At 47.4% G+C, this 64,055-nt stretch overlaps 1 protein-coding gene across 4 annotated transcripts; it reads left to right on the top strand.

Moving 5' to 3' along the window:
- Positions 1 to 6,111: 6,111 nt before the first annotated feature.
- Positions 6,112 to 63,081, top strand: FBXW11 (F-box and WD repeat domain containing 11). Of its 4 annotated transcripts, XM_056502178.1 has the most exons (14): positions 6,152 to 6,234; positions 14,038 to 14,117; positions 38,808 to 38,870; positions 39,840 to 40,065; positions 43,187 to 43,373; positions 45,529 to 45,619; positions 52,776 to 52,913; positions 53,368 to 53,486; positions 53,956 to 54,205; positions 55,155 to 55,273; positions 55,905 to 56,015; positions 56,516 to 56,594; positions 57,964 to 58,152; positions 60,883 to 63,081. In XM_056502178.1, the coding sequence occupies exons 3-13, from the start codon at positions 38,820 to 38,822 to the stop codon at positions 58,123 to 58,125; spliced, it is 1,533 nt and encodes a 510-aa protein (XP_056358153.1). In that variant the 5' UTR covers positions 6,152 to 6,234; positions 14,038 to 14,117; positions 38,808 to 38,819; the 3' UTR covers positions 58,126 to 58,152; positions 60,883 to 63,081. The 4 variants fall into 4 exon arrangements, with proteins under 4 accessions (XP_056358152.1, XP_056358153.1, XP_056358151.1 ...); XM_056502177.1 differs by lacking the exon at positions 14,038 to 14,117 and having other exon boundaries at positions 6,112 to 6,234; XM_056502176.1 differs by lacking the exons at positions 6,152 to 6,234; positions 14,038 to 14,117 and adding an exon at positions 21,275 to 21,295.
- Positions 63,082 to 64,055: the final 974 nt, after the last annotated feature.

Raw genomic sequence — 64,055 nt, 5'->3', positions numbered from 1 at the left:
CCTGGTTGGTGCAGCCAGGGAAAGCTGCTGCCTGCAGAGAACTGCTCCTGCAGTCTCCCCACTAGATGCAGCCAGGCACGTGGGTGTGTATTGTTTAATAAAATCCCAAATATGTCTCAGCTGACCCTTTACTGGCAGCACCAAGCCTGGTTTCTGTGCATTCCAAGAGGATGCAGGAGCAGTGAGGTCTGGCTGCTGTGGGGGGATGCCCAGAGCTCTCCTCCACTGCCACAGCCACAGTGCTTGGGAGCTGCTCTTTCCTTCCTCTGCTCTTTCCTTCCTCGTGGAGCTTGGCTGGTTGCTGGCCCTTCCCCTGCACAGTCAGTGAGCACAGCTGTTCTGGGTGGCTGCTGGGCGCCCCTGGCACCTGGAGCTCTCCCAGCAGCATCCATGGAAGGATGAGGCCCCTGGAGAGAGATGTGGTGAAACTTTTCTTCCTTTCAGCTGCCAGGAGCAGGTCACTGGGTCCCTTTCACCCTTCAGAAAGCACTTCTGCTTTTGTTCCAGGTGCACTCAGGTTGCTCTGTATCCAAAAGTGTCTTTTCACACAGAATATTGCAGAGCACCAGGTGGGTTCTCCCTGCCCTCTAGAGGTGGGCATCACCTGGCAGGTTCCCATCCAGGAGCCTCCAGCACGTGGCATTGCTGCTGGGATTGGGAAGGGAGTTCAGTGGGGCCGAGTTTGGGCACTGCCAGCAGCTTTGGGGTTGGAAGCTGGGCAGGATGGTGGCTCTCTGCTGAGGAATAACTATTTCCCCAGAAGGGATCCAATCTTAATTATCTGGAACTGAGAGAAAAGAGTCACTTCCAGGATGTCAGATGGAGCTGTTCCTGTCTGTGCTGGAGAGGCTCAGAGTCCCCATCGCTGAGTGCACCCGGTTTGGATGGGGGCTGGAGGCTCCTTGTCGTGGATCATCAGCTCCTGGCTGCCTGAAGGGGTTTTCCCTTGTGCCAAAGGCTTCAGCTCCTCTGAAAGCACCAGCTGTGTGTGCCTCCCCCCTTGGGAATAGCTGAAATTTGGGGTGAGGCCACCCCGCTCCCTCGGCATTCCCCGCTGGGTTTGCAGCCGGCACCTCGTGCTCAGATATTCTGATAATGCTCTTCTGAAACCTCCTTTTTGTCTGGCTGTAATTAAAGCCAGAATTTGCCCTTTCTGGGTTGTTATTTCAGGAGCTGGAGCTCGGCCTGTGCTGTTGTCACTCGTGGGTTACAAATGCCATTGTCCCAGGCAGCCGGGCCGGGAGCTGGAGGCAGCTCTGGAATTTCACTGCACTATTTTTAGTCCCTGCTGAAAAATTGCACTTCCAACACTTTTGAATCACTGTCAGTGCTTAAATAAATCAAAGGGCAGGTCCTGGCTGCTGCAAGGAGCAGGATGAGGAGGTGACCTGGAGCTGCTGCAGGGCTGAGCTGGGAACAGGTGAGATGTTAGAGCCCTGCCCGGGCTGGGAAGGGGCTGTGGGGGTCAGATATTGCTGGGGTGCCAATGCTGTGCCACTGATGTGCCACTGCCCTGCCACTGATGTGTCACAGCCCTGCCACTGCCCTGCCACTGCTGTGCCACTGCCTGCCACTGCTGTGCCACTGCCCTGTCACTGCCCTGCCACAGCTGTGCCACAGCCCTGCCACTGCTCTCCCACTGCCCTGCCACTGCCCTGCCACAGCCCTGCCACTGCTGTGCCACAGCTCTGCCACTGCCCTGCCACTGCCCTGCCACTGCCCTGCCACTGCCCTGTCACTGCCCTGCCACTGCCCTGCCACTGCCCTGTCACAGCTGTGCCACTGCCCTGCCACTGCCCTGTCACAGCCCTGCCACTGCCCTGCCACTGCCCTGCCACTGATGTGTCACAGCCCTGCCACTGCCCTGTCACAGCCCTGCCACTGCTGTGCCACAGCCCTGCCACAGCCCTGCCACTGCCCTGCCACTGCTGTGCCACTGCCTGCCACTGCTGTGCCACTGCCCTGTCACAGCCCTGCCACTGCTGTGCCACTGCCCTGCCACTGCTCTGCCACAGCTCTGCCACTGCTGTGCCACTGCTGTGCCACTGCCCTGCCACTGCCCTGCCACTGATGTGTCACAGCTCTGCCACAGCCCTGCCACTGCTGTGCCACTGCCCTGCCACTGCCCTGCCACTGCTGTGCCACTGCCCTGTCACTGCTCCCCGTCTGTCCCCTCTGTGCAGGTGTCCCATGGTCACTGCTGTGTGAGGTGGCTCTGGACTCCTTGCTCATCTCACTGTGCCCCTTTTGGGTTCAGCTGTCCCCTCTATGCCCCCAGGTGTCCCCATTGGCTCTGCCATGGCTGCAGCCCCGTGGCTGTGCCCTGTGTGCAGCTCTGCCCTCCCCAGAGCCACCACAGAGCCCACCCTGGTGGCAGCTCTTGTACAGCTGGGATGGAGGCAGGAGTGCTCAAGGACCTCTGTAAATCCAGGTGAGTGAATGTCCCTTCTGTGGGGCTCTCCCCTTCCACCCCAGCCACCTCCAGAGCTGGGAGACAAAAGCTGTTGCTCACCTACAGTTTCTCCTTTTCAGTGCCAGGGCAGGAGTTTCCTGAGAAGCTGCTTCACCTGTTTGGCCACCAGGTTCCCACACTGGCACAAATCCCTCCTCTCTGGCTAAGGGATCCTCACAGCTGAGTTTCCTGCCTGGCTGTTCCCTGCCAGGAGAGGCCCAGGTGGCTGCTGTGCTGCTTTGCTGCTTTGCTGCTTTGCTTCCCTGTCCTTGGACTCCAGGACTTGCTTGAGGTGGGGAACCCTCAAATCAGCTTGGCTGAGGCTCTCAGGATCTCCAGGTCCCCCTGAGCTGCTCTGCTCCCACAGCCTGTGGAGTACAAGTGGCTCTGGCACCCTGGTGACACTGGGCTGGTCTGGGCAGTGCAGCTGCCAGGACAGCCCAGTGTGGGAGGCTGTTGGGAGAAACATCTCAGCTCATTATCCAGAAAAGATCTAGTGTGACAAAATCAAACAGTGTCCCTGCCAAAATCCTGCCCCAGGTGTGTTGTGGAGGTGCCAGGGCACAGACCTGAGCTGGGGAGGAGCAGGGAGCACATCCTTCCCTGAGACAGTGCATGGACAGAAAACAGACTGAAGTGATGGCTGAGTTCAGTGGTCAGCCCAGGGGATGGGGGTTTCCAGGGGTTTTCTAAGCACACTTTTGCTTGGATGCAGAAAGGCTCAGATGACCCTCAGGGAATCCCCACCCTGGTGCACAGCACAGAGACATCTCCAGGTCGGTGGGACTTTCCCTTTCTCTTCCCCCTCATCCTCATCCTCATCCTCATCCTCATCCTCATCCCCATCCCCATCCTCATCCTCATCCTCATCCTCATCCCCATCCCCATCCTCATCCTCATCCCCATCCTCATCCTCGCAGGAACACTGGCAGAGCAAGTTCTCTTGGACTGGAGCTGCCCCATGGGGCTCGTCAGCAGTAATTAGCAGCTGTGTCCCTGCACAGCTGCCGTGCAGATGTGTGACACAGATCTGTCACACACCCGGGGAGGAGCCCCTGGCACAGCCCTGTCTGAGCAGGGCACACCCAGAGCCTGCTCCTCAAAATCCTGCAGCCAGGTAGGCTTGGGAGCACTGTCCTTGAATCGTGGAATCACTGAGGCTGGAAAATCCCTCCAAGATCCAGTCCCAGCTGTGCCCCATCCCCACCCTGTCCCCAGCCCAGAGCTCTCAGTGCCACCTCCAGGATGGGCACTGCAACCCTCCCTGGGCAGTTCCAATCCCTGAGCTCCCTTTCCATGGGGAAATTCCTGCTGCTGTCCCCCCTGAGCTCCCCTGGCCCAGCCTGAGGCCGTTCCCTCTCCTCCTGTCCCTGTTCCTGTTCCCAGAGCCCGACCCCCCCGGCTGTCCCCTCCTGGCAGGGAGCTGTGCAGAGCCACAAGGGCCCTGAGCCTCCTTTTTTTCTCCAGGCTGAGCCCCTTCCCAGCTCCCTCAGCTGCTCCTCATGGCACTGACTCTTTCCCAATGAATTTGTATCTCAGAATAAATTTATCAAAACCTGTTTTTTCATCTTATTATGAGTTGTCAGTTGGTCAAAAGCAATTTTAATTTACAGGTACAGGGATTGATATCCCCACTCTCGCTTTCCTTGGTGTTCCACACTAAAAGCAAAATATTTGATGTTTTATAATGCTTTCCTTAATGAATTTCTATGTTTCTCTTTCTCTCACATAGTAGGAATTAATTTTACCACACCATTAAGGGCAGATTACAGGAACTCCAATTCCATCTCACTCCTGCCTGAGTGAGACCCATCCTGATATGCAACATCCATGGCTGTGGTGCAGGAACCCCTGGAACTGCCAGCATGGCAACACTGATTTACCCTTTGTCCAAATTAATGGAAGGTTTCCCCCTTGCTTTTTTCTGTTTTTCATTTCTCCTCATTTCCTGTGCCCTGGGAATCCTTCCCATGCTCAGAACTCCAGGCTGTGCTGTGGAAAGCTCCAGGAGCCTTGTGCTGTCAGCAAATCCCTGCCCTGGGTATATTTAGACTGAGACATGCTGATTTTTTACTTTGGTGTCCCAAGCAAATCTCTGCTGCCTTGCTTGATGTCCAGAGCCAAGGGCTGACCCCAGGCACAGCAGAACAGAGCTGGATTTTGTTCCACCCTTCTCAGTGACAGCTCTGTGAGGGGATGTCACACAATGGGAACAATTCCTCCTTCCTTGGGGACTGTGATGGGAGCTGGGGAGGATCGGGCTGAGCTGCAGGTTTGGCAGGAAAAGGATGGATTTTGCATGGCAGTGGGGTGTCAGGGTGAGGGCACCTGTGTGGGTTCGGGTTTGTGGCCCCACTTAGAGGGACTTTGGGGCAGTGGCATCTTTGGGTTTGGCTTTGTCCCCACGAATGGAAGTGGGGCAGCTTTTGGGACACATGGAATTGTCACCCCCAGGCTGTGAGCAGCAGCAGGGCTTTGGTGGGGAGGGACACTTGCAGCTCTTGCTTTCCCTTTTCAATGCTCATGGGAAGTATTGTTCTAACGGTTTTGAGTGGGGGAAGGACATTTCTGCTGACACCAAAGGACAGGTGAGCTGTCGCTGAGAAAGGACTTTGCACCATTTTCATTTTTCATCCTCCATCTCCTCACCATTTGGCAGAGATTTGAAGGGGTAACAGAAAAAAATGCTTAGCAGGAAGCTGTGGGTCCATTTTCATGGCAAGCCCCGTGCTGTGCTGTCACACCAGACTGCTGCTCAGCAGTTTTGCTCCCAGTGCCCACAGCTGGTCCCTGCTGCGGGGTCAGAGGGCAGCTGACTGTCCTTGGTCCCCAGAGCACCTGAGCTCTGGCTGGCTCCTGGCTGCTCCCTGGCTCCTGTGGCACTGGCACCGTTTGCCAGCAGGATCCAGACCCTAAAGGCTGAAAAAGCTGCTCTGTCCAAGGGCTGAGGTCAGCTACACAGAAATGCCCAGTGGTGCCAGCAAGACCAGGCCTATAGCACAGATTAGGACTCATTAAATAGAAGTGTTTATTAAGTAAACATTCAGAGCCATCTCATGTTTGGTTTGGGCTGGAAGGGATATTAAAGGCCATCCAGTGCCACCCCTGCCATGGGCAGGGACACCTCCCAGCCCCAACGGGCACTGCCAGGGATGCAGGGACAGCCCCAGCTGCTCTGGGCACCGTGCCAGGCCAGGAGGGAGCGCATGGGGGAGCTCACAGGCGCTTTACGAGCTTTCGACACGCCGGCGTCCAGCACCACACCCGGCCTCGGCCTCGGCCCTTCCCACACGGTTCTGCCCCGCTCGGCAGCCCCGGGCGCTGCCGCCGCCCCACATCCCGTTCCCCGTTCCCCCGTTCCCGTTCCCGTTCCCCCCGTTCCCGTTCCCGATTCACGTTCCCCGTTTCCCGTTCCCGATTCCCGTTCCTATTCCCGTTCCCGTTCCCGTTCCCGTGTGGGCCCCCTCCGTCCCGGCCCCTCCCCACGCTGGTCTCGCGCCGCTCCCATCATCCCCCGCGCGCCGCCCAATGTGCAGCGCGGGGCTCCCCGGGGAGGGTCGGGCGCGTGAGGCCCCGCCCCTTCCGCGCGCTCCGTGACGTCACGGCGGGCGCAGCGCGCGTGCGTCTGCGCGTGCGCGCGGCGGGGGCGGGCGGGCCGCGGCGGGGCCTGGCGGGCGCGGGGCGGCGGCGGCGGGGCCGGGGCCGGGCGGGCGGAGCGGAGCGCAGCGGCCGCCGCGATGGAGCCCGACTCGGTTATCGAGGACAAGACCATCGAGCTCATGGTGAGTCACACCCGGCCCCCGCGCACGCCGTCCCGCCCCTCCCTGCGCGCCCGGCCCGCGGGGTCCGAGCCGAGCCCGCGCTGCCCCTGCGGGCCATCCGCTCCTCCCGCCTCCGTCCGGGGCGCCGCCAGCGCCTCTTTTCATTGGAAATAAATGAATAACAGCAGTGAAGCCCGCGGGAGCTGAAGCGAAAGCGGAGTGCCCCGGGCGGGGGCCCGCTCAGCCCCTCCCGGCCCGGCCGGACCCCGCGGCCCGGGGCGGATCGGGCTCCGCGCCCGTCCCGCAGCCCCGCTCCCGCACACACGGAATTGTCTAACGAGACCTAACTGGTGTATTGGTTATGCCCCTAATTAACGCTTACACCGCTAAATTCGCTCCGTGGAGAGCCAGTCAGGTGGGAGCAGTAGAAAGGGCTGTTGGTTTGTTTTTTTTTAATATAAGCAAATTAGATCTCTATAAGCAAGTATTAGAGGCCCCTCGTTTTACTGCCTTTAGGCAAGAATAAAATTCAGTTAGGAGCTGAGATTACTAATCGGTAAATATCTTCTAATTTATTTGTTTTAAGCATCATTGCTTTTTCTTCTAAGCCTAATTTGTTCTCACAAATAAAATTTCATTCAGTTCTCCAGAACTGAGGGGCAAAATGCAGATAATTTCCCTTTAAGGCACTCTGAAGGTGAGCTGGGTTCAGTGGAGAAATAAATGGGTTTTTTAGCCAGTGGAGGTTTTGCTAAACTACCTGGTCAGGAAAATATGAACTTCCTTTAAATGTGCGATCTGGTCTCAAAAAGCAGAAATAGAATGAAAAACTAAAAGGGGAAACCTACAAAGCCTTTGTGTACCTTTCATTAATGTCACTGATCACTGAGGGCAGGGGATTGAAAGCCGCTCCCGGGGAGGCTCCTGCCCTGGTGCTGTGGCCTCGCACTTGCCCTGGGGCCATGGGAGCCATCAGTGCCCTGAGCAGGGCACAGGGCTGGGCCAGCTGCCCAGAGAGATGTCTCCAAAATTCCCGAGGTGGCAAGTGTGCTCTGGTGGCTTCTTCCCTGCATGGGGCAGTCCCCAACACTCCTCAGCTTTGGGTTCTGTGAGGTGCTCAAATAGCTCTTGGAGCTGGAAGGTTTGGCTCCCTGAACTTTCAAAAACCCCCATTTCTTTGTGTTTTTGCAAGTGCTCTCCCATTTTAGTGTCTCCTCTTTGCGGCTAAGTTGTATCAGGAGGAAGCAAATGGGACTGCTGCTGGTGAGTGTTGTATCCTCCACTTGCTGGAGCTAGGAAATGTGCTAATCCATGCAAATATCAGTGGGGTTAGTAGGAGTTTTAGTATGTAGTAGGAGGTTTTAGAAATACACTCTTCTCTCTTCCACAAGAAACAGATAAATATAAAAATCGAATAAGATGAACAATTAATTCTGTGCTTTCCAAGAGAAAATGGTGCTCTGTACAATGTAGTTGAATTTAATGTTAACCTTAGTGGAGGCTTGCACAGGATCACTTGTGTTTGAGTGGAGATGTTTCCCTAAAATCATTGAAAATCATTCCTGAATGCAGACGTGAAGGTTTTGCCTTCTAGTGTGGTGCAGAATGGAAGATTCTGCAGGAGATATCTTTGAATCCACAGGGCAGAAGCTGTTTGGGCTGAGCTCCCTGTTGGGGATTTCTGTGTGACCTGGGAATGTGGGAGTCAGTGCTGTGGGAAACATCCCAAACCCAGACTCATCCCTGCCTGCCAGACTTGGGGGGATGCTGCTGTCTGTAAGACTCCTAGAAGCAGATGTTTTATCTTAGGTCAGGGAGATGGAGTTTGGTGCACTTTTGCTCAGTCACTTCCCTCCAGTGCCAGGGATGAATCTGTAGTAGATACAGGAGCAAATGTGTGATGTGAAAGTTCTGAGGAGCAAATACACCACAATTGTGAGGGGCTGATAAATAAGAGGAAATGTGTCAACATGTTAATTACATGTACATTTCAGAACTGTGCCTTCCATTGATAGATCATTTGCATTTATTTAAAGGAAAATCATTCATGGAAATAGTACTGCTCTATTTTAAATGCTGGAATCTCAGAGAAACATCTGAAGGTTTCAGAGTGGTAGCTTTGGTTTGCTGTGTGAAGTTTCAGTGAGTGTTCCCAGGCTGCTGTGTCCCTCAGGACAGCTGAAGGCTCCCAGTGCCCTGTGCTGCTCCGTGGATCCTGCAGTGGTCATTCCCAGGGGGATGAGCATTGGGTGATGCCATTCCATGGCTTCCAGGTGCAGGTGGTGCCCACGGCAGGGCTGAGACACCCTGGGGCTCACTGGGACCCCCTGGGTTGCCCAGGCTGAGGCTCCTGGCTCAGGGAAGTGCTGGCTGTGAGCATGGGGACTGAGGAAGTCATCCAGAACAGATGGAGGGTCAGTTCAGTCTCTGAAAGGGCTCTCTCTGCCCCTGGTTTTGGTTTTCTTGGTGAAATTAGATAACTGTGACCTTTTTGTTCTTTTAAAGAACCAGCAGCAATGCTTTGTGATATAAGTTCTGTTACCTGCAGATCTGAGTTGTGTATAAAATCTGTGTTCAGCTGCATCAGCCCTGTGATTTGCTTTTACCCTCAACACCTGCTTAAAGCCTTGTGTTCTTCATTTGCCCAGGAAGCTTCCCATAATTGTTATTTAGTGTTACCAGCAGCTTTCAGGGTGAGGGGGGTTAGCTGCTTAGGTTGTACTGAGGTGGTTTTTACAGAACACATCAGTGTGGTAAGTAGTTTGGGGGGCTTTTTATACATTTATGGGGTGACCTATGTGCAGCATGAGATGTGAATGGCATAACAAAATAAACCTGCTGCTCCCGGGCTTCTGTAGCCAGCAGCCACCCATGGGAGATGGCTCCTGAGCAGGAATTCAGCTGTGTGGAAACTGTCCTCCTCACTGAGCTTGTGACCCCCATGTTTCACTGTGGGCTTGCTGCCTGAGCTGCTCTCCAAACACATGTCCCTGTGCTGGCAGGTTCAATTCAGCATTCACTGCTCTGTGATAGGAGCATGGAAAGGTTTGGGAAAGGCCATGCTTGGGGATAAAATGGGCAAACACTTGTTCACACTGCTATCATTTGTATATTGAAGTTATATGTATGGAAATAATCTTCCTAACACACGGCCTTCAGTGTCTAGAATGCCTCTCTCTGGCTCTCATAAAAGTGTCCAGTGTTTAAGTACCTCAGTAAATAAGAAGAATTATAATTAATATCTTGCCAAAAGTCTTTCTGTTTCTCTTGGCAGGACTTTGATGTGAGGTGGAGGTGTTCAATTCAGAGGTACCAGTGTGAGAAGGAAACGTTTCACACAAGCCTCCCTGAGCAGCAGCAGCTCCTGCTGTGAATCACTCCAGGGCTACCTGAAGTTCCTTGGGTTACTGCAACTGGAAATGGTTGTGCCCCCAAACTATTTAAAGCTTAAAATTCAAAATAAATCCCAGCATTCTGCTTGGAAGCTAAAATACAGCTGCTGTATATATATATCTCAGCTGGGGCTATAGTGCTCTGGTTTTTACCTTCCCTTAGTCATTGCAAGCCAAGCAGGCAGTTGGATTTGTGGGTTTTTTTTACCCCCCCCCACCCCCCCTTTGAAGGAATCCTTCAAAGAGTTGACTTTTGCAGCGACAGAGAAGTAGGCAATGATCATCTTTGCAGCTGAAACAAAGGAGGCACTGTTCTAGCTGAAATGTGACTGCTTCTTAATTGAAGCCTGGGAGTAGATGGAGTGTTAGTAAGGCATTTGTAAACCTGTGTGTAACCTAGATGTGCTTTCTTCAGCAGGATAACGATCTGTTTGCTTTGCTGGTGTCTTTTTTTAATCCTCAGTAGCTAAGTGAGCAGAGTTGAGAGCTGCATTTTGGACAGTAAAGCATGCCGGGTTTCATACATGGGGAAGAGGCAGTGGCTGGAGCAAGCAGCTGAAGAGGTGGTGGTGGAGGGATGTGAGGAAGGCACGGCCCTGGGGTGAGCCTTGGGGCAGGGGATGTGAGGTGTGTGCTGCTGCTAGGCTCTCAGAGTGACAGTCCCATTTCTGGGAGTGCCTTGCAGGAGAAGGATGCACATCTGAAGAGAAGAGATTGCTGTGACTTTGGCAGTGGTGCAGAAAATGGGAAGGGAGAGTTAAAGAACATGAATTAGAGCAAGGCACCTGCACTCAGAGCTGGTGGAGTGGTGGAAGAAGTGGACAAAGAGTGTGAAAAGCTTTGCCTTTTGGGAAGGGTTAGCTAAAGCAGTGGCCTGATGGGGGAAACGAGGTGGCAGAGGGAAGGAGGCTGTAAAGATGCAGCAGTGTGTAAAGGAAAGTTATCTGAGGTTTGTGGTGATGGTGCAGCAGCCATCAGTTTATTCAGGTGAAGGAAAGCTGCAGATGTGCCAGTTGTGGGGGAACTTCTGAAACTAAATTGCTTTTGATTTTTAATAAAAGGAAGTTCTTGGGGAGACTGAGCCCTGGTGTTTCACCAGAGGCTTTTAAAATCTCATTTGAGACTCAGAGATTTCTCACCTCATGCTGCAGTTACATTTTCCAACATGACAAAGCTGTCCAAGCTCTGCCTGGTGCTGGGCTAGTGAGGTGCAGCCTGGAAGTTCCTACAGCCTGGAGCATGTGCAGGGCTCCTCTGGGTGAGTGTGACCGGGCAGCTCTGGGCTCGTGGCTGTCCCAGAGCTCTGCCTTGGAGAAATCCCTGTGCAGGTCGTGTGGAACGAGATCCTGTCTCTGCAGGCAGCTGCTGTGGGTGCAGCTGCCCTCTCTGAGTGCTCTGGGCTGGCTGCTTTGAAGAGCCCGTGTGCCTTTGCTGTGTGTCCCTCAGGATCCAGAGCTGTGAGCACTGCGAGGATTTGGGTCACTGAGGAGTGTTGTGAGCAGCATGGCAGCAAAACAACCTGCCTTGTTACAAGCTGTACCTCAGAGAGACCTGGCAGTGCTCTTTGAAGGATGGATGTCCCTTTTCATTTCGTGTCATGTTCTCTGAAACAGCTGGCTGTTGTTAGATCAGCTTGCTGTGTCTCTGGGTGTGCTGGCTCGTTGCTGTGTGGTTTGGAGGTCGCTGGTGCTTTGGCATTTCCCCTCCTGTCCCTGGGCAGCTCAGGGTGCCTGTGCAGTGTGCTCTGCTCAGGGAGATTGCTGATGGCTTTCAGATGAAATGCATGTTGCAGCAAATGTGCCAATGCCAGAGGAATGATGTGTGGGAGAGAACAAGAGACCGTGCTTGTGAGAGGGCTGCTCCGTGACAAGGAATTTTTTTTTGTTGCAGGGCAGAAAATGAATTGAAGGGAAATGAGAATATTGACTGAGTTGTTTAAATTAATGCTGATGGGTAACAATCCTTTCCTTCCAGCTTTTTCCTTGGGAGACGTCCTCTTTATCTGAATGCCACTGTTTATGTTGTTACATAATCTGATTTCGTGGTTTGATTTTTATGGCATCATTATTCACAGAAAATCCACTTTTTCTGGAAAATCCCTTCCTTCCCCAGTTTATTGATGTATTTATGAGCTCAGTGGTATGACATCTGACAGCCTACTCTGTTTTCCTGTACCATTTCCACACATTTCCCAATGAGAGCAATGCATGACCCAGAGCAGATAATGCAAAAATAACACAATGCCATCGGTGTTTTAACAACCAAAAGCACTGACTCTTTCTGAAAACTTAATTTGCTTCTCATGCAGGCTAAATTAACAATGGGAACGTTTGAAGGCATGTTGTTTCTTTGGTGCTTTGTTAATCCACATCGCTGCAGGACTTGCATCCTTGTACTTCCACCCCAGGAAATGAACAGTTTTGTTTGGGATCAAAGAGTAGTTCAGCTTCCTGGGCCCGTTTGTAGGATGAATACAGATGGAAATTTGTAAGATGTAGGTAGGGACCTACTTGCTAGGAATAGGGAGTGATGTGTTTTCTGGGTAAAGTGGCAAAAAAAGCTTTTTGGGTCAACTTCAAGCTGTTGGCAACACTACAGAATTTTGGTTTGCTCATTGACTTAGAGGAGAATCACTATATATAAAAATATATATATCTATATTCAGTGTTGTGAGTTTGTTCTGAGTTCCATTCTGCTGAGGAGTTCTTGAGTGTGGAGTTGTGGTACAAAAGTTGTGCCGATGTGCACTGTTTGCCTTTTTGAGAGGTGTGAGGTTGTATTTCAGCATGGTTTGTGTGATGAGGCTGTTTTCAAGTCTTCCAACCTTTGCAGTGAAGCCAGTTTTTGGTTTTCAGGCAAAAATGCCTAAAGCTCTTTGAAAATCTATACTCAGAATTTGCACAACTTAGGAAGTTCCAGCTTGGACTTGATAGAAAATCTCATTGGCAATTCTCTTAGGGCAGGGGAGGACTAGCCAGGGAAACTTGTTGTTCAGCACACCACTGTTTCCAGCACACCAGTCCTTCTGGAGACAAAAATCAGACCTGTGCTGTTACACTTGCAAATAATGTTAAGGTTTGGCTTCATGGAGAAGTGCTCTCCTTCCAGCACCCTGCTGGCTCTGCAGTGACTTAGCAAATCGGTACATTTATATAATTTGATAGCTGGCTTCTTGCTGAGCTATATTGTACTCTGAAAATTCTGAGTCATATGCCTTGACATCCTAGCACTTTCCTTGGCAGCCTTAAAAATCATGCACTGGACGTGGTACTGGGCCTGGAGTGCAGCTTTGTCCTTGAAATGCTGCCCTGGGATTGACCGCCTGTGCCAGTGGTGGGAAGCAGGAAATGCCCCCACCACGAATGGAAATACTCCTTTGGGGAGCTGTGGGCAGTCAGGGACAGTCCTGCCCTCATGGAGACAGTTTCTTGGCACAGCTGGGAACAGTTTCTCCACCCTTCTGTGAGCTGCTGGAGCTTGAGACGTGGGGCACAGCCGTGGAGGCTGAGGTTCAGCTCTCTGGAGGGGCTCAGAGCAGAGAGGGTGAGAGGTGATGGTGATGTGTCCTCTGGGGATGTTTGGTTCTCACTGCTGCTAGGGGAAGCTCTGGCCCCAGGTTTTTGAAGCACTTGGTGGAAGTTGCACAGTTTGGTCTCTGTAGGCTGAGCTTTCTCTTGCAGTGGAGTGTGAGTTTTCTGCAGACCTCATCTTTGAGGTGTCACTGTTCCAGCTGCTTTAAAGTAGTCACACTCCCACTGTGCTGCTGGCAGGACTGGCTGAGGCCTTTAATCTCCCTGCTTAGCAAGAGGTGACTACTCCTTGTCCCAGCAGTAGTGTGCAGTGTCTTACTCTCTTCTAGTTCGAGGTTGTTTTCTGGAGGCTCGGCAGTACTGTAAATATACTGAATTCAGTGCTGATGTTCAGATCAGGAATGTCTTGACAACTCCATCATTGTGCTGCAGACATGTAAGGCAAATGAGGTCATTTTGAGCCTGGAAACAGGGAAATAGTAATTGCAATGAAGTGCTTTAGAGAATGTTTATAGCAGACCAGGAGAACTACATTGAGCTGTTGTGCAAAGCTGTGTTCCTGGAACAGGCCTGTGAAGTGTGAGCTGATGGTTGAAGCTTTAGGACTTGCTTTGTTATTTGCTTTGTAGCTTCTCCTCCTCTTCCTTAATCTTAGCAAAGTGAGCTGTACCCCAAAACACTTGTTTGGGTGAGCCAGGGTAAAGGAAGGAGCAGTTTCTTGTCTGTAAATGTTTCTCTGTCTTAGATCCACCAATCCGACGACCCCACTAACGTAGTCGGGCCCGGGCTGGGCAGGTGCCTGGGCTGCCTTGTCTCTAACAGCATTAGCAGTAATTGGGATTTCGTTCAAGAAAGAAGTAGATACACCAAGCTGAAGATGATTGGCTGCTCTCTTTTAACAGACAAGTCTGAGAAGGAAAGCCCATTCGAATCCCCTTTCATTCTGGATTGGTGGATCTGAAGCCCAGAAACAAAGTTTCAGGTAAGAAGTCACCCTGTACTATATCTTGCTGCTTCTGCTTAGATGAGTTTGTCCGCACATTGAGCCTCTCGCTTCAGCTGCTTCGTGTCCCCCAAGTGTTAGGGCACAGGAATCAGCTGCTGAGCTCACAGTTAGACAGGGCATGGCCAGGAGCAGCAGCAGTGCTGGAGGGAATTGCCAGGCTGCTGTGGAGCACAGGCCTGGGAGCGCTTGTGTGTGTGCAGAACAGGCACGGAGCCATTGGCTGCCACATCCTGCTGGAAGGGGAGAGGAGCCTTGCCAGTGACTGCCTTGGGCTCCTTGTGGAGTTCAGGGAGCTTCCAACTCTGAGTTCTGTCCCTGTCCTCTGATGGGTCCATCACAACTGGAGAGAACTTCTCTGCTTATTCCTAGGACAGTTTCCTGTAGCTTTTTCTGCAGCAATGCCGTTTGAGATTTTCTTGTGGGCAGCACTTGGATGGCTGTCCCAAACCCTTCCTGAGCTGTCAGTGTGAAGCTCTGGCCCCAGCTGTTTTGGGACAGTGGATTTATTTCAGTAAGGGAGAGCGATTTGAGAGGAGTCCCATTCCTCTGAGATTTGGGAAGCCTGCAGAAAGCTACAACAGCTTATCTTGGAGATGGGTTTGGAAGGTGTTTGTGTGCCTCTGCAAGGCGGGCTGGGTCCCTGGCTGGCAGGAAAGTGAAGTGGTGTAAGTTCAGTATCATACCTGGTGTGAGTGGGAGAGCTGCAGATCCCAGTGCCCAGCTTTACTCTGAGTTGGTGCTTTGATGGACTTGGCAGCTTATTTCTGAACCAATGTGCCTGGGTTGCTGTGGGCAGTTACTGCAGTGGATGGTGAGGCCTCAGTGTTTAACCTCTTGTAGGTGCTGTTGATCTCATGCATGGTTTTCATTCTGCATTTGTTTTGCTGGTGTGGTATTTTGTGCCAAAATTGTATTTGAGTTTAATTGATAAGTACATTTATAATTAATTACTTGTGCAAAGGGTGCTGTTATTTCCTGGTTTGATTTTTCCAGTAGTTGAATTTTATTTGGTTAGGGTGGAGAAATCTGTTTTAGTATGACTCTTTAAAATAAACCAGAGGGAGAATCTAAGGGAAATACTTAAATACTTACTAACCTTAGACTGACACATTTTTTGCATTCTCATCTAATATCAAATTGAATTTGCTCCACAGACTCACTTTGGAGTTAAAACTGTAAAATAACGTCTTTCTGTGGAATATTTGCAGTTCAGGGTGTGCCTTTTTCTAAAATGAGAGAATAGGGAGGCAGAAGTGAACTTGGCATCTTTAGTGATGAAAACTGAAAAGAGGAAATAATTTAAAATATACAGAGCAGGGGGAAAAAGAGGAAGCATAAATGAGTGCTCCTGCTGATCAAGATCCTCAATGTTATTTAATATTGCTTAACTTTTGGAAAAATCAGCCAGTCCTAGGAAGGCAGCAGTAGAGCTGAGCAGGTTGGAGGCTTTGCTCTTGCCTGTGTTTGGAATGTTACATTTCAGAAAGTGTAATTCTGTGCAGCCTGGGGGGTGCAGCCCTGCCTGGCAATCCTGGGCTTGTTCCTGGCAGCCCAGGCTCCACAGCATCAGAACTTGGGAGTGCTCTACCCTGCCTTGGCTGCTGTAGGATTTGTTGTTGGCTCTGTTGGGCCTCAGCCTTGAAAACCTCATACAGAAGGATTTGAGGCAGCTTTGAACGTGTTAGACAAGTTTCAGCCCTGTTTTCTCTGTGTTTGACTCCCTGCAAGTTTCTCCTGTGTGTTTGGCAGTGCTAGGTCTGTGTTCCCCACTCAAGATTTGCCCTGAGCTGCTGGAGATGTGTGTAAGTCCCTGTTCTGCTTCAGGGGAGAGCAGGAGAAAGTGTTTTGCTTTAGAAAAGGCCTTTTAGTGTAACACAGGGGATGTTAGTGCAGAAAGGAGCATCACACAGCTGTGGGAGCTGGGGTGTATGTACATGAAGGAAGCCAGGGCTAATCTAAATGCTGTGTATTTTGGAAAATTGAGATTATTTTCATTAATGTTCAGAGTGACTTATGTAAACATCTTAGGATTTTCTTCACAGTCCTTTGTATCTTCTTGAAAACTAGCTGCTGCATCTCATGAGTCTTATCCTGATGAATAAATTATAATGGAGTAAGATGGTTATTCTATTCAAAGACAGCATTTAATCTTCTCTCCACTGAACCCATATTCCTTTTGTAGCATTGACTGTGTGTAGCAAACACACCCTTTGATCTTCAGGAGCAGAGTGGGACAGCGTTATCCATCAGCCTCCTGGGAATTCAGTGTCCTATCTAGAGCGTCGCTGTGGTAATGAGGAGAATTTCTCTCATCAATTCTTTCCCCTTGTCTTGCTTTAAATTTCCTGATCCCTCACTTGGTGTTTTCCCCCAAATGCAAGAGCTTGTGTGCAGATCTCGAATGGCTGTTGGAGGATTGTTCCATTGAACAGTTTCTATTGTGAATGGCAATGATTTGGCTAAATTGATTTTCCTAATGGCACTGTGACTCAGCTATTGGTTACCTATTTTTTTAGAATGATCTGATAGCAGTAAAAGAATGATGAAAAGAATTGTAGAAGTTAAAATGAGTTTTCCACTCTCATTGAGAAACTCACTTTTGCATTTGTAGCTCATGGAAAGACAGAAATAAATGCAAGAGTAAATTAGATCTAAACCAACTCCGTTGACCCAGGAGTCCAGTTCTGCTGAAATTGAAGCAGATGGGCTGGAATGCACATGTGTAGCTCCCTGGAGCGTGGAAATGTGTTATGGGATGGTACTCCAGCAGCCTTCTGAGTGCCCAGGCACAGCGAGGTCACAGCTGGCCGTGGGGATGGCAGGGATGTGGTGGCACTGATTGCACACGTGGGCACAGGGCACCTCCCTGGGCACAGGGCACCTCCCTGGGCCCAGCCTGGCTGTGCAGGGCCAGCAGGGGGGCCCAGGGTGCTGCTGTTGGTCAGGCAGCCATGTCTGTGCCCCAGGGGTGCAGGGACTGTCCCCTGCAGCCGTGTCACTGTCCCTGCATGTCCCACAGAGCTCACACAGCCCCTTGATGTTCTGTCCCACCTGTGCACTCATTCCCAGCCCAGGGCTGCAGCACTGCTCTGCCACTGTTTGGGAAAAGCACCAGGTAAGATCTGGAGGAAATCCCAGCCTGCAGCTCGGGAGGGAGTTGGAGTTGGCTGCTGTTCCTGCTCCGAGTAAAATAATACTGAAGGCCTTGAAACGTTGTTGCTGCTCATATTTTTTATGTCTGTGTGTGGTTAATGCTGATTTTTGAGGAGATCTGAGCTTGCCATGAAGCTGGAGATGGGAGCATAAGGCTTTGCCCTCAAATCCAAGTTGGCTTTTCAGTGCCCCCAGCCATGGAGAGGGCTTTAAGTAGCACCACTTAACCCCAAAAATTATCAATATTAAGCGTTGGTGGAAATAAAGAAATACCAATTGTGTTGGTCCAGGCCTAAATCAAAGTTAACTAATCAGGAAAACACCAATATTGAGTAGCACGTAAGTTTCTTGTAGGTAAAAATCTGAAAAAAATTCACAGTCGAGATTGTGGTTATTTGGTTGTACCTTTTTTTGCATATTTTTGCCTTAAGACCAGAGTTTCCCAAGCTCTAAATGCACCAATAAATTTTGATCCCCTAAATTATCTTGTATAAATAAAATGAATGTAGTGAAAAATTCCGAGGTCATAATTTTAATATTTTCTAAAACTTAAAACTTAAGTCTGGGTTATGTAAATGCTGTCATTCTTGATTATGGCACTGCAATATTGCCATGGCCAGGTTGCAAAGGTGTTCTCATTCCATCAGGAGTAGAGGCCATAGGCATCTCTCAGCAATTGAATGGGCTTTAGAGGATAAATGAGTGAGGTTTTTTAAAGGGATACAAAAGTGTGAGGATTTCCATGTGACAGTATCAGACGCACTGAAAGAAGCAATTTCTGGGAATTTTGCACTGCTTTAACCAGGCCGTGCTGTAACCTGGGAGAAGTCCAGGGTGAAGGAAAACTTTGGATAGTTTAGAGCCTGAGAGGGTGTTTTTATACCTCCATCCTAAAAGTTCCCAGCTACAAAATAGGTTTATTGGATGCACACTGCTGTGTGCTTTGCTGTTAATGTAAGAAGTTCTTAACATTTGGATCTTAAAGACATTGAAGCATCTTCGCTTTTTACTGAGGATTTACAGGTTTCACTGGGAATGCAGCATTTTGTAAAGTCTGCTTAAATGTGAGATTTAAGATTGAAACATAAAGCTTGAAATGTGATTCCTGGGGCTAGACCACCAGAGCAGTTCTTTGTGTATGGAATTAACATCAATCATCTAATAATAAAATCAGAGTAGGAATCTTTGCAAGCACAAAGCACTGAGGAGATCAGGATGAGGTTTGTGTGCTGTTCCTCCTTGCCCTGGAGCTCAGAGCCCCTCTCAGCTCAGACAGGACCTGCAGGTGCTGCACAGCCTCACAGTGAGAGGCACTTAAAGCTCTGCACTGCTAATTACCTTATTCCTTAAAATCTGAGTTCCAGCTGGCCTTACCTTAACCTGTTCTGTGTTCTCATTTCATTCTGTGCCCCTTGGCCACTGGCACCTTCCCCTGCCCAGACTTTATTAAACTGTGCTGCACCTCCCTGGGCTCCTGGCAAAAGAGGGACCAGTGCAAAGTGGAGCCTTTGGAACATTTTAAGCTTTTATTCATGACAGGGTCAGGCAGTAACATGTCAGGGAAGCACACAAATATTTACACGTTCCTCTTTGGGTGTGAAGTGGGACACAATATTGAATTTGTAGCGTTGTGCAATAGCAATGCTGCAGCTGAGTGTCCAGGGAGTTTTTGTGAAGCCTTTCAAGCAGGGTTTTGTAATTCTGTGAGAAGGTTTTTGTGTGCCTTAACCTTGGCATGGAAATGGCCTCGTGTCTAATGCATTTTGAATTAATTTTTTAAAAATGTTCTCAAGTTACCCATTTTTCTCTTCAGCACTTCAAATTCAGTTTGTTTAGCTAGAGTAGTTCCTAACCCCCCTCACATAATAACCTCAAAACCAGTGGTTTTTAACTTCTAATTTGTGGACATTTGTGGACATCTACATACAGGTGTAGATTCATTATGAAAGTTATACTCAGCTTTTTAGATCTGATCTGAACATCTTGGGAGAGGTCTTTGCTGTGTTTCTTATCCATTTTTTATTAAGTCATGTGGGCAAAGTGACTTTTTTTTTACCTGTATGTTTGAAAATGTTTTTGGGTTTTAATCAATACCTGCAGCAATTTTGCTGGTTCAGTGTTGCAGGACCACCATGAAGATATTGTCTTATACAGGAAAAAAGAATGAAACAGTTTGGAAAGAGAGTTTCTTGAATTTGAATTCTTGAATTCGCTTGTTTTGAAAAACAAACCTATAAAAACTGTGTGTCTGCAATCAGTGGGTTTTAACAGTCCCATCTTTTTTGAAAATATGAAAACCTATTTTTTTCTTTTGTATGTCTCGTTGAAGTTAAGGTAGTTTCCCTGTTGGCACTGTTTGACTGTCTTAGAAGTGTCCTGGGAATTAAATTCCCATTGTTAGTGTGAGGACATGTCAAAGTTAACTACTGCAAAGTAATTACAGATATACTATAGTAATTACTTTATAGCTAAGTCCCCTTTCTCTATACATTAAATAAACTTTTAAAAACTTCTAGTAATTGAAAACTGTGGGTTTGTTTTGTTGTTAACAAAAGAATAATACAATAAAACATAAATATGACTATTTTTACCCCTGTCCAGAAGAGAGATGCTCCCACTCTTGCCATGCCAGGTGCAGAGCACAGGTCATCCCTGTGGAATCAGGGAATTTCAATGTTTTGGTGCTGCTGGGGGCATTCTTGTGCTGGTTTTGCTGTAATTTCTCTCCTTAGCAGGGAGGTGAAAAGATGAGTCTTTCTTTTGTTTTATTCTTAAGATATGAAACCAAAAAAAAGAGTTTTTAACCTTTCAGGTGCTCTGAGCTCTCTCCCCCTCCTCAATCCTAGCACAAACTGCTTTCCATGAGGCTTCACCTCCAGTTATTCCACTTCCAGCTTTGACCTGTGTGAGGTTTTTCTTCTAAAGTTTTTGCTGTTTGTTGTAACTAAATTGGAAGCCTGTGTGGAAAATAGTAAAAGCTCAGCCTGTGCCAAATATTGGAGCTGTGTTTGTGCACTGCTTGATGCTGAGGAATCGAATCCTGTTCTCTAACTTTATCTGGTGTATGTACTGCTCTGTCCTTAAAAGGAACTGGGAACTTATTTTGGGGGTTACAGAAGTTTTGGGGAGTTTGCATTAAATTTATTCAGTTTCAAAAAGGAAACAAAAGGGATCTCCAAACTTTTCCCAACTTCTCATGTCAGCAGTGGAGAATTTGGTAGTTAAGCTTGGGCGGCAGGATGAGTAGTAAATGTAGCCAGGGGATAATTTGGCTTTAGGATATCTTCAGCTATAGTTCCAGCATTTTTTCACCAGTTCATTAGGATTCCTTGACTAAGCAGAACTTGGTCATGCAATTTGAACTTTGCCAAGCGTGGCTCCTCTCTAAAACTTGCTCCCACTGTCAGGTTGTGTGTCCCAGTGCAGAATAAAGAACCACAGTTTGTTTGAGAAAGCCGAGACACCGAGGAGTGCCAAACCTTAATTCCCAAAGCTCCTCCTAAAGCCTTGCCACCCCAATGGCACCTCCTGGCCTCTTGTCTCCAGGGGGACTGTGCAGGGATTTTGGGTTGCTGGGTGAGGCCTCTGCCCCAGAAGCTCTGCTGTGGGCAGCAGTGTGGGTGAACTAAAACTGCTGCTGCTGGGAGTCAGCTAAAACCTTCAGCTGGGCACTGAAGTCTTGGGGTTACAGAGGGGGAAAAGGAGCTCAGGCCAGGGGGATGGCTTGTCCTTGATTGCTGCCAGATCTCCAGTGGTTATTTCCTCTTGGCCCTAACTGTGATCAATGTAGAAATAATAGATAAGTACCCACGTTAACATACTAATGAGTTGCCTGCCTTGAGTGATTTGTTGTGGCATCTAACTGCTTCTTCTCTTCCTTCCTTTTTGTCACCCTGCAGTGTTCTGTGCCAAGGTCTTTGTGGCTAGGCTGCTCCAACCTGGTAGAGAGCATGTGCGCACTGAGATGCCTGCAGAGCATGCCCAGTGTCAGATGTCTCCAGGTGCCTTTCTTCTTTCTTGTTGTAAATGTTATGCTGTTGAACTTGTGTTAAACTCTCAGGACTCTGTTTAATCAAATTGTTAAGTCTGCTAAATGTTTTTTGTGCATCCTTTTCTGAAATCTTCTACTTGACTGCACTGTAGGAGTGACTCTAAGGGCTGTGTGTGCAGCAGGGCTGGGGAGATGAGCTGTTGTGTTTTTTTGCCTGTTTACTCCAGTTGTGATATCAGTAGCATAGTTCTGCATGTTGCCTGCTACGTTTTGCTTTCTCGTTTAACTTAAAAGTAACATAATGAGCTTTGCCATTTCTCTTAAATTGCAATGAACTGACCAGCCTGTGATATTTGTGTGATTTCTTTTAGAAAGGATAAGCTTTTCATTTACTCCTAAGCGTGGTCCTGGGTTAGCCTTGCCTTAGTCTGTGCACGTGTTTGAATGCAGAATAGTGAGCATGGAGTCCTGGGGTCTTTGGGTTGCCTTGTTAACTAAGTTTTTTAACTTTTAAGAAATGAAAAACAAGGGATTGGGGGTGGGGGGGGGTTGGTCTGCATAGAAAACCACTAAATCCTAAGTTCTCTGTTGTTTTTCTTCTAGTAAGCTGTTGGAGCTGAGCCTGCATAATTTATAGATGGGGAATTGCTGCTTCATTGGTTTGGGAGAGATTGAAAATGATGAAAAGGGAGTTTTTGGGACCAATTAACAATGTTGAACTCCCAGGGTATTTACCTTGGGAGGAAAATGCTGAACACGTGTAGTAACTGTGTGGCACTTTCCAAAGTATTTCTGAATGTAACATGTTTTTAGCAGAACACAAGGATTGTTTAACATTAGTCTGTTTGGTAACATGAGACCATTATTCAGTGGTTCAGTCTTTCATGTGTATAAAATGAGTACTTGAAAAAACTGCTTTTGGTGAATGAAAATGAACAGTTGAGTTTTGTGTGTCACTCCATTTGAGGTCAGCCACTGGAGAACATCAGTGTCTTACCTTAGAGAATAACCAGTTATTTCAAAACCTCTTCTCTCACCTTCAAAATGTGGCCACTTGAAATTCAGTAAATCTGAATTTCAGAACCAGAGATTCCTTCAAAATACAAAGCTGTTTTTCCATTTGAATCATTTGTGTTTCCAATTTTGAAATAGTATACAAAGAAAGGACAAAAATTCATGTCCAAGACAAGCTCATGGATGGATAATTCAGTTTTAGAGCAATGAACAGTCTCATGGCCAAATAATGCTTATAGAAGAGTGCCTGCAGTCATGCTAGGGCACAGTCCCAGAGGGTTGGTGTCTGTCTGGGCAATATTTGCAAGCTACTTCTAGTTCTGACAGGGTGGGATTGTTGGGGTGTCTGTGGGCCAGGGGTTGGACTTTGATGGTCCTTGCAGATCCCTTTCAGCTCAAGATATCCCATGGTTCAATGAAATATTGTGCCAAAATAAAGGCTTCTTGCTTTTTATTAAGCTTTGATTGTTTTTGTAGAGCTGCAACCAGAGGAGGCCAATTTGAGACCTTTGGAAGTGTCTGTGAAGGATTACTGACAAAAAAAAAAAAAAGTTCTCCTTTTGGGTGTGTGACTCAGTGATGCCTGAAGGGGAACTTGGAAGCAAAAGTGGCGCCAGCTGCTTTCCCCATTTATTATTTTTGGCACTGTGACTTGCCCTTGGTTGTTTCCTGAGCTCTAAGCCCATCCAGAAATCAGGTGGGGCACAGGTAGCAGGAGCTCCTGGTTCTGTGGCACACATTCAGTTAGGGTGGAATGATTAATAGGAGGTGCTGGAAGGGAAATGCAGAAGCTCTTGATTCACAGAAGTTACCTGGGACTGTATCTGTTGTGTGTGGTGTGTGTAACCAGCAGGGCAGAAAGGGGCAAGAGCAGCTTCCCTCTGGAGCCTTGGAGGATCTCTTCAGGAAGAGATTACTCAGTCCTGGGGCTTTTTCAAACCTTCAGGCTTCAGCAGCCACCTGCCATCCACCTAAAGGAGCAAAGCAGGGGTTGGGTTTGCTGTGCCTTCCTGTGGTGCTGTTCACCGTCATCAGACCTAACAAGGCTGTTTCAAGTCAAACTGTAGCATTTCAGCAAATCTCCTCTGCCCATGGACTGGGGGAGGTGTTCCAGTTCTCAGTCTGGGTGTGTGTTCTGGGCTTTTCCTCATCCAGTAAAATAGTAAAACCTTCAGAGTGCCTGCAGTTTACTGAAGAAATATTTGCTTTCTGCATTCTGTGAGCTGTTAGTGAATGCAGAAGAGAAACAGGTAATTTATTTGAAAGTATTTATTCCTATTTGTGGTACTTGAGGTTTGCTCTCATCTACTCTGGCTTTTGGTTTAATTGATATTATTAGGAAATAAAGTCCCTGACATTTAACACTTGTTTCTGTTGCATGGGGAAGTAGATATTAAATGCCAGTTCATAATACTCAAAACTGCTACAAGGCCTTAGTTTTAACTGCGTAGTTACCTTTAATGATGTTTGTGTGCAGGAGCACACTGGTGTCCAGTAGCTCCAGTTTTCATGTGCTTTGATATGGATTTCTCTGCAAGATTAAAACCACAACCCTTGTTTAGGTCTTTAGAGAAACTGGTTCTGTAGCAGGTGTGTGATGCAGCCCTGCCCCTTCCATGGCTTCATCCTGGGAGCACAGCAGGGCTCTGAGTGTGTTTGGTGGTGCTGATTTGGGAAATGGCTCCAGCAGGGCTGCCAGGCAGGGCTCTGGGCTCTGTGAGTAAACATCTCCAGTGTGAAGGCAGCACTGCTCATTAGGCAGCACAAGATAAGAGCCCAGGCCTGGCTTTGAATTGTTGTGTAACGTAAGAGGTGATGAAATAAGTCTTGGGAAATGAATTATTAGAGAGATATAATGAAATTAACCCAGTAACCAAATACTGCCCCACCAAGCTTCTTCCACTTTTCTTCCACTTCTATTTTTAAAAAATGATTTTGTCTCTCTTCTAAAACTCTGCCTAGGTTTTGTTGTGCTTACTTACACCCTCCCAAGGTCTTTGAGGTTCTTAGAAAAGGTTCTTTTCTACACCTTTCCATCTATTCTTGAAGTTTTCAGCTTAATTGCATGTAGTGCCCTGCTCCTCTTTCCCCCTGTGCTCACACATGGGCTGTGTGGCTTGGAAGCTTTAACAGATTGATTCCTCCACAGGCAAATCTGAACATTCCTGCAGTGCCTTTGCAGGCTTGAGTCTCCTCTGACCCCTCCAGGCCCATTCTCCCAGTGCTGCTGAGGCTGAGGGAAGCACCCTTGGCTTCCCTGTCCCTCCCCTTGGCCTCTGCCCAGGGATGTCCAGCTCCACTTCCACTCCTGGATCTGCATTTTCCTTTGCATGGAGTCCTGCCCCTGGAGGTGGCACTCAGTGCTCTGGGCTGGGTATCTAACATAGATTTCTCTTCTTTCAGCTTCCAGACAGAAGCTTCCAGAAGGAAGTTTATCTTTCTATTTATTGATGTTACAATTTAGCATTAACTTGCTTAAGTGTCCGTTTGTTTTTCTTTACTAATTTTGAGCTTCTGTTGATGTTTCTATTCTGATACCGGGGGAAGCACAACAACAGAAAGTGTAGTTGGAAAAACTTGTAGCTGAAAGCAAAAAATTGGACATGGAAACTTCTTGATCCTCTTTTCCCATTGTGAATTCAGGCACAGACATGATGCAGTTTTCTTAAAACGACAGGGAGTGCCAGAGATGGGCTCTGCTCAGACCTCCTCTCCAGAGCATGAAATCACAAATGGGAAATGATGAGTGGCCTGTCGCTCTGGAGCCTGCATCCCTTTGGAAATGTTATTCTCTGCAGCTGTTGAAATGAGTTGTCATAACCACACAACTGCTTTGCTGCTTCTGTTAGGTCTGAAGTCATTTACAAATACCTCTTTGACATGTTTTCTGGTATTTTGCCTCAAAACAGTGGAACTGTTACCATTTCTTTTTGGAAACAATCCAACAGATCCATTAAAAAGAAAGACATATTTGATTCCTTTTCTTTAAAGGAACAGGACGTTCTCTCCAAAATCTGAAATATTTGTGCTTGTTCCTGTGTTTAAACTGACTTTTCAGAGACACAGAGTTTTCAAGCCAAGGCCAGCAATGTAAAAGCAATTAAACCTACCCATGGTGGGCAGGAGGGTGGCCTGGATTCCCCAGTCCCTAATTCTGAGGTAAAAATTACCAATTTTCCCTCTGGTAATCTCAGTGGTGCTTTCCAATGTTGTTCCTTCTGGCTGGAGTCTCCCGTCAGTGAAAAATGACACCAGTTTGGGCTTTGTTTTCAGCAGTTTCTTGGAATAACGTTTTTTTGTTTTGTTTTTTTTTTTTAGTTCTTAATGTGGGTGTTACAGATTTTGAGGGCTGATCTGACAGTTCAGTTTGGTGGCAGTTGCACATACTGCAGGTATTTTGCAAAAATAACATTTCATTTTATTCCCCCTGGTGCTTCAGTGCTTGGCCATGCTGGTCATCTCCACCATATCCTGTTTGCTTTGGAGTGCCTTAACTGGGATGAGCACTCTGGATGCAGTCTGGGTGTCCCTTACAGTCACAGCAACTTCTTGTGGTGCTTTTGGTGGTGTGGCCAGCCATGGCTTGGAGCTGGCTCCAGACACCTCCCCCAGGAGGATGGGGAAATGGGAAATGGGATGACTTTTTCCAGGCATGATTTATTATCCAAGGGGAAGGGTTCTAGTGTAAGCACTTTTGGTGTTCATGTTTCTGAGTGCTTTGGGCTTTATGACCTCAGTTCTTAACTGAGTCTGTTCATTCTTAGGGGCAGGAAGGGACCTTCTCTGTAGTGGGTCAGTTCCTGGTGCTTGTTTGGAACTGGAAGTGAGTGGTAACTCACTGGAGTAAATCCCAGGACTGAGCTCTCAGCCACAGCTCTGCTCTTTGCTTTCCTCAGGTGAGGAGCAGAAATGTGTGAGAACCAGCAAAATGGAATAAATATCTGTGAGTTGTGGTTCCTGATTTGCCTGGGACATGACATACATCTGTCACTTGGAGCTGGCTGTGGCTGAGGATTCCAGCTGTTTTCCCTGGGGTCAGAAGGGGGTGTGGATTCCAGCTGTATTCCCTGTGGTCCACAAAAGAGGGGTGAGGATTCCAGCTGTATTCCATGTGACATTTCCAGATGTATTCCCTGTGTTCAGCAGAAGGGGGGAGCAGCCTGTGAAACCACATGGCAAATTGGGGTCACCTGTGGTGGCCTCCCCTGGCTGACACCATTTGGGTGTGCCAAGCACTGACCTTTCTGCTTGTGGGGAAAGAGTTTTGCTGCTACAAACAACATGATCCACACGAGTGCTTTTTTGGGACTTTGTTGTTTTCAGTGGTTTCTGGAGGGCACTAAAGGTCACACATTTCATCCCCAGGCTGCCAAGTGTGCTTGTACAGAAGAGTGACCCTTTCCAGGGGTCCTCTGTGCTCCTCTGGGTGGGCAGTTCTCATTGTGGTCTTCTCTTCAGAAGTTGCCAGTATTAAAAAGTCAGTAATTAACTTAATCACTGATCTTTATGAGCCAGAAGTGGAAGTGGTGACTTGAGTCCCTCTGAGATGTGTCACTCAGCTGCTGCAGCAGGAGGGACTTCTGAACACAGCAAAAGTCATGGGAGCTTAGAGATCCAGTCCTTCCTTCTTTGCCTGACTTGCTGGCCTGCCTTTTGTCAGTGTTTGTCCTGTTCCATCCACAAATCCCAGCCTGTCCACTCCTCTCTGGCAGGATTTGTCCCTGTGGAGCAAGCTCTCCATGGAGAATTCATGGATCACCCAAGGTACTGGAGATTGCCTGGCACATCCAGTGCCTGTTGCTCAGAGCTGCAGGGGTGAGTGCAATGTCAGCCATGAGCTGTGTCCCTCAGAAAGAGCAGCACAGTCCCACTAAGCCTGAGAGATTTCACACGTGGTGGGCAGGAGCTGTTGTTGCTGCTGGCTCTGCAGAAGGGATGCTGTTAGCCACAGCCTCGTGGTGATGCTTTCTCAGCCTCCTGGGGAAGAGAGGATTTTTTTCTCTCTCTGATCCTGTTACAGTGGAAAGAAATGTGTTAGGAAACGTGCCTTGCTCCCTGGCTGCCTTCTGGCAGTGCTGTGCTCGTGCTGGGAGGGGTGGAGGAGGGAAATCTGCCCCAGGACAGGAGGAGATGCAAGGTAGTCTGTTCTGGGTGTGTATGACAGTCCCCTTCCTTGCAGGTGTTGTCTCTTTCCCACCGAGGAATTTTTTAGGAAACAGAAATTTATAATCAGATGTTTCCCACCAAGGTTGGAACTACATTTGTGCAGTGTCTTTGCACTGCAGACTGCTCATCAGACCCGCTGGCAGGAGGGTGGGTGCCTTGCTCAGGGGAATTCAGCAGCTCTGTGGGTACCAGAGTGATGGTTTTGCTGATACTGGTAGTGCCACTCTGAGTCACCATCAAAAGGACACTCACCCTTCCCTTGTGACAGACTCCTGGTGCTTAGCAGGCTGCCCATTCCCAGCTTTCCCTAAACCTCTGATTTGCATCTCATGCGTTGTTTTGTGGGCCTTCAAGACTGACATTTAAGTCACATTAAGACTTAAGACTTCACATAGGTGGTTGGTTTCTTGTGGTCCTTTGAAATGCTGGGAGAATCCAAAGCATGGAGGGAGGCATCAGAGTTAAGGGCAGCACAGCTGGCTACAGACAGCAGGGATTGAGCAAATTGTGCCAGTCCCCATCTGGCAGGGCTGGAGGAAGTGCTACAGTGCAGAAAGAAGGAACTGTAAAACTGAGCTTTTATTCCTCTGGGTAATATTGCTGTGGCAAAATAGTGCTGTTTGTGAAGCCTCTGTGGAAATGCTTGGCTTTGTGCTGCAGGATGGTCTCCCACTGCTCCCAAGTGGATTGGGGATTCCTGAGAAGTTTGAGGTGACTGATTTCTGTGTTGTGCTGCAGTTTCTCTGATGTTCTATCTCAGCCATGCTGACTCCAGAGTTCCCCTTCCCAAAGCCCCTTCAGGCTGGGGTCAGGCCTCAGGAGGCAGAGCTGGGACTGTGGGGCTGTTCTGTAAGTGAGGACCAGCAGTTCCCTCCTCAGAGCCATCCTGCCTGGGGTGGGGATGCTGCTGGCACTGCCCCAGGCACGGTGCTGGTTGGGGTGCACAGGGGGGCAGCTGGTCCTGCCTTTGGTCTGCCCTGTGCCACAGCTCTGCCACCTTCCTCTCACACAGGAAGCTGTGCTGTGACATCGGGCACTGATGTGGTGTGATTGAAAATGATCTTCCAAAGGCAGGAAGCTGAGATGGGGGCTGTTCCTGCTGTTCAAATCCTGTTCTGTAGAGTCTTACAGTGAGGTGCTTTTGTATCCATCAACTGCATCTTGAAGTTGTACAGAGGGAAGTGGTGCCGACCTTCCAGGTCAGGAACATTTACCATCCATTATATAAATCATGTGAAATCTAAGTTATGCAATTGCACATGCCTTTGAATAGCCAGATAAAATCAGCACTCGAGTACTGAGTGTCTGCCTAACCCCAGGCAAGGCTGGGTGGATATTAAAAAAAAAATTATGTGAGTATTATCTGGTATTACTGAAGGCTTTTCCCTTTAGCTGCAACCTTCTGGAGATAAGATTTTCTCCAGGTTCTAGGTTGCCTGGATATCAGCAGCTCCAAACCCACACTGAACTTGTGCATAAACAAAAGCTTGTGTTTCAGACAATTAGTGAGTGATTAGAATTTCCTGAGGAGTTGTGAAGATTGATACACTTTCATGAGCTGCCAGGTCTGGGATACACTGCCTTGCATCTCTGGAGGAAACAAGTGAACTTCAAACAGGACAGGATTCTTCTTTGGAATCCTCACTGGTTCTGGGCTGCAGATTTACTGAATTTTCAGTGTGGTGGCTGCTTTTTCTGCATTTATTTGTGTGCAAATACCTTCTGTTTTGCAAGATGATTAATTGAGGGTTGCTGCAGGTTTGGTATTTCAGACTGCTCAGTAGCTTTGAGTAACCTTTGTGTAGGTTTTACTCTACAAGTTTGTATAGAAATCTGTTCAAAACCTGCTTAAAGTGCTGCATTGTCTGAGGCCCTTGAGTGTCCCCTCCCTCTCCCAGCTCTTCAAACTCCTCATGCTGAGGGTTGTGCTTTGGGCTGGCAATTTGAGCTAACTCCCTTTGATTTGATATGGAAACAGCAGGAGAGATCTGAACCTAAATTCCCTCTGGGAAACCAGGAATAACCTTTGAAGTATTTTAATTTTGCACCAGGCAGCCAAGTTGCAAACGTGTAGTTAATCTTAACAGAGGCTAATTTATTTTTGATGAATTTGAACTGATCTAATTACTAGCTTAGCCTGAAACTTGCTTCCCAGATGTTACTTATCCTACCTTTAATCTGGAATCCTGTTAACATTTATTAATGGTGTGGGACAGAGTGCTGTCTTCTGCCTGGTTTACCCATGAATGTGGCACAGAGGAAAAACCTCCAACTTTTGGAGCTTTTGAAATTTGATTTTGCCTTGCCTTGGCCTGGGGGTGCCCAAACAGCCCTGGGGTTTTGGGAAGGATGCTCCATGGGATGGGGCAGATTCTGGGCTGTGGAGCAGGGATGCTGATGGAGCAGTTGGCTGCTGCAGGGATGCATCAGCTGCCTCTGGAGTGCCTTGGCTGCTCCTGGAGCCCTGGAATTCAGCTGCTGTTCTGTGCTAATCTGAGCAGTCAGCACTGAAATGCAACTTTAAATAGTTTGTTTTCCTTTTACAAGTCCTATAAACGATGAGATGAGTGGATCTGAAGAGGTCTCTTTGCATCTGCTCTAAAAGGAAGAAAAGCAATGAGAATCTCGAGCCACTGTTTTTCCCTTCAAGTTTTCTTTTTTGGATGGTTTTTTAATACAGGAAATAAAAGCTAAAGGGGCCCGTTACTAGACATTGAGATAATTTCTAGGGTAGTAAATATGGCTTAATGTTTTCATTATAACAACAAAAAAATAAAGCTTCCCAAAATCTTGACATACCTAATCCTCCTAACTGCCTAACAAAATCCAGTTGTTTAGGGTAGCTTTTGATCCAGTTAGAGGTGCAGATGTTCTGAACAAGTGTGTAACGTGGTGTAGTCAAAGCTTTAAAAACTTAAGCTCTGCTTTGCCTTCAGAACTTCCAGTGAGTTCACTGTGTAAGTAACATGGTTTGAAGTTTGTCCTGAGTCTTAGAAGTACAGTGGAAAAACTGTTCTGCTTTGGGATGAATTAAGATTAAAGTGCAGATTCTGCCTAAATGAGTTTGTGTGGAAAACAGATGAACCCTTAGTGCAAAGCTACTACTAATAATTTTAGCTGAGAACTTGTGGTAACTTCTCTTAATTTAACAAAATCGGTTGAAAAAGCAAACCAATACCTTGCTCTGACATCTGTGTACCTTCCTACAGGCAGTTTGTCATGTTTCTGGTTTAAACATTTTACTGTTAAAAAACGTTCTTCACGGGCAGAAAGGATTTCTCTTTGGAGGTATTTGGCCTCTGCAGTAGTGGAAGTTAATTGAGAGATGTTCTAGGCAGGTGACTCCTAGTGTTAGCAGTGGTGTCAGTGATAAGCTTTGATACACAATTTGAGTATTGGAGTGTGGGTTGGGATTCCTGCACACATCAGTGTCTGCCAGGGAAGACTGGGGGCCTGGACAGTGAAAGGCACCAGCTGAGGCACCTGGAGAGCTGAAGGTGGAATTAAAGCTCCTGTTGGGCTGGGCAGGGGTGGGAAAATGAATCCACTTTTCATCTGGGTGAGCCTCAGGTGAGGCTGTGCAACGAGCCTTGCTGGCTCCTCTTATTGCTGGCTGCTCTTGCACAAGCTGGGAGAATATTATTATTTTTATTATTAGGATATTGATTGAAAATTTCCCTCTGGCAGTCTGTGGGCACCTTAAGAGAGCCCCCAGGCCTGGGCTGGCTGCAGTGCCAGCTGCTTTGCCATTTCTGCTGCTCTGGCTGAGGTGCACAGGCAGTGGCTGCTCTGTGTCTTTGGGCTCCGGGTTTCCATCAGCACCAGGGTTTGCACCCCGTGCCGGTTTTGCTTTGGTGCTGGAGTGGTGCAGGGATGAGTCATCAAATTGCTACAATTACACAATTCCCTGCTCATTGTCCTTGTAAATACAATGTTTTTATAGGGTGCGTACTGGCAGCTTTGGGTTACGGGCTCTTTACTCGTACACTCTGAACATGAAATGAGAGTTTAGGGTGTCTCTGAAAGTTCTCTTGTTAATGTGATCCTGTAGTACCTGCTGAGGTAAGGCTGCCCTTAAGAACGACCAGTTACTGCATATTGAAAACCCAGCAAAAGCAAACCAAAGCCCCAGTAATGTCTCTCAGGATTGCAGTAATTACGTTGTTTTTGTGGTGACATCAGCTTGCTGTGTGGAAATGGAAGTGTGGAAACAGCTCTGAACTTGGACAGAAGTGCAATTGTTTTGCTTCTTATGACAACCTAAATTGAACTAAGTGTCAGTCAATGAATTTTTTTGATGTAAATCTTTCTGAAAAGGTGTAATTCATTATTTCAGAAGTGTAAAAGCCCCAGAGTGGTGTTGCTGTTAGAGTTCTCTATCAGCTGTGGTCCTTCACAGGCTGGGGTAAGGATTGCATCCCTGCCCAGGCTGCCTGGTAAAGGATGTGCCATCACCAGAGGCTCACTGGTGCAGTGGAGTCCTGGCTGAGTGTTTCATGGAACTGGATCAGAAAAGTAATCCTGAGCTGTTGAGCATTTTCATGTGTAATTTCAGTTTAAAAACAAGCTGTGTGGTGTGAGACTGGGCACTGCCCACACTGACCTGGCTTCTGAGGGCACCAGGGTGATCAGAGGGATGCAGCACTTGTCCCATGAGGAAATTGGGATTGTTGAGGAGAAGGGAAGGCTCCAGGGAGGTCTAATTCTGGCCTTCAGGAGCTGAAGGGAGAGCTGGCAAGAAACAAGGAGAGAGATTATTTATATGATTTTATTAGTTCCAGTGAATGCTCAGAGATACACAGTTTTATGCATATATATATATATACACACAAGATCAGCAAGTTAATTTGTAATGAGTTTAAGATGAGGACTGATACTCTCAAAGTTAAAACAATGGTACTAACTGCCAATCATCACAGCATTGGTGATTAAGCAGAGTGATCTGCTTAGTGACTGCTTGTAGTGTTTGGAACTTGCAGAAATAACTCTGAAACATTTAGGTGAGGAAACCTAAACCATTTAGGTGGCTTGACTTTCCTTCTCTGAGCAGAGGCAAGAGCAAGCAATTCTAGTTTTGGGGAATTTGTGGCCAAAACCTCCTGCAAAACAAACCCTTGAAAGGTGTCAAACTAGGGTATGGAAGAGCATTAGGTATCTTTTAAAAACTTACCATCTCTAACTTGTGGTTAACTTTAGAATTTGTAGCAGCTTGAAACACAAAGTGGGGAACTGTGGTGCTGAATTCAGCATGTCTTCCTTTAAACTTTTTGGTGGTTAGTCAGAAGCCAAATAAAAATTGATGCCCTATTTTCAGTTATGAGGGTTTTTTTCTAATTTTGCCTTCAGCTGTTGGCTCTTGGTAGACTCTTTAAGTATTTTAAGTATATTTTTGTTTGAACTTCCAGCAATAGCTGCACTAAAATAAAACCTGGCAACTGGGAGAGCAGCAAGCTAGGTAGGGATTGAAGCATGTTCAGTCTAATTCGTGCAGATCCCCAGTGCTTACATAAATAGTTGAGTTTGAGCTGAAACAAGCAGTTACTTATACAAACATCAAATATAGCCATGGCCATGGTCAGCAGAGTAAACCTTTGGTGGACAAAAAGCTGGCCCTGGGGGCCAAGGAGTAACCTGGGGACATCAGGATTTTTGCATTTCTTCACAGGCAGATCTTGAGGAGAGAGAGAAAGAAGGGATTTGGTCCTTGCAGTGAGAGGGGTTGGTTCCCATCTTGTGCAGTCTGGGTTAGGGGTTCTCCAAATTAATGTCATATTTGTGCTCCAGGACATTTTTACTGAGAGCCTGTCTGTAGTTAAAAGAGGAAAATCCCCTTTTATCCCTGATCAAGTATCAAGATGTTAATAAGCATTGTTTAACATGTCCTGGGTTAGTAAATGCTGCCCATTTCTCCCCAAGGAGAGGCTCACATTCATTTGGGAATGCTCTGAAGTGTTTGGCAGATTCTGGCTCTATTAAAAGCTGGAAGCATGAGGGGCACATGCTCATCACTTTTAGCTGGTGCAGATGGTGCCCAGCTTCCTGCCTTGCTGCTGGCTGCAGCTGTCCCAGAGGGTGGCACATTCCTCACTTCCCTGGGAATGTATGCTGGGACCTCCAGCAGTCCCTGTGTGCCAGAGCTGGGCTCAGGAGGGGTTGGAGCTCCACCTGCACAGTTTGACTCAAGGTATCCAAGTATGTATTATTATGTGTTGTGTTGGTTCTTCAGCTGCTTCAAAGTCAGCTGTGGTTTGTTAAAGGGCATCAGAGCCTCTTTAGCTGAATTGTTTTAATTGTTTTGCTTATTTTGTAAGTTTAAGTGAAATTTCCTGATGTTTTCTTCCAGAGAGTGGAATCTTGTGAAAAGTTAGACTGTGGAAGACTTAGCTGGATGTTGAACTGAGGTGGGAATTACTGGTGTAGTTTCAAGGGACATAGAGGTTCTTGCTTCCTTTCCCTTTCATTAACGCTCAAATATACAACTCTTTTTTTTCAAGGCAACCCAGCTGTTGTCTTGTTTTGTTCATCCATCTTCTGTATCCTGTGAATCCTTTCTTTGCCAGGGGAAGCTTTATTATCAGAGAAACCTAGCAGTGCTGTGAGCCCTGCTCAGTGCTGAAACCCGTGTGTGCTGCCCCAGTTCCTGGGATTTGCTGCTATCACTTCCATAATTGCTCTCCTGATACTGGAGCTCCAAGTGGGCTAAGAACAAAGCTCTTCCCCTGCCCAGGCAATTAAATGACTCAAGCACTCCCAGCTCCTGGAGCTCAGTACAAACCCAGGCTGGGAGCAGCCTGTGAGGTTTGATGCATTCCTGCTGGGAAAGGTGCAGCTTTTCCTACACCTGCTGGGGGAGGGGATGTATCTGGTGGTGTTTGCACCACTTCATTAGTGGCTTGGTTGAAATTTCTTCTGTCTTCACTCAGAGCTAGGATCAAAAAACATGAAGGAGTCGAAATTTCTCATGTTTGGGTTTGGTTGTTTATTAGATCTTCTTTAAAGTACAGAAATATTCCTAGCTACCAGCTAAAAGTGAGCAAAATGGAGGTGAATCAAAGTAGTCGCAAGGTTTCTTAAAGCTGAACAATCCAATAGAGAATTAACACCTATATTATTTATATTTTTGACCCAATAACCAAACTCCTGTGGCCCTCAGTGCAGCACTGACTGTCCAACCAGAAACTACTGCCTGAAACCACGAAGAAGGAGAAAGGGCACTGAAGAGACACCACCCAAAATCCTCCATCTTGTCCCATACCTATTACTATATTATAAAAACCTCAAATTTAAAACCCTTCACCATGTGAACTCACACATTTCTGTTTAACTACACACTCATGACTTTAACTTCATCACTCAAATTTTGAAGCTTCTCTAAGGCCTCAGGTCAAAAGCAGTGTTCTCCTGGGGGTCAGTGCCTGACAGCACAGAAAGCTCAAAACCCCAAAGGTTTCTGGGATCCAGCAAGGGGAGCCTTGCAGGCTCACCTGCAGGAAAACACGAGGTGCTCACGTCCATGGACCTGCTGTGCTCATCATCAGTTGCTACCTGGTATCCAAGGATCTGAATTAAAACTGATTTATGGAGTTTTAGAATACCTGCAATATCTTTGGGGATCATTCATAGTTGTTTCTATTTCAGAAGCTTTTCATAATCTCCAAAGGGAATTAGCTCAATGTAATTAGGCTTATCAGAACCTCCCTCTCTCCAGGTAACTTGTGAGCTGGTTTTTGCCTTGGTTTTCTGCACCCCATAGAAATCCCAGAAACCTGAGGTGTTGTGGAGCAGAAGGACCAAAGAAAGCCTGAAGTTTCTGTGGGACTAAACAAGGAATGTGAGATGCAAATCTCCAGGAAATGAGCTTTTAAACTTGCCCAGCTTGTGGAGCAATATGTGAATTTTACTGCCATTTCTGGTTACAGTCAGTGGAAATAGAGGCTGGGGCTTTGCTCAGTGTAACTCCATTCAGTTAGGTTTTAACAACTGTGAGGCAGCAGCAAAACATCCCAGCCTGGACCCATTGTTATCTCTTGGCTGTTGCTGCTGTTCCCAGTAGGGATGGAGAGCACTTACTCCAGGCTGACTAATTAAGGAGTGACAGCTGGTTGGAAATAATCATTCTACTTTTGCAAGAGCTGTGAGCAGCTTCACAAGAATCTCTGGAAAAAAGGAACGTATAAACAAGATGAATTGACAATATTTAGGAGCTGTGCTTGCCTGTGAGATGCTGCAAGTCTCTTGTGGGGGTGGGAATCACGCCTGGGGAGGGTCTGAAGGGCAGCTGGGATCTCTGGGATGAGGTGTCTGTGCTTCCATCAGGCCTCAGAGCTGTTCTGCAGGGAATTGGGCTGGGTTCCGTGGTGATGCCACTTCAGAGGCACTTGGGAAAGCTGCTGGATGTGGGGTGGGTGGGGGAGCAAGAGGTGCTGCTGAGGGAAGGGAAGAGCTGCCCTTGGAGATGCTATCAAGGGCTGCAGCCCAGAACCAGGACTGGTGACTCCAGCTGTCAGGAATTCTGCAGTCCTCCTTCTGCCACGTGCTGGGAATGGACAGGACAGATCAGAGCTGTCTAATGGCTTCTTCCAGACGGCAGGGCAGGATCCACCCATCTTCTCCTGGTCCCCAGTTAGTAGGCTTAGGTGCTGGAGAGAGAATGGAGTCTGAATTGGGATGTGTGTGATGGGGGAATGACCCCACAGTGTTTTAAGAGAGAAGCAGAGCAATTTTATAAGGAGGAGAAGACATAATAGAGAAAACAAAATATAAATTTGGGAGTAGAAAGGGAAAGGATGAAGGATTTTAAAGCCCTAAAATACAGTAAGAAAGTGTGGAATGAGTCAGGATGGGAAAAAGAGATAACACAAGAAGCTGTAGTAGTAGATACCATGAAATTAATGCAGCTGCCAACTTCCTGGTGGAATAGCTGGATACAGTGTTCATTTCCAGCCTAAAAATCAGAGTGTCTTACCTGTCCCCACAGCCAAGGCTCAGATGTGACAGGACATGGCAGTGTCTCTGGGCAGCAGTGCAGCTTGGAGTGCCCATCCTGAGGGTGTCCCAGGAATTCCTGGAGGGGGCTGGGGACAAGGAGGGCATCTGGCACAGCTGGGACTCCATGGTCCTTAAGGCTTTTCCAGTCTTAATGACTCTGTGATCCTGTGACATTCCAAGGCTGTAGCCTCTACCCAAAGCCTGCTCCCACTTCTTCCCTGGGCACAGTGGAGGCACAGTGGGATTGAGTAGAGGCACAGCACAGAGGGAAACTCCCTCTTCAATCTGCTGGTGTGGAAGTCTGCTGGTTCTGGTGACGTTTGTGTCCCTGTACTCTGTGTCACAGTCCTGCTGTGCTGGAGTTTTATTGGCTGTTCCCAGAATGACATTATGTATAGAGGCAGTTCTTAGTCTCCATCCCTGGGAAACCTGGCAAAGATCTCTGAGGTATTTTCTGATAAGGGAAGAGATGCAATGGCAGAGTCCCACCATAGCCTGCTGAAGGAAAGTCAGGGGATAAATGGATAAAATGTTGGATTTCTGATGAATTTGCTGACCCAAGCCACCTGTTTGATGTTCTGTGTTCCTTGCTCATAGCTCCCAGATCCATGGGTTTATTTAGCCTTCAGCTGCCAAAGGAGATGAGATGTTCCTTACTCATTTAAGGACACACTAATTGGATGCACCATTAACAACATATAATCACTCTAATGAGTATTTTTACATATTCATATTGAAATAAAATAAAACCCAAGAAACCCTGCACAGTTCCCTGCTAGCATGTGTGCTTTCCAGAATGGTGTGGGCTGGTCCCAGTCAGGGAGGGCTGTGGTGTGTTCCCTGCTGGGGGACAGCACCCCTGGCACTGGTTTGCACCCCAGTGAGAGGGGCTGGGTAACTGGGATGGCCCTGCAGAGTCTGGGGCTTTAGAAACCATGGAAGGTGTGGCTGTCAGTTCTGTGTATGCCCAGAAACACTAAAATCCATGTTTCTGTGGAGTGACCCCAAACATCTCCTGCTTTTATCCCTTTCTGGATTCCCCTGCAGCCGCCTCCTGGGCTTGTACATGTCACTGTGTGTCATAACCAGGGAGTTGAGTCTTTCTCTCACCTGTGGCCACAGTTCTTACCCTGTCATCCAAAGTCCATGTGCCACATGTTTTTCCACGCCTTCAGGGAGCACTCAGGGTGAGTTTGAGCCAAGGCAGTTGGGCAGGGGAGGAAGGGTTGCATAGACAGGATATTGTTCATTTTCCAGCTTCCCTGGGTTTGTGCAGCACGTCCTTATGGAGGAAGGAGGAGGAGATGACTGCTATTGAGATGGAGTTGTGTTTTGAGTGGGGTGGGTGTTGTTTCTAAGGAGTTACCCATAATCCAGGGTGGCAGGAGTAAGGAAACTCTGTGACTTTCTCCACTGTGTGTTTTACCTGAGCACTTCATTCCTGTTTCTGTTGAGACAGAAGGGAATAAGGCTGAAATCATTACAGAGGTGTTTGAGGACACTCAGTTTGTCCTGCTGACCCTCTGCCAGCCTCCTGGGCATGGTGATGGGCAGGGCAGGGCTGGGGGAAGCTGGACCTGCCTGGAATAAGGGACTTGGGAGCAGGGAGGGATGGCAGGTGTGCCATGGACAGCCAAAGGGAGCAGCTCATCATCAACAGGGGCAGAGAGGAGGGAGGGGTTTTGGGGGACACAGGTGAGCTCAGAGAAACATTTGCAGCTGAAGCTTTATAGAAATCCTTCCATCTTTTGTTGGTGAAGGAAGGGGTGGGAAGCAGAAGCAAGGAGCAATTCTGAGGTGGGGAGAGCACTGCACCAAAGGCCGGGGTGACTGCCAGGGATTGTAGACACAGCCTGGACAGTGAATGCCAGAGATGTTCTGCAGAGAACCATCTCTGTTCCTAGAGCTGAGAAAAAAGCATATTCTGTTGCATGTAAGTAGTGTATAGTGATTTTTTTTTTTTTTTTTTTTTTTGCCTAGCTGTATGCAATTTAACTTTGGCAGAAAGTGCTGGTTGAATACATTGACAGGTTTAATTGCTTTGGCTTGAGTAGGATGAAAGTGAATTTATTTCCCAGTGAGAAAAGCGTTGAAAGGCTGCATGAAAACCTGTCAAAGGAAATTGAAGCGGGGTTGGGGAGTTATCTTTACAGTAAATGGAATTGATAAACATGTCAGTTAAAAGGGGAATTTATTTATAATACTCAGGTTTTGTGGCCAGAAGTCTTTGAGAATTCCGTTCACTGGGAAAATGAATTTTGTCTGTTCAATTGATTTGCTTTTTTGTAATGCTTGTAGAGCAAGAAATTGTCACAGAGTAAAAAGCTGAAGTGATATTTGTTCTTTTTTCCCAGAACACATCAGTAATGGAGGATCAGAATGAAGATGAGTCTCCAAAGAAAAATACCCTGTGGCAGGTAGGAGCCAACGTGGATGTAGGAGAGGTGCCAAGATTTTGTATGTTCCTGCTTTTGAGAAATGTCCAAATCTCGGGTCTGCATAATCATCCTTGGCTCTATCCTCCTAAAATTAGCAAAGCCTTCGAGTGAAGGATGATGCCAGTGGATAATCCTTGAGAAATTACCAGTTGTGCTCAGATTTTGTGGTTTGTGCTGACCTGGGAAGGACAGTGCTGCGTCAAAGCATCCTTGGGAGTGAAGTTAATTTCTGGTTCTGAGCATGTGACTTGTTTAAAAAGAGAAGTTCAGCGTGGCAAGGACTCACAGCCGTTTGCTTTGAAGAAGTTTGGGAATATTTTGGAACTCCCCAGCAGCTCCTTGGCTCCTGAGGGGCTCAGAGGAGCCTGCATCACTCTGAGGCTGTGCTCACTAATTAGCAGTGATTCCTGATGTGGAGCTGATGCTTCCAGGATTTTAATGAGGTGTTCATGGGGATGTCCCAAACGTTGACAGGAGCTGGTTTGCAGAAACAAACCAAAGCCTTTGATTCTCAGTTTTTATTTATGGACAGCCAGTGCAACACTGACATGAGGATCTGGAATCCATATTTTAACTACCAGAATCTGAGTGAAACATTTGTGCAGACAAACTACAATGTGCCCAGAAACCACTGCTTTGAGCTGGGAAAGGTAGTTCTGAAAACAATTACAGCCCTTGCAGTTTTAAGTGGTAAGAGGTGTAAGGAGAGAATTGAGAAGTAATTTAGGAGCCAAGTCTATGAAAGACTTTGAAAAGTCTTTGAAATTCATCTGATGTAACTCATTTCTTGAAAAATGGGTTCTTTTAAAACTTAGTTTTGATTATTTCTTTTCATCTTCTTGCATGTTCTTCCTTGAGAGAGTTTTTATTAAGCTGTTCCTGTAGTTGATATATAAATACCAATATTTAAATATATCCTAACATAAATAATTCCTTCTCCAACCCCAGATAAGTAATGGAACTTCATCTGTGATTGTCTCAAGAAAAAGACCATCGGAAGGAAACTACGAAAAGGAAAAAGACTTGTGTATAAAATACTTTGACCAGTGGTCTGAATCAGATCAGGTGGAATTTGTGGAACACCTCATTTCCCGGATGTGTCACTACCAGCATGGACATATTAACTCTTACCTGAAGCCCATGTTACAGCGGGACTTCATCACTGCGCTGCCAGGTAAAGGGCAGGGCCTGCTCTGGGTGTGCAGCTCCTGGGAGCATCTCCCCACCCCAGTGTCCCTAGAGATCCTCTGCTGCTCCCTGCTGCACACAAGGGCAGCAGGAGGCTGAATCCCTTCTGTGATTAATTGAATTGGCCACTGGATGCCAGTGTTGTTCCACGTTAAAGGAGCTGGAGTGGTGAATCCCAGAGAATTTGTGCTGGAATTGGAACTGAGTTGTCACTAAGGTTGTGTATCTGCAAGCTTTGTCTGAACTCCTTTTTCACACAGAAAATACTACTGCAGAGGTGTTCTGGTTTAGGAACTCTTACATTTTAATGTTGTTCTGAGTTTCTGCTTAGATGAGTGCAGCTAGTTTGTTCTTGTTGCTGACCTGAGAGCAACAACACTTGTGGGTTTTTATTGTGTTGTCCAGCCCTGATTCTTCCTTTCAGTTACTTACAACCTTTTCTGACACCCACAAGTGTCAGCCTGTGTTGAAATGTTCAGATACAAAATCTGTTTTTTGCACTTGCTCTATTAATTTTTTCCCAAAGGTGCAGAGCAGCAAGAAGTGGGCATATAGAATCTCTAGGTTATAATCTGCTGGTAAAGTTGTATTTATTGTTCCATTAATTTCTGGAAGAAATTGAATCTCTGGATTCTTGCTGCTGGGGACAGTGATTGATTTGATTCTTGGAAAGGGAAATGTGTGGACATCATTTGCAGGGTGGAAAATCAGCCTGGGTGGGTTCTGAGTGTGTTCTGTGTGCCCCTGGCACAGCCTTACCCTGCAGGGTGTGGGGGTGTCCCAGGAGTGCCAGGACAAGGATGGACACTGAGGGCAGAAGAGGAGGCCATGCAGAGAATAAAAGCTAAATCCTAAAACTGCAAATCATCTGCTCCTCCTGGGACTGACTCTCCAGACCCTTCATGTGCAAGTCTGATCTTCAGTTAATATTTTATTTGGTTTACTTTTTTACCTCAGGGCTGATAGAGAGTTACACAGATCTTTCATTTAATGTATTTCTGCCTAAGAAAATTTTGAGAGCTTTATAAGATGACACTTGTTTACATCACATTTGTATATATCAAAATACATCTTTACAACTTCTGTTGCTTTTTCCCAATGTAAATACTGGGAATTGCTCCCATATTCAGCCTTCCCTGAAGATGCTGTGGCATGCAAAGAACATCTGCCTGAATTTAGCCAGGACTTAATCCCAGCTGAGTGAAATCAATCCTGTGTTGGGCTGCAGTCACATTAAAGGATAAGTGGAGCTCCACTCTGGCACAGGGAGGGATTTTTGGGGTCATCCTGTGCAAGACCTGGGTTGGAGTTGATGATCCTTGTGGGTCCCTTCCAACTCAGGGTATTCCATGATGCCTTGTTAAAAGATGGCTTCACTTGTCTTGAAGAAGTCAAATTCTTCTGTTTTAAACAGGAGTAGTTTTTGCTCACTGCTGTCCTGACCAATTTTACACCTGTGACAGTGTAGGAAAAAGGGAAGAGTTGATGGAATCTGACTTGCCTTGTTTTCAGTCACAGAGTGGTAACTGTGGTGTGTTTCTGATCTGAGTGACTGTTTTGTATCTAATGTTGATCCCATTTAGAGAGTTGACATCCCACATTTGGGTTTCATTTTCATACAAGGTGATTTTTATACACACAGCCCTTGAAATCCCTGTGAATTTTAATTGTTTGAATTTATTATTGAAATGGAACCAAACCTTCAGCTGTTCCCTCTAATCAACAACAGCTCTTTTCCACCATTTTCTGTAAAACTGCAAAGTCTCTGAGGCATAAGGGGTGGGTGTCATGTTTTCCTCTGAAAGGTCTACCAATAGATGTCAAATTCATTTTACTTCAGAAATTGTAAAGCTTTTAGTACATATTTCAGAGTTTTTCTAAACCAAATCACTGTCTTTCAGTGTAAAATAGGGATATGCAGCTATTTCAGGCCTTAATGTGTCTTAAATTTAGTCCTGCATGTTGTCTGACATCAAATTTATTCTTGAGATTTTTACTGCTAGAGAAGTGTACAGATTTAAATTGCTGCATTCAAAAGAGATGTCAACTGAAATATTTACCCTAATTAACATAGTAGGAACAGCTCCAAAGCACAGACACAAAGGACAAGCCCACTAGACTTGTTGTAGCTCTCTAAATTATGTGGAATAAGTCAATAAATGAGTAAGACTTAGACGTATTAGTTTCTGCTTTCTGCTGCTGTTCATTTTTATGAAGGCCATGTGAAATTCAGTGTGCACTGGAGGACAGTATGAACACACTTCCTTCATGCTTTAAAAAAATAACAGTAGTTCCTTTGATTTGTCAGGACTATTTGAAGCCTAAAGTGGGCTGTCATGAGATAAAGTGGAAAATGAAAAAGGTTGTCATCTCCTGGTTTGAAAGACTTTTTTCCTGCTTGGCCAAGGGGTGTATGTTACTCAAGAAAATGGAGTTATTCAACATCTCAGGTTCAGAGCAGTTTTGTGGAAAGCAAAATTGCAGGTCCTTAGAAATAGGGAACAGACTTAGCAGTGACTTTTCCATGGGGAAGAATTTCTCTGCCATATCCCATCTAACCCTGCCCTCTGGCAGTGAAGCCATTCCCCTGATCCTGCTCTCCAGTTCCTGGTGCAGAGGAACTTTCTTGCAGCCCTTTCAGACACTGGCAGGGACTCTGAGATCCCCACAGAACCTTCCAGACCCTTCTCCAGGTGAACAGTCCCAGTGCTCTCAGCCTGGGGAACTGCTCTAGTCCCTGCAGCAGCTCCATGGCCACCTCTGGACTTGCTCCAGCAGTTTCATGTCCTTTATTGGGGACAGCAGGACTGTGATCCCTGCTCCACATGGGGGTTCAGGGGAGCAGAGGGCAGGGGAAGATCCCCTCCCTGGCCTGCCCACGATGCTGTTGCTGCTCTGTTGTGCTGACTGTCCCTCCAGGGCAGAAGGATGGTCCAACAGGCAGGAAACACACAAAACCTTGGAGATATTTTTGTGTCTCTGTGTGCACTCAGCTGTAATTGGTGCCTCTGCCAGTGGCAGTGTTCTCATGTTCTGGGTTCTCAGTGTCATGCAAAGCTGGTTTGCTTGTTCTGTGCACTCACTGACTGCTCTCCATTTCTTTGTAGAGCAAGGCTTAGATCACATAGCAGAAAACATCCTTTCCTATCTCGATGCCAGATCGCTGTGTGCAGCAGAGCTGGTGTGTAAGGAGTGGCAGAGGGTGATCTCAGAGGGGATGCTGTGGAAGAAGCTCATTGAGAGGATGGTACGCACAGACCCGCTCTGGAAGGGGCTCTCAGAGAGGAGGGGCTGGTAAGTACTGAGCTGGGGTCCTGCTGCAGAGTCCTGCACACACAGCTGGGATCCTGCTGCAGAGTCCTGCACACACAGCTGGGATCCTGCTGCAGAGTCCTGCACACACAGCTGGGATCCTGCTGCAGAGTCCTGAAACATCCTGCACACATAGCTGGGATCCTGCTGCACATCCTGCAGCATCCTGCACACATCCCTCACAGCCAGCTGTGATCCCTGCTGCACATCCTGCAACATCCTGCACACATCCCTCACATGCAGCTGGGATCCCTGCTGCACATCCTGCACACATCCCTCACATGCAGCTGGGATCCCTGCTGCAGTGTCCTGCACACATCCCTCACAGCCAGCTGGGATCCCTGCTGCACCTCCTGCACACATCCCTCACATGCAGCTTGATCCCTGCTGCACATCCTGCAACATCCTGCACACATAGCTGGGATCCTGCTGCACATCCTGCAACATCCTGCACACATCCCTCACAGCCAGCTGGGATCCCTGCTGCACATCCTGCAACATCCCTCAGAGCCAGCTGGGATCCCTGCTGCACATCCTGCAACATCCTGCACCCATCCCTCACATGCAGCTGGGATCCCTGCTTCACATCCTGCACACATCCCTCACATGCAGCTGGGATCCCTGCTTCACATCCTGCACCCATCCCTCACATGCAGCTGGGATCCCTGCTTCACATCCTGCACACATCCCTCACATGCAGCTGGGATCCCTGCTTCACATCCTGCACACATCCCTCACATGCAGCTGGGATCCCTGCTGCACATCCTGCAACATCCCTCAGAGCCAGCTGGGATCCCTGCTGCACATCCTGCAACATCCTGCACCCATCCCTCACATGCAGCTGGGATCCCTGCTTCACATCCTGCACACATCCCTCACATGCAGCTGGGATCCCTGCTTCACATCCTGCACCCATCCCTCACATGCAGCTGGGATCCCTGCTTCACATCCTGCACACATCCCTCACATGCAGCTGGGATCCCTGCTGCACCTCCTGCACACATCCCTCACATGCAGCTTGATCCCTGCTGCACATCCTGCAACATCCTGCACACATCCCTCACAGCCAGCTGGGATCCCTGCTGCACATCCTGCAACATCCCTCAGAGCCAGCTGTGATCCCTGCTGCAGTGTCCTGCACACATCCCTCAGAGCCAGCTGGGATCCCTGCTGCAGTGTCCTGCACCCATCCCTCACATGCAGCTGGGATCCCTGCTGCACCTCCTGCACACATCCCTCACAGCCAGCTGGGATCCCTGCTGCACATCCTGCAACATCCCTCAGAGCCAGCTGTGATCCCTGCTGCAGTGTCCTGCACACATCCCTCAGAGCCAGCTGGGATCCCTGCTGCAGTGTCCTGCACCCATCCCTCACATGCAGCTGTGATCCCTGCTGCACCTCCTGCACACATCCCTCACAGCCAGCCCTGCCTTAAGGTCACTTTGGAGTGGGTAGTCCTGAGCTCCTGGTCTCTGCTGGGACTGGAGTGCCCTTTCTGCTCTGGCTTTGTCCCTGTCCTTTTGTGCTCCCAAGTCTGTCACCATTTCTTCTTGCTTGAGTCTGTGTGAATTTGGAATTTCTGTATTGCAGGGAGAACTATAAATTCCATCAGCTCACAAAAAGCAGTTAGCAGCACATTTGCAGGGCTTTTTCTTGACTGAAGTATTTACAATTTGACTTTTTTTTGTTCTGGTTTTGTTTTTTGGTTTTTGTTTTTTTGGTTTTTTTTTTGCTTAAAGTGTGAACTAGCAGCTTGGGCTGCAGAAGCCTCTCAAGAGAATCCCTTGCTGTTTGTGGCATTGGAGTTTTCCTGTCCTTCCCAAGTTTCTGGAGAGCTGTTCTGCCTCCAAAACCTGTTTCCCTGTGCTCTCTAGTGGTGTGCCTGAGCAAAGGCATGTACAGAGCAAGCCTGGTGGAGCAGGAATCACAACTGGAAAACACTTGTTATCTTCTTAACCTTGGACATTTTAAATATTTGTCAAATAGCAAAGTCACAAGGGTTGTAGTAGTGATACTAAAAATTTTCCAAGTATTTCTGAGAATATGTGCTGAGGGTTTGTTCTGGGCAGGCTTTGCATTCCTGTGAAGTGTGGATTCTTTGTGGTACATTGAAAACTGCATTTCTCCTTCTTTCTAGGGATCAGTACCTGTTTAAAAACAGACCAACAGATGGGCCCCCCAATTCGTTTTACAGGTCCTTATACCCAAAGATAATCCAGGATATAGAGGTAGGTGTTCTGACCCACCCTGGCTGCAGGACAGATAATGGGGCTGGTTTTGGGGTTCTAAGGTGGTGAATGTTGGAGCAATGAATCTGTGTCACTGCTGCTCTTGGGATGATATAAAAAACATCCTCAGCCACTGCCTTCCACAGCAGGTGCATTGGTTTAGATGTTAACAACATCCTTTTTGCATTTAAAGAATTCTGGAACTCTCTGAGACTATGGATTTTAATAAAAGAGCAGGTTTAGGACACTCCTCCAAGATAATTCTCTGTATTGCTGAATGTTCAGTGTATTGGTCACACTCACTTAGAAGGTGAAATGAGGTTGGTGCCTTAAACACCAATTGTTTAAAATGTAACTTCCCACTTCTAAAGCAGTGAGTGACTGTTGCAAATACGGCTTTGGTCCCCCTGGGGGATTATTCCTCTCTCCAGTGGTTTGGAGATGGCCTATGATGATGAATCCACAGGGGAATCAGTGGTAAAACTTCAGATATAAAACTTTGCTTATCTTATTTTGAAATTTACAGGGCTGGGCTTGCATGGTGGTTTTGAAATATTTCTGATAAGTCAGGATCATCCCAGTGTTCTGCCAGCAGGAGAAAATGTGTCTTGCTCTGTTTGTTGTACCCACCACAAAGCTCTGAAGTTACACCACAGACTGTCATGGATTTATTTCAGGATGGGAAGTTATTGGTCTGAAATTCATTAGTGGGGAAATGTGTTTTGATGTTGAAGACAGATGTGAACTAATGGAATCACTCTGTGGAATGGCAAATAGCAATTTGTGCTGCTTGGCACTCAGGAAACAAAATTATCCTCAACTCTGAACCTTGCTGTAAAATGGTTCTGCTGGAAGCCATAATGTATTTTCCAAATACCTTTCTATAAACCTTGCTACATCATTTATAGACATTTAAAGATAGAGAACTGAGCATGAAATACACCCTAAGCAAATATGACCAAACTTGATATTTACGTGTGAGCTGAATTATCTACTTTGTTATTGGAGGGGGCATGTAGGGAATGACAGTGATAACTGTAATGATAAGAAGCCTGTGGGATTAAGAGCTTTTATTGGGGTATTTTCTTGCTTTCTGCATAATTCTGGCCTAGTTCTGTAAAGAAAAGCAAAAAGCAGCATGAAAACATTTTCATAGAACACTAAAACAGCTTGGCATTACAGTAACTCACACTGTTAATGTTTTTCTTCTGAAACTCATTTGTGTAAGTGGAACATTTGTGTAGGCACTGTTGTTATTAGAGATGGGAAGGACTCCTTGAAGGTGTTCTGGGGGCATTTGAATTATCCCAATCTGCTCTTTAATGCTTTGGTTCTTTAGTTGCTGTAGATTTGATTTCCAGTGCACAGGAACAAAGCTCCTGCATTGAATGCTTCTTGCTAGGATAAAGCAAGTAGGAAAAACCCAAGCCCCTTGTGCTTCTCTCATTTAAGTATGAATAATAAATATAAAAAAATTGTCAGTCTTTGAATAGCTGAGAATGGGAAAAGAGTAGGATTTAAAATGTGTTGTAGCAATGAGTATGTTTCTGCCACAGCAGGTTTTCCCCTGCTTACCTGTTCCCTCTGAAATATTCCTGTTTGCCAGGTCTGACCTAGAGTGGGGTTGGTGTTTGTGCTGATAGTCAAGGGCCCATTAATTCTTCCACTTCCAAAAGCATATTAGAATTTTTCTAATAAATCACCCTTTAAAGAACTTTTCACAAATTGCTTCCCAAAAGGTCAAAAGAAGCTTAACACTGTTTAAAATGTAGAGGGTGAGTACAACCAAACTTAGCTTTAAGATAAACTCTGTCTTCCTCTTCCTGTTTTCATCCTGTTTTCCACAGTTCTGTACTTTTCCTTCCATTCTTCCATGTTTGAGAGCAATATGCAGAAGCTCTTAAATAAGACTTTCACCTTAAATGTGATGGAGAAGTTTTGTCTCTGAATACCAAAATGTTTTTTCTGCAAATATTTGCCTGGATATTTAATAAGATCTTCCTGTTTCTGTCAGAGGGTCAGAGTTTAGGGAGCCATATTAGCATTTATAGAATTATATACCTATTGTTAAAAACAAATCCAAAGGATGTGATTTTTTTTAATGCAGTCAGATATATTTGATGCAGCACAAAAATCTTGTCACTTGGTATTTTGCCACAAAGATTGACCAAATCCTGCTAGATTGTTTCCAAGGGTGAGAGTTTGGACTTTACTGCAGTTGGTGCTAAATTGGGTTGTGGGCAGAGATAAGCTCAAAGCAGAGTGTGCTCTCTCACTGTCAGAATTTGAAAAATAATCCCAAACCCGAATTAACAATTGGAAGGAAAAATGAGGAATGATAAACAGCAAATTTGAATTCTTTCCCGTGGGCTCTACTTGCATTGTGGGTCAAAAGTTCATGGAGCCACAAAGTGGTGGGAGCTGAATGGAGCACAGGCAGGGTTTGGCACAGGCAGCTTCCCTTGCCTCTCCAGAAATGTGGGGGTGCCAGGGCCTGGTTACTTCATGCCAAACACATTTTAGGAACATAATGTCACTTCTGAATCATTTGGTTTGAAAATAAGAGGACATTTAGAGATCAGAAACCAAATTCTTGGAAAGAGATGGTTACTCCCCACTTGCCCTGGGAAGCCAAATATTTAATCAGGTTTCATTTCACAAGAGGTGGTCCAGTCCCTCAAGCATCTCCAAGTCACATGTTGAACTGCCAGGCTTCTTTTTTTTAAAGAGAAAACCTTTTTGGGTTTGGATTTGGGGGTTTATCCTAGAAAACTGGACTTGGTGTGAAATGTTTTTATGGAGAACCCCATGGCTGGAGTGTGGTGTCCTGTGTGGGATCAGCTGTCCTCAGGCACCGTGCCAGGCTGGGAAGTTTCATCCTGCTGCTTCCAGAACCCCAAGTCACTGGAATTTTTCCAGAGTATTTGTGAAGCTTGGCCAACTATTGTGTTGTCCCCTCAGGATTAGCACAAGGATCTATTTCTGGTGATGAGTTGAGAAGACTTTATTTCATAAATATTCTCCTTATCTTGGGGCACATGGCGAGTGCTCTCAGTTCATTTCCATGGGTCCACCTCATTAAGATGAGAATATAAATGTGGTTTTTCTGAAGACTCTAGGAAAATGTGGTGCCAGGCCATCAGGTAAACACTTCTGATTTCTGAAAAAGTTTAGGTTTTAGGAGTGGAACTGAAATTTTCAAGCCTTGGGACAGTTTGAAAAAGAAAAGTCAGTTCTTGCCCTAAGTCTGTGCCAGCACTGGGAGATGACTGTTTATGCAGGTTGCAGGGTATAATTTCTGGGGGAAATGGGTTTGTTTGGTACTCCTCTAATTATGATGCTGGAGAAATTTTATGTGCATGTGTAGGGAGAATCTGGTCAGCATTATATACCTAGAATTTTTTTCAGCCAGCCTTTGAAATCTCTATTCTACAGGCACTTCCCAAAAACATCTCTTAAAAATGAGGCTGGCCAAGGAGAGGGCAGGCTTTGGAGCAGGAGGGACCAAGTTGTGGAGTATGGCACAGATTGCAGCTGTGAGCAGGGCAGAGCTCTCCTGTCCCCGGGGCTGGGGCCCTCCCTTGGCTCCTTTGGCTCCCTTTGCCCAAGTCACTGCTGCTTTTTAGCACCAAGGGGCTGGAGATCAGCCCTGCAAGGGACCTGGGGGTCTCTGCTTGTCACACCCCTTAACTTCATCATGAATGAATTATTAGGCCCTCTTTACCCTGGTGACACAAGTTCATTGCCTTGTGCCTTCCCTCTGCCGTGGTCAGGAGGGATTTTCCTTTTTCCCTTTGAAGAGAGCATGAGAAGAACAAAGGGCTGGATTTCCATGGCTGGTGCGTCAGGAGAAATCCCTGCACATGTAACAAATGTGATGTTCCTTTTGCTTGTTCCTGCCCCACTTGTCCTGCAGGAGAACTGTGTATTCAGAGGGAGCAGGAACTCCTTGGTTTATGGGATTAAGATAAACCCACTTACTCTGCAATAACATTCACAAGGATAAAAATGCAATTGTTAGCCAAGGAGCTGAACACAGTGTACATTATCCAATGGTAAAAAAAAACCCTGTTCCTGGTAGATTATCCTTGACACTTCCAGTGTATAGTTAATGTTCCAGCTGTTAATGCAGATGGATTGCATTTTTTTCACTGTGCATCTTTGCACCGGTGAATATATTCTGGCATGGTCCAGGCTTGGCTATGCCTCTACATCTTGGACTACTTTCTGTTTGTACTTTCCTCACTAAAATGCCTTTTTTTCTTTCAGTCCATTTGTGCACCACTTCAGCTGCCAAACGGCTCTCCTGCTGTGGCAAATGCTTTGGCAAATGCTTGGTCTTTATCCCTTATATGTCCAGATTTTGTTGGTTGTGCAGCATTTGTGAGCCCCTCACTGCTGTTGCTCTGGTGAGCTTTTAGGAGAGTGTGAGAAACTGTGGGTTTGTACTCAGGAGACTGTTCTGCCTTTTACTGGGAAACCCGAGTTCAGAGGCACAGGAGACTTTTGTGGGCATTTGTAGAAAATACAGCAGTGGGTGTTGGATATCTTGGTGTTGGTTTGGAACCACAAATACACAAATAAATGGTGGGATTCTTCAGCCCTGCCTCCCTGACTGTTGTAAGAGGCTACAGACACAGTGATCTCCTCACCCCTCACACCTGCTGTCCTCCCTTGCTATGTCCAGTTTGGATATCTCTTGGCAGGAGGGTGCAGAGCAAGAGCTTCACTCCCTGCACCATGGAGCAATGGCCAGAAATTCCCTGCAGCAGAAGCTTTCATGTGGTTGCCAGTTCTTCATTAGCCATGTTCCTCTCGGAGGGTCCTGCAGCTGCCCACCCACTCAGTCTGTTCAGGCATCCCAAATGTTATTTCTCTGGATGTGCACATCTGGTTTCACTCTGCTGCCCAGGGAAGTGCTGCTGTACATTCTGTGTGTCATGGCTGCTTTCCCAGCATCCCAGGAATTAAGGCAGCATGAGGGGATTTTACAAGTTCTCCAAAAACAGGCACAATTTTCCCACAGTAGCCATGGCTCCGTGGGATGACATCTCACAGAGCTGAAATGTGCACCTGTATGTGCCTTGCTGCCCTCACAGAGATACACAAGGCTTTAGTTCCCTTTATCTGAAGGCAGCATTTTCTAGTGGGGAGCATCTGGAGTAGCTTCCTGCAGTGAAGCTGTGAGAATGGAGCCAGCTCAGGTCCCCAGTGCCTGGTGAACAAACTCCCACTGCTGTTTGGGAAGCTGTGAGCAGCAGCATTTCTGCTTTGGGGGTACCCAGTGTGTCGTGGAGCTGCAGGGAGTGGCTGCCACAGGAAGCTGAGGTGTGGAAGGGCTCACAGAGCATTGACAGCTCCTCTGGCACGTGCTGCCAGATCAGTGCAGACCTTTCCAAGAACAGGGCTTTGGGGAAGCTCTCCCTTAAGGCTATTCAGAATGAAGCATCTGAACATAAATAGTTCCTAAACTCTTTAAATTGGCTGGCTGGGATCTCTGATGCCTTATCTCCTGTGTCTCCAGTATAACTATTGCATATTTAACTCTGCTGCCTTCTGATCTATAATTGTATTGGTTCCTGCTGTTAATGCCTGCAATCCTCTCTTGGTTCTGAGGGTCAGAGCAGTTGGTGAGCTGCAGTCATGCCCTCCTAGCCCAGATGAGATAAAGCTTGGGAATTACCTGTCCTTGCCCCTCCAGCCCTGCATTCCATGCTGAGCAAGGAGATGAGCTGGGCTGATCTCTCCAGGGCTGTGCCAGGTTTGGGCCCAGTTCCCAGTGGGACAATCAGCAGTGCACTGCCTGCCCAGGAAAGCTGATCCCAAGCTGATCCCTCACTGTTCTATTTCCCTGGCTTCCCCACCAAACTGGAAGAGAATGAGGGAGGATGGGTGACCTGTCAGCTGCTCCTCTAGAAGCATCTCTTCATATTTGTGATTTAGACCAATTCCTGGGGCACATCAGGTTTGTATTAGGACTGGGTATAATTCTCTCCAAATCCCATAATGGGAGATGATTGAAGGAGCAAACACATGGAAAACAGAGTGGAAAGTCAGTTTTCCCTTGAAGCAGACATGTTTTCCTAGAATTGGGATGTCATAGTTACACTCCACTTCTGTCTTGACTGAGGGTTCAGTCAGTTTTAATCTTGGAGGAGCTGCAGAGGTGCCTGCTACTGCTTTGGAAGTTAGGATTACATAATAAATATGCTTTTCCAAACAAACTGCCAGTCTGTCAGCTTCTCCCCAGGTTTCCATGCAGTATTTGGGGAGAATCCCAGGGAAACAGCTGAACACATGGCCTGTGCTGGTGAGAGATCCCAGCCTGCCCAGGTGCTGCAGGTGTTGGCCTGGACTTCTGGGCACACATTCTCTAATGGTTGTGTTAGGACCTTCCTGTCCAAAACCCCACATTTCTTTGAATCCAGCATCAGTTTTCCAGCAAGGAATAAGGCTGATTAAGACCTGAAAATCATGCTGGCTCTGCTGTGAAATAGTTTGCAGCTTTTTAAGGTGTGTCAGGTCTCTCTCCTTAAAAATACCTCTCAGAATGAAAATGTTGAGGATTACTCTTCCACAGATTTCAAGTGGAAGGAGAAAAGCAAGTTTGGGTTATTTGAAATCTTGTAGTTCCTGTTGAGCTTTATTTTTATCAGGGTTTTAGGTACTTTCAGAAGAGTTTCGTATTTCAAAACCTCTTTCCAAGGTGTGTAAGTACAATTAATGGGTGAAATGGCTGGGTAGGGGAAGGGAAATCTCTTCACCCATGTGTTGGACTCAGCAGTTCTGTAGTGTTGCTCACCCAGGTGGGGCTGCACAAGGCTCCATGTGAGCTCCTGGTCTCATCTTTGCAGCTTTTGTGGGCTGGTCACATGAATATAGGGGAAAGGTTCTGGAGTGTGTCTCTGTAATGGCTCCTTGGTAAATTCTCATTCAGGCTGGTTGACCATGATTTCCTCCAAAAACCTTTTTCATGACAGATTCCAGAAGTACTAATGGTAATTCATTGTGGTTTGTGTGTATTTATTGGGAGCAGGAGAAGAGATTTGTTTTCTGTCCTTCAGATTCAAGGGTGGTGTGTGTGAAAGTGGGGAGCTGGGGGTGTGGGACAGTCCTGCAGCCTGAAGCCTAACTCCTGTTTTTGCCCTCTGGCCAGACTATAGAATCCAACTGGAGGTGTGGGAGGCACAACTTGCAGAGGATCCAGTGCCGCTCTGAGAACAGCAAAGGCGTTTACTGTTTACAGTACGATGATGAGAAGATCATCAGTGGCCTGCGAGATAACTCCATCAAGGTGAGACCCCCCTTCTCCTTGCCCTGCCTGAGTGGGGCTCTGCCCTGGCAGCTGCACTGTGCTCTGGGAGCTGGGCACTGCTGGGGTCACATCCATTAACTGCTGAGGTGTGCCCCAAATCAGTGTTCCCCAGGAGGGGGAGGTCCCTCTGTGACACTGGCCTTGGCTGTGGTTGTTGCCTTGCCAGGACTTTGCTGCCATGCTCATCCTCCCTGGCACTTCCTTTGGCCAGGCAGGATTTGATCTCCTGATGGTGCTTGGTTATTTCACTCTTCTCTCAAAAACTTACATCAAGACTTCTAAAGCTGAAGGCAATGACACGGCCTGCTGATGGGACAGACTCACCCCTCATGGAGTCTGCTTTTCCTCCTTCCTTTGCAGCTCTGACCATGTTCAAGTCTTGAATCCGTGTTCTTGATGTTAATAAGCTACTTACCCTTCTTGTTTCTAACAGATTTGGGACAAAACAAGCTTGGAATGTTTGAAAGTATTAACAGGACATACTGGCTCAGTTCTTTGTCTGCAATATGATGAAAGAGTTATTGTAACTGGATCTTCAGATTCTACAGTAAGGTGAGTGTTAAGTTCTTGCACAAAAATAATTTGAGTATCAGGACTGGGAATATTTTCAATAATCTCTAAATATCAGAAAACATCCTTAAGATTAATGTGATACTTGTATTCCAGAAACAAAATACTCATACTTGGCAAAGCATCATATTAAATAATTTTTTTCCAAATCTATTTTGTTCTTTTAGCATTAGGAATTTTGAAGGAATATGACCTAGAGATTTGAAGTTTTGGAGTGCTGATGGCCAACTGTATAATAATGTCTTCGGTTAGGGTTTCTTTTCATGCCCTCTGACACATTGTGGTTGTGACTGTTGTTGGGAGGGTGTTCAGTGCACCTGGAGCACTGCCTGGCTGCAGCTGTGCTGGCAGGGAGGGCCCTTGGAGGCTGGGGCAGGCCGGTGTGTGCTCCCAGCCCAGGGCCATCCCTTCCCTCGGCACGTTCTCTGGGATGACGGCGCTGTGTCCGCAGGGTGTGGGACGTGAACACGGGCGAGGTTCTGAACACGCTGATCCACCACAACGAGGCCGTGCTGCACCTGCGCTTCAGCAACGGGCTGATGGTGACGTGCTCCAAGGACAGGTCCATCGCCGTGTGGGACATGGCCTCCCCCACCGACATCACGCTGCGCCGCGTGCTCGTGGGCCACCGCGCCGCCGTCAACGTCGTCGACTTCGACGACAAGTACATCGTGTCGGCCTCGGGGGACAGGACCATCAAGGTGGGTGCTGCAGCTGTGCCTGCCCACGGCTCCTGGTGCCTCTCGGTGCCTTTGGGCACACTGCTGCACTGGGATGTTCTCATGGCTCCTGCTGTGCAACTGCAGGAAAGCAAAGCCCGTTTGCTGTTTGAACTCCTTGTCCCGAGATCAATTGCTTTGTTACATGTGGCACATCCTGTGCCTTTCTCCAGTGGTATTTTTAATTTCACTTGGCAGTTCTGTCCAGACATGAAATTCCTCAGCAGTGCCTTTCCTCACCACGCCTTCCCAGTGGCTCAGCCAGGCTGTGCCATGTTTGAAGGATTCAGAGGCTGGATTTGAAGGCTGTTACATACCAGCAGATTTGAGTTCCCCAGAGTACACTAATATAACAAAGGCATTTCCACCCTGCCCTCTCTGAACCAGAGCTGCCTTAGCCTGGGCCAAGAAGTTCTTGGCAGTTCTGTGTCCACACCTCTGCCAGAGATCCTGCTGCACTCTGTGTTGGAAAATGAGCCACTTGATACTCTGCATTACAACTTCAATTACAGTTCATTAAAAATGGGCAAAGTTGATTGACTCCTTTAATGTTAAGACCAAGCTTAAAGGCTGTTTGGACCTTCTCTTACTGAGAGCTTCCTAGTAATTTCTTTGGTAAAAAAATGTGGTTTTGTGTTTGATAACTCCAGCTTTAAAAAAAAAAATTTAACTTATGAAGTGTAATAAAATTTTTGAAATCATTTGGGGCAGTCTCTGCCACCTGAAAATGTTTTAGATAGAATCCCCAGCTCTTCTCAGTGCCATAGCAGTGCCAGTGCCCAGGCCCGGCTCTTCACCTCTGAAGATGCTCGGTGGGTTCCCACTCCTCTGTCAGCCTCAGGCTGTCTGTGTGTGGATTCCCAGTGGTTTCCTGTGCAGTGCAGGGCCTTGTTGGGTGCAGCTCTCAGGCAGTCTGTCCCTGTGTCCCCAGGTGTGGAGCACCAGCACGTGCGAGTTCGTGCGGACGCTGAACGGGCACAAGCGCGGCATCGCCTGCCTGCAGTACCGGGACCGCCTGGTGGTCAGCGGCTCCTCGGACAACACCATCAGGTGGGTGCCACAGCTGCTGCCCTCTGCCCTCTGCCCTGCAGCCAGCACTGCCCTCAGCTGCAGAGCCTCCTTGGCAGGGCTGGCTTGGAGCAGGGGGTTTATGGATGGGCCTTAGCTCAGTGGGGAGTAAACATTTCACAGCCCCGTGAAAGGGTGGGACACCGAGGTTTCAGAGTGAACAGAATTGCTTATCTACTGCTCTGTCACCTTGTCTGCTGGGAGAGTTGGGGAGACACTGTTCCCTGGTTTCTTATTTTCTGAACTTCTAATCTATGTACAAAGAATAGGAAAAACTTTGTTGGAATTTCCCAGAATGACACTTCTGGGAAATACATATTTGCTTGCATGTGATTTTGAATGATGACATTCATTTTGATATAATTATCAAATATGATTTACACATATCATTACACATACCATTGTAAAATAATGGTATAATTATTAAATATATTATAAAATGTGTATAATATATACACATACAAATATCTTACACTCATATCATTAATTTTGATATGTGTATGCAGCTGCTCTGAGTGACACCTTTTTAAAATAACCCAAATGAATACCTGCCACAGCAAACCATACAGTAACCATGGTGTGGGAATCAGCCTTTCTCCTGGTTTCTCCCCAGGCTCTGGGACATTGAATGTGGTGCCTGTTTAAGAGTGTTGGAAGGCCATGAAGAGCTGGTTCGCTGCATCAGATTCGACAACAAGAGGATTGTTAGTGGAGCCTATGATGGGTAGGTCTGAAAGCATTTCCAAAATTTAGCCTTTCTCTTGTGGGGCTCTCAGGAGTCTGCAGAGCATTTCTGTGGGGCTGAGAGCAGGACTCCCCTCCAGGGCACCTCTGCCTTTCTCAGTGTCTGCAGTGCATTGTGGATCATGGCAGTTACATCCATATCCAAATTCTCCATTTCTTTCTCTGCTTGGAGGGTTACTGAAAACAATTCTGGGTCTAGGTTTGGCTGTTGCCTTTTATTTGGGCTCAGTGGCCCAGCTTCATTCCCACATTGCAGAGTGTGCATTGCCAGTTTGTCTGTCACAGCCACCAGAGAGCCATCACTGCAATGGCTGCTGCAAAGGAACACAAAACCACAAAACTACCTGGCTTTGAGCATTAGTATTTCTCACAGTGTGCTTGATCCTGAGCAAGATGCTGTAGGGAAAAGCTGGCAAGCTTTCTGGAGCTTTGGGTGCTATTTTCTGTGTTTTCATAATGATTTGCTTCTCTTACTTTTAGGAAAATTAAAGTTTGGGACTTGCAAGCTGCTCTTGACCCTCGTGCCCCAGCAAGTACATTATGCTTGCGTACATTAGTGGTAAGTAAAAACTGATTAATTTGGGGTGGTCTGAGGTGTTTTGGTGCATTATTGTGGGATAAGTGGGAATGTCAGGATGGTTTATGAAGTCTAGAGTGCTTAAGAATGAAGAAATATTTATTGTCATATCCTGAATAATTTGCATCTGGATTTAAATGAAAGTTCAAGTTTTTCTGGTTTAAGATTCTCAGATATTCTTAAAAGAAAAAGAAATCACTATGATACTGTATCAAATCACTCTGGTTATTGGTGTGTTTCCCTAATACCACTGCAGGGCTGGTTTTAAATTTCATCTTATTAAAAAAGGGGTAAGAATCTTGGGAGCCTTTCCCAAACTTTTCTCCTAACCCTTCCCTTTGGAAGGAAGAGCTGGGAAGGAGGAAGGGAGGCTGAGTCCAACAGATTGCCACAGGAACTCACAGCCCTTCAGAGGATGTCACATTTAAGGTTTAAGTTGCTTAAGGTATATTTTTCTTTGTAATGAGGGGTTTGGCTTATGACAGGAGACTTAATTAAAAATAGATGGGGGAATGACTTCCTTGTTCTTTTCACCCAAATGTGTATGGAACTTGACTTCAAGAGTCAGCCAATAGCAGCTCAGAGTCCTTGGGTGTAGGTGATGCATCTGCTTGGCTTTTCCAGCACCTGGAGAAGTTCTTATGTGGCTGCAAATGCTTCTCCTTTTTCTTTCTCTTCAGTAGGCTTGATACAGATATGAGATTTAACTATTCTTTCATTTAGTTTTAGAGAAAAAGTTGTTTCTGTGTTCTGTGGGTATCCTGTAGCTCAGGTTGGAGTTTGGGATCATTCTACCAGCTTGGGCTAGTTCTCCAGTAAAGGCAGAGCCCTCACTTTAAATGTAATGAAAGTGGGTAAGCAGGACTAAGGGGAGAGCCTTTTCTGGGCTTCTTGTGCCACTTGGAGGTTTGTTGGAAGAGCTGCTGGAGCATGTGCTCCCCTTCTTCCAGCAGTGTCTGAGTTCCTGCTGGTGTGTGAGCCCTGAGGATCAGCAGAGAATTGTGCAGGAGAAGGAGCCCTGGCAGAGCATCAGTGCCAGCCAGGGGCTGAGGTTGCAGCTCCTTGGTGGACAGACAGCTTCCATCTGGAATAATCTCAGCCTGTGGCTGGGCTGGCCCCACCACCCTGAGGGAGGGAGGCTCAGGGCACAGCTCTGGGTTTGGGAGCTGTGTGCTTTCTGTAAAGAATGTTCATACAAAAGCAGCTTTTCTTCAGTCTGTGTGTAATGCTGAGGGTTTTTAGTCAGCACAGCAGAGTTTGAGCACACCTTGTCTGTCCAGATCCCTGTGTGATAGCAGTGCACTGCAGTGTTTCCCTCTTGCCTTGCTGACTGCTTGCCTCTTGCCCACAGGAACATTCAGGACGTGTCTTTAGGCTCCAGTTTGATGAATTTCAGATCATTAGTAGTTCCCATGACGATACAATTCTGATTTGGGATTTCTTAAATGTGCCACCGAGTGCCCAGAACGAGACCCGCTCTCCATCTAGAACATACACCTACATCTCCAGATAACAGTGTGCACTTTACTGCCCTCACAAGGTAAGGCTGCCTGAGTGTCTGAAACCTTCCCTCTGCCTGCAGCTTGGCTTTCCCAAACAACTCAGGTTTTCCTTAAGAAAATAAAACCTTTCAATGCCCCTTTTTTCCCTCTCTAGCCTTTGGCTACATTCCAGCATGTCCTGTCATCTTCCCCCTTCTGGAATCCCTTGTGGTTGTAGTTGGGTGTTGAGGCATATTAGAGAGAGCTGTCATGTATCCACACACTGCTGGGAACTGAGGAGCCTTGGTGTGTGGCACAGGTACTCCAGCTGCCCAGGGTGGGGTGTTGGGAGCTCTCCATGTCCCTGTGCAAGGAGCAGTGCAGGGACCTGAGCCTGGGGCAGGAGCAGCAGCTCTGTGAGGAGCACAAGGAGCAGGGAGAGCTCTCAGAGCTGTCTGAAACAACCCAGAACTTGCTGGAGTTTGGTCCCTTTCCCAGTCACTGCAGGCAGTGCTCAAAGCCCTTTGTTGTGAGTATGGATTCTTCTCCTCTCTGTTGCTGCCAGCATCTGCAGGTCAAACTACACCTGCCTGTGAGGGCTTGGAAACACAGGCAGTGCCTTCCAGAGCACAGCAGTGCCAGTGCTTCCCAGCAACTGGAGACCCCACAGCAGGAGGGCTGGCAGTGACATTGCCCCAACAGGCAGGATTCACTTTGTTTGTAGTAGATAATGAATACTTTGATTAAAACATGGTGTGGAAAGCCTTCCTGTAAGAAGGGATTTTCCTTCTCTCTCTGATACATTTGTCCCTGCTGTGTGTTCCTCAGGTGTTTGGGCTCCTGCAGGCTCTCCCTGTCTGTCTGGGAAATCCCTTCCCTTGCGGATACACAAGGTGCTCCTGCTAAAAGATGAGATTTCTTGCACCTCAGGGAGGGTTGGCTGCCCTCCCTGCTGCTGGACTCCTTTCCAAAGAGCCAGGGCAGTGCCCTCTCTGGCCCTGACACTGGGTCTGCTGGCACCTTGCTCTGCAGGGAGGCTCTGAGCCAGCAGAGTGCCACTGACAGGCTGAGCTGCCCCTCAGCAATCCTGGGGCAAGGAGAGCTCTGATGCTGTGGACATGAGCCGTGGGCAGAATCCCAGCCCAGCCTTCCCTTCACAGCAGGTGTAGGAACCCTGCTGCAGGGGGAGCTTAGTGAAGCTCAGGGACTTCAGGGACACCTGCAAAGGCTGCAGATTATCAACAGGCTCCATCTGCCTTCAGTCCTGCATCAGTATTTGCTTCTGTTAACTGAAATGATCATTTGAGATGGACAAACTCTGGTTCAGTTACACATTGGGCAGGGTTCTTTAAAAGCCACACACACAGAAGAAACACAGAATCACAGACTAGCCTGAGCTGGAAGGGACCCAGCAGGATCATCAGTCCAGCCCCTGTGCCTGCCCAGACACCCCAAAATCTCACCCTGGGCATCCCTGGAGCTCTGGCAGCCTCAGGGCTGTGCCCATTCCCTGGGGAGCCTGGGCAGTGCCAGCACCTCTGGGGGAGGGAACTTCTCCCAAAATCCTGCCCTGGCCCAGCTCCAGCCACTCCTCAGGTCAAGAAATGAGCAGTGGTACAAAATTCCTGTCAGCTCCTTGAGCTGGTGCCACTTGGCCACGTGGCACACACAGCTCTGTCTCTGGGGTTTGCCAGGGCAGTGGGAGATGCCCTTGGCAGGGGTTGTGCTGCTCACATCCTGCACTCCTGGCAGCTGTGCACAGCCCAGGAGGCACAGCTGGGACCATGCAGCCCCAGGTGCTGCTCTTGGTAATGACAGTCCCTTAGCAGCTATTTCCTCTGCTGCAGAGATGCTGTGATGTCACTTTTTGACAGGTTTGTCTGACTTCAGAATCCAAAAACCCTAAATCTACATAAAATTATGGTCAAGCAGCTAATATTTCATCATGACATTTAATGAAACAGTTTTATAAGCTTTCAGACATCACAGTCTTGTGAGTTTTGAAGCAGCCCTGCACACATTTTTACAGGCTTTGCAATGTGAGGCTTTTCAAAGTGGATCAATTTTGACAGTCCTGGCAGTTGGCTGTGAGAGTTTTATTGCTTTCTCTTGAATTCCTGTTGTTTATTGTAACATGATAAAAATTGTTACCATATGATAGTCTAATATTCTGGTATTAAGCATTAGGCCTTAGGCTGAGGGAAGGGAAGTCAAGGGGAAGTGCCTAAGGATGTTTTAACCTTTCATGGGAATGTCCTATCAGCAGAGGGAAGTTCTCCTTAGTCCATTAGAGATGGTTTTGGGAAGTGGCAGGTGAAATCAAAGCTCAGATTAATGACACTCAGACCTCACACTGCCTCCAAGCTGATAACAGAGCCATCAGGCTGGAATTGGGAATATCAAAGGGTTTGAGGTTTTTGTCTGTTTTCCTAAGAGCTCCTTGTTTGTTAAAGCAGCTGAACTTGTCTCCTGTGCAGAGCTCTGCAGGATGAGGAAGGAGGGACAGTCCCCTGGAATTTGGGGTTGGGTTTGGGGGGCTGAGTTGGAGCTGTGCCCATCCAGGCTGGGGCTGGGGCTCTGTGTAAGGAAAGTGCCAAGGACCAGAGGCAGGCAGAGCCTGGCTGCTGCTGCAGTGGGCTCAGAGCACAGCCCAGAGCCCCAGTGTCACCTCTGTCCTGCCCCAGTGTCACCTGTGCCCTTCCCCTCTCAGCCTGCAGAGGATGCTGTCAGCACTGGGGTGCTCCTTGCTCTGTGCCTCCTCTCACTTCACCTGTCTTTGTCTTTTTCAGGGTTCCACAGTCTTGAACTACTGGATCTTTGGCTACTACATGCCTGAAGATGATTGACAGCTAAAGTCAGAATTGGTTCTAGATGCTGTGTAGATGCAAAGCAGCACAATTCTATATCTAAATTTCTTAATCTTTCCTGCTCTCAGTGGTCGTCTTTGAATTTGCTACAAATTCACTGACTTGGAGTAGATGAATTTCAGAAGCCTATCCTTCCCTGCTGTGAGAAATCCAAAGCTTCACATGTAAATTGTCAGTAGAAACTGAACTCTGATGGCTTGTTTTTCAGATATAAATCAGAAGTCAAGAAAGGACTTGGCCTAATTTATATTGCTTTGCACTTTTGTCTGACTTTAAAGGAAAAAAAACAAACAAACATTCTCCAGTGAAATTTGGGTGCCAAACACATGCCCAGAATGTACAGAGCTTTGCTTTCCAGTCACCACTGTCCTTTAGGCGTCCCCATGGCAGGTTCAGAGCCCCTTCTGTTCCCTAGGTGTACGTTGGACTCTTAGAAATATTCCTGAGTTGCTCAGTAATATTTTTGGATTACAGTTTACTTGTTTCTGCACCAATAATTTCTTTTAAATTAAAGATTCCCTGGAATTCGGGCTAGGTTACCTGAACTAGGTGTATAGCACTGTCTTTTCCTTTGCCCTGTGCTCTGTACCTGCCCTCCTGCTCTCCTGATGTTGGCTGTAGTCCCTGCTCCCCGTGTGCTTCCCTCATCTCAGATACTGTGTAAGCATGTAGATACCTTGTACATACAGCAGAGTGCCAGCCTCGGGGTGTCCTGACACTACACACCAGCGCTCAGCCTGGTGGCACTTGGCAGCAGGATGTCCTGACCCTGGCACTGGTGGTGACACCATTACCTAGACATTGTCTCTGCAAAAAGAGCTTTTCAGTATTCATTAGTTGGGGTTTTTGGTTTTTTTTTTGGTTTCGGTTTTGTTGGGTTGTTTTTTTTTTTGTTTTTTTTTTTTTTTCTAACGGGAACTACATATTTTAAAATGTAATATCTAAACTTTTTAAGAATTAAAAACTGTTTAATTTATGTTCTGTATGTTATATTTTTGTGCCGCGGGGTTTGCAGCTGTGTCTCTGACCTGGGGGGCCTCGCAGCCCCGCTCATGTCCTGGTAGCATTGGTTTGGCTGCTCAGTGCAGGAGAGACCATGGGCCAAAGTTGCATTATTTATGTTTGGTTTGTGACACTTGTGGTGCTGAGAGGAGCCCGTTGCAGTCCCTGCTCTGCTCTCTGTGCCCATTCCCAGTTCTGCTGTTATCCCGGGGGATCAGCTGTCCTGGCTCCTCCCCCAGTTCTCGCAGCGTCCCCGTCACCTGTGTGCTCGGCTCAGGAGGAGGCTGGAGCAGTGCAAAGGGAGTTTCCAGCCCCGTGGAGCCCGGCTGTGCTGCCATTCCCAGCGCTGTCCGTCTGTCCTGCCCTGTGCTGCCAGCAGCTCCTGCCTCTCTCGGCTCCTTGCCTTTCCCTGTGCAGCCTGGGGAGCTCGAGGTGTGCCCAGCCCTGGCAGGGCTCAGTGCAGGGCTGCCCTCCCTGCCCCCTCCCGAGTTCCTTCAGCTATTTATTCATCCAGATGAGCCAATGTGGCGAAGTCCAGAAGAGCAAAGTCGCTCCTGAGCGTCCATGAGGTCACTTTTTGGTAAGCTTGACAGTAGTTCGTGCAAGTGTCTTACTTTACCCTTCTCATCTAATAGCTTTAATATTAAACTGTTTAAAAGAGAGATCTGTTGCAGCCCTGAAGAAAAAGGTTCTTTGTTTCTGAAGAGCGGAGTCCTTTTTTTAAAAATGCATGTGTAAGATTGAAATTCCTGTTTTTCCTTGGGAGATAATGGTATTTGAACATGCAGTCTAAACTTCTTTGTGCTTTGTGTAACATAGCAGTGGACTTTTGTGATTGGCACCCAAGGAACTCGACTCCTGGGATTCATGGTAGTGATCCTGGCTGCACTCTGGACTTTGTTTTGCTAACCATAATTGAGCAACTGTACATTACTGCGATATTAATGTTTCAAAGCACTGGGATAGTCTAATTCTAACTTGTAATTATGTTTGCCAATTATCTGTTTGGAAAGTTGGTGTATGAACAGCTTCTTGAAACTGTTAAATTGTACAGATATCGTTCATGATCTAAAGCTTTGTACTGTGGAATGTGCTTAATAAAAAAAAGTTTGAACTTAATTTGTCACATGAATGGATGAGTGATGTCACCTCAGCAGAGTTTGGGAGGGAGTTAAGGGTGGGTTGGAGCAGCCTGGCTGGGGAGGTCCCTGCTCAGTTAATGCCCTTCCAGCCCAGCCCCAGTGGAAGGCACAGAGCATGTGGAGCCCAAACCTGTGTCACAGCCCAGCTCTGGGCACAGGGGTGGCAGCTGGTGGCCCCCTTCCCTTTCCTGGGACAAACTGGGAGCAGTGGGAACTGGGGCTGAGCTCATTCACCATCACAGAGGTCTGAACACCACTGCCTCTGCAGGAACATCACCAGGATTCTTTCTTTACCAAGAATGCAGATAGAATTTTTAAAATGCAGCCCATCTCCTGGCTTGTAGAAACAACCTCCATGCCTTGAGCTGTGCAGAGGCTTCCAGGGCTTGCTCTGACCCAGGAGCAGCTTTGCCTTGGCCTTTGCTTGGCTGCTGTGACTTGTTCAGCATTGGCTTTGGTGTGTCTGTGGGACATTTCACTGACCTGAAATGGTTTTGGAGGTGCCATAAACTCTGTGCTAAAAATATGAGCAGTTCTGGCTCAGCATTGGCAAAGGTAGGCCTCAGGAATGGTTCCAGTGCAGATCACTTCTCCTTGCCCCACTCCTGGTTCTGGATGGGAGTGCTGGCAGCAGCCTTGGTGCCCTGGGGCTGAGGCTGCCCTGGAGCTGAGCAATCCCATCCCGTTGGTGCCAGGAGTGCTCTGGGCTCCTGACAGGGCTGAAGGCCTTGCTGGGTATCATTACCCAAATGAGCCACAAGAGCTCTGGGATGGATCTGCAGTGTAAACCTTGAGGTCAGCCTTTACCATTCCAGCTCACCTGGGTGGCCTTTGGGTTTGGTTCTTCTGTCGGTTTTCCCTTTGGCAGCTGGCTGGGGATTCCCTCCAGAGAACTTCCAGAGAAGTCGTGGGGGCCCCAAAGGGATTTGGGTCTCTCTGGACTCTCCCCTG

Source organism: Oenanthe melanoleuca, chromosome 13 (genome assembly GCF_029582105.1).
Source record: "Oenanthe melanoleuca isolate GR-GAL-2019-014 chromosome 13, OMel1.0, whole genome shotgun sequence".
Classification (NCBI taxonomy): domain Eukaryota; kingdom Metazoa; phylum Chordata; class Aves; order Passeriformes; family Muscicapidae; genus Oenanthe; species Oenanthe melanoleuca.
The sequence above is the reverse complement of the archived record's forward strand: the minus strand, read 5'-3'. Positions and strand labels throughout refer to the sequence as shown.

What these genes read in the sequence shown, in the direction of transcription:
- FBXW11 (XM_056502177.1), top strand. Translation starts at nt 6,190, where the DNA reads ATGGAGCCCGACTCGGTTATCGAGGACAAGACCATCGAGCTCATG. An exon ending in AGATAATCCAGGATATAGAG is followed by an intron (nt 45,620 to 52,775) that starts GTAGGTGTTCTG and finishes CCCTCTGGCCAG; the next exon opens with ACTATAGAATCCAACTGGAG. An exon ending in TGCGAGATAACTCCATCAAG is followed by an intron (nt 52,914 to 53,367) that starts GTGAGACCCCCC and finishes TGTTTCTAACAG; the next exon opens with ATTTGGGACAAAACAAGCTT.